The 71,104-nt window shown below is 45.0% G+C and overlaps 4 protein-coding genes and 4 long non-coding RNA genes across 10 annotated transcripts; 6 read left to right on the top strand and 2 right to left on the bottom strand.

Moving 5' to 3' along the window:
- Positions 1-18,573: 18,573 nt before the first annotated feature.
- LOC125525108 (ribosome-inactivating protein 9-like) lies at positions 18,574-19,744 on the bottom strand. Its single transcript, XM_048690136.1, has 2 exons — positions 19,592-19,744; positions 18,574-19,493 (listed from the first exon to the last, which is right to left on the bottom strand). Exons 1-2 carry the CDS (start codon positions 19,653-19,655, stop codon positions 18,709-18,711), a joined length of 849 nt encoding a protein of 282 aa, XP_048546093.1. The 5' UTR covers positions 19,656-19,744; the 3' UTR covers positions 18,574-18,708.
- Positions 19,745-29,895: 10,151 nt separating this feature from the next.
- On the top strand, positions 29,896-31,074 carry LOC125525186. The gene is made up of 5 exons (XR_007291185.1): positions 29,896-30,016; positions 30,239-30,342; positions 30,644-30,815; positions 30,903-30,957; positions 31,047-31,074. It is a non-coding gene; the product is annotated as an uncharacterized LOC125525186 (long non-coding RNA).
- A 768-nt stretch (positions 31,075-31,842) lies between these two features.
- Positions 31,843-32,533, top strand: LOC125518325. The gene is made up of 3 exons (XR_007287956.1): positions 31,843-31,944; positions 32,290-32,357; positions 32,454-32,533. It is a non-coding gene; the product is annotated as an uncharacterized LOC125518325 (long non-coding RNA).
- Positions 32,534-32,990: 457 nt separating this feature from the next.
- Positions 32,991-34,223, top strand: LOC125522906. Its single transcript, XR_007290014.1, has 2 exons — positions 32,991-33,056; positions 33,880-34,223. It is a non-coding gene; the product is annotated as an uncharacterized LOC125522906 (long non-coding RNA).
- Positions 34,224-37,553: 3,330 nt separating this feature from the next.
- On the top strand, positions 37,554-44,325 carry LOC125525302. Of its 3 annotated transcripts, XR_007291226.1 has the most exons (6): positions 37,554-37,822; positions 39,670-39,752; positions 39,837-40,444; positions 40,525-42,790; positions 42,884-43,348; positions 43,509-44,325. It is a non-coding gene; the product is annotated as an uncharacterized LOC125525302 (long non-coding RNA). The 3 variants fall into 3 exon arrangements; XR_007291227.1 differs by lacking the exon at positions 39,670-39,752; XR_007291225.1 differs by lacking the exon at positions 37,554-37,822 and having other exon boundaries at positions 39,505-39,752.
- Positions 44,326-51,093: 6,768 nt separating this feature from the next.
- LOC125522646 (F-box/LRR-repeat protein 25-like) lies at positions 51,094-52,347 on the top strand. The gene is made up of 2 exons (XM_048687694.1): positions 51,094-52,133; positions 52,215-52,347. The coding sequence occupies exon 1, from the start codon at positions 51,160-51,162 to the stop codon at positions 52,081-52,083; it is 924 nt and encodes a 307-aa protein (XP_048543651.1). The 5' UTR covers positions 51,094-51,159; the 3' UTR covers positions 52,084-52,133; positions 52,215-52,347.
- On the top strand, positions 52,259-52,973 carry LOC125522647. Its single transcript, XM_048687695.1, has 2 exons — positions 52,259-52,391; positions 52,593-52,973. Exons 1-2 carry the CDS (start codon positions 52,302-52,304, stop codon positions 52,902-52,904), a joined length of 402 nt encoding a protein of 133 aa, XP_048543652.1. The 5' UTR covers positions 52,259-52,301; the 3' UTR covers positions 52,905-52,973.
- Positions 52,974-54,672: 1,699 nt separating this feature from the next.
- Positions 54,673-55,272, bottom strand: LOC125522940. Its single transcript, XM_048687981.1, has one exon. It carries the CDS (start codon positions 55,187-55,189, stop codon positions 54,917-54,919), a length of 273 nt encoding a protein of 90 aa, XP_048543938.1. The 5' UTR covers positions 55,190-55,272; the 3' UTR covers positions 54,673-54,916.
- Between the last annotated feature and the right edge of the window lie 15,832 nt (positions 55,273-71,104).

Here is a 71,104-nt window from a genome sequence, read left to right on the forward strand (position 1 = left end):
CGTGTGAACTGGAAGACCTGATGATGAGTTCTACTGCTTAACTATCCAGCTGCTGTGTCCTTGTCACCACGTGTCATGAACTAGTGTTTTCCTGTAGCATTGTTGTCAGGCGTGTTCTCGAGGCTGTACTTGACCACAACAATTTCCTGACTATGCCTTCGATTAAAAAGGGTGTGGTTCTTGTAAAGCTTCCCAACAAATCTGATGCGGCATGTCTTCATCATCATGTTTATGAGTGGAAAGACCACTTTGTTAGGTTCTCCAAGGTTGACGAGATGGTGATGGTGCGTGTAGACATCTCACACGAAGTCCATGGCCTAGTCAGTTATGCGGGGTTCATCCCGTAGGTCGGTGGCAACAAATAGTCTGCAGAGTTTAGTTAGTGCAACTTTGCTTGTCTGTAGTAAGTACTATTGTTCAGTACTTGATTTGTGTTTGTGAACCCTGTATTGTTTATTAGTACTGTCGCTTTTGGTGTGTGGTCAGTCCTGAGAACGGTCTATGTTAATGTCTGTCCACTCAATTCAGTCTGTATATTTTGAAGTATCCAGATCATATTTTTTGTGAGGACGGTTTATCAATTATGGTTACACTCCAATATCTGTATGCATTGCAGGGTTTATCGCACCCACCAGGATTTCCAGTCCCATGGATGTTTGCTCCATACGATTTGTCACGACCTTTGGACTGTCCTGCTTGTGGGAGTAGGCAGGGCCCCTGCATGCCACACGTAGTTGGACGATCAATCTTCTGTTTAGTACTTCAACATAGTGATTTCCTGGTAAGGATTCACTCGTGTCACATCAAGTAAATCTTATTGATTTACTGTCTAAATCTTATTCATTTAATGTCATGTTTTCTTTCTTTTCCTGCAATTTTACGATGTAGGTTTTTCCATGTGACATTCATCACAGAATAAACCGTTTGGTTTGCTCTTCGATGGCTATTTTTGCAGGTTTCACTTCTTATGTCGTGTCAGTAACGAAGGCATTGTCCATCACTTATATTACTAGAAAAAATTGGATCAGTCTGTTGTCTGAGTACAAGCTGAATCCCTATGATGAACTGCAGTTTGGTTTAACAAAAACGCCACAATTAGTCCTTCTCGCATTTAAAAGAAATGAAGAAAAAAACTAGATCACGATCACGGATCCTAGTCAAGTTAGAAAGCTGATCATAGCAGACCCATGGATGTTCGGTCTATACGATTTGTCACGACCTTTGGACTGTCCTGCTTGTGGGAGTAGGCAGGGCCCCTGCATGCCACGCGTAGTTGGACGATCAATCTTCTGTTTAGTACTTCAACATAGTGATTTCCTGGTAAGGATTCACTCGTGTCACATCAAGTAAATCTTATTGATTTACTGTCTAAATCTTATTCATTTAATGTCATGTTTTCTTTCTTTTCCTGCAATTCTACGATGCAGGTTTTTCCATGTGACATTCATCATAGAATAAACTGTTTGGTTTGCTCTTTGATGGCTATTTTTGCAGGTTTCACTTCTTATGTCGTGTCAGTAACGAAGGCACTGTCCATCACTTATATTACTGGAAAAAATTGGATCAGTCTGTTGTCTGAGTACAAGCTGAATCCCTATGATGAACTGCAGTTTGGTTTAACAAAAACGCCACAATTAGTCCTTCTCGCGTTTAAAAGAAATGAAGAAAAAAACTGGATCACGATCACGGATCCTAGTCAAGTTAGAAAGCTGATCATAGCAGACCAGACACGATCACCGCTGTTTTGCATGGATCGAGCACTAGCAGTTGCTCTAGCACTGATAGCGGCAGCAGCTCAGTCTGATCCAGCTGAGGATTGGGCACCGACCGCGTCAGCGGATTAGTCTGATCTACCAGAGGATCGGGCATCGACACCGGCACCTGCTCCGACACCGGCACCAGCTCTACAAGGAGCACCATCTCCGGCAGCAGCAGCGGCTTCGGCACCTGCACCAACACTTGCACTTGCATCTGCTCCGGCCCGTGCAGTTGCACCGGCAACAGACTGGGCTGCAGTTCGCACTTCATATACCAAAGTCCTTACAAAAACCGACATGTCCACCTTCCTGGTAAGCATTGGCCGCCCAAGTGCTTTGTTCTTTTTTCTTTCCATGTTGTTTCACATGATTCACTGTGTTGATCTAACTGTTTGGGTATGTATTCTTGTTTGAAAACAGAAAATTCCTAGAGCAACGAGGGAGTCGTTCAACAATCTGGGCGACCGCGGCCAAGTTTCTCTTGCCATGCGCAACCTTGGTGTGAATGAACCTGCTCAATATACCGTAAGTACAAAGGATGGTTGCATGATGATTGATGCTAAAGGATGGTCAAGGTTCAAATCTAAATCATATCTTGCGGTAGGGGATGATGTCAAAATCGAACTTTCTCGTCAAGGAGAGCTAGTCCAAATCAACTTTGAAATTAGCAGCACGCAACTGCCGAACTGATCTATCCTTCGAGAGATTTTGATGTAATAATCTGGCATGGTGAAACAAGTGTCCTGTGTGTATAAGTAGTACGACAGTATTATTTATCACATGGTATATCATTGATAGAATTGCAACTCTGATTGCTGGATAGGAACTGTCATTCGTTTTCATTCCAATAGTTGTCGTGCTTTATTCAATTTTGTGTATTCGCCTTGCGACAGCATCAAAAACCAGCGCCGTACCGATCGCTTGCAATATGAAAAGCGCTGAGGTAGAACACATGGGCCCCCAAACATGCAGGGCCGGCCTGCGGCCCAAAGTCCAGAACCGTGAGCCTATCTGAGTATTATATTCTCAGCTGAACCCCCATAAAAAAAGCTGAACCCCCATAATGCCTGTGCGTTGCAGAGGGAGTATATTTCTCGGCAAGGTGAGCCTGTGATATAAAAGATTTATATATTTCTTTACAGAGGGAGTATCTCTCTGTCAAAAAATATATTTATGTGTAACTAGTTACTCCTGTCTTTCTACTTCCTTTCACTGATATGTGGGGCAACCGGCAACGGGGTCCACGTGCCATATGCACAAATTAGAGTGCACAACTTCACGGTAGACACACCCCGGTCGTAGCACCGCAGTAATGCCCAATGAGCCATCAAATCACAACCCCCCCTTTCCAGCTTTAGCAGTAAGCTGGACGGATGAAGCGGCAATATTTCACTGGTCCTGAATCCCCTTCTCCCTCATCTGCTTATTCAAAGAAAACCCCCTCTCGGCGATTGCATAGGGTTTTCTCATGGAGAACCAGGTACGAATTCTTCATCCATCCCCGATAAACCCAAGTCCCTTGGTTGCAGGTAATCCTAGGATGGCAGCCGCCGCCGTTGATGCATTTTTCTTCCTACTGAATCTAGTGTGTTTTATTTGCAGTGCCCAAAGTGCCAGTACCCTACAGGTTTCTGCGCCCTCGGCGAGACGCCACACTTGTTCCTTCTCATCCTGACACAACATTTTGAAACGCGCACAGTATGTTCCTAGAATCCTCTTTTCTATCCGGGAGGGTGGGGTTTTTTTGAACATGCTGTGTTCTCATATTATTTTTCCTGCAGTGTATTATTTGCTCTGCCAGAACACATGTACTCAAGATGCTCGGCCTTGCCATAACTGAATACACTAGTTTAATGGTCACAGTGAAGACAAGCCATGGATATAAGTTCCGAGTTGGGTTCATGAACCAAGAAGATCGCTGCTTTTTTTTATGGCCGAACTTGGATAAACTTTCTCAAGTGTTACGGACTGAAAGTTGGCGCACGAATGTTGATGGAAATAGCAGAACCTGGTCTCATCTTCACTGCGATCTTCCACCCCGACATCGTTCCAATTGTTCATCCATGTTAGTTTTGTATCTGGTTCTTGCTTGTTGCCTCAATTACTTCTTAATCCACCTATTCTGTCTAACTAATCACAATTTAACTTTAGAAGTAGCAACGAATCTCTCATGAAGATGCTACTTCTAACTAATATTTTCTTATAATTGGTGGCACGTGTAGGTTTTTTCAGAGTTAAGCAGTCTGCTCGTTTGGTACTCTGTAATAACTCGGCTGTTACTAATGGCACTAAAGTTGACTGGATCGACATCCACAAGTTCCTACACTTTATTGATCGTCTTGAGGTCCTTGTGGGGCGTTTGAATGGTGGAAGGCCACGTGGGATATGTGTGCCACTGCTGCACTCGTTGAACAAGTCCAAATGTGTCGAGAAACTTATGGTACGAGCTGTTTTCTGTTATATATGTTGTTCATAAACTATTGCTTATACACAATTTTACAGCTGTGATCTTCTTGAAACAGGAACTGTCAAGTTCTATTGTTCCTATACAGATGCCTGACCATGGTCGGGTCAGACTTGCGCTTGGTCACAACATGATGTTTATGTCGACCTACTCAATTCCCCTTGGAGGTGAAAAGATACTTATTCATGGGTGGTCTCAAATAATGAAGGCCCGTCCATCTTGGAGAATAGGACAGAAGATTATGTTCATGTTTTTCCATGGCTCTAAAGCGAATATCCTGTTTATTGACCACGTTGCGAGATGAAGCCGCTTTCAGAAGGTTGTGGATGCGCGGGGTGGCGCCTGGGCCTTGTCCTGGGGCTTGGCGGCCTAACCCTTGGTTAACTGTAGGCAAAGTAGCACTGTTCGAGGCGTGCTTTGTACGGTTGAACCTGTATAAGTACTCATACTGCTTTCAGCTTTGGTTGTTAAGTGCCCCTGCTGGTTTCAGTTAAGGTTGTTAAGTACTCCTGCTGCTTTTATAGTCTGTCGTGTTTCTTCAGTCCTGTCTTCATCCAGCCGCCAAAACCAAACCAGCGCCGGCGGGGCCGCCTGCTTCCGCCTCCCACGGCTGGCTGCGCCTCAGCGCACACATCGCCGCCCCACCGTCTCCTAAATCGTTAACGCCGACGTCCTCCGCGCGCTTTGGTGCGCTCGCCGCGGCGCCGCCCTCTCACGTTGTCAACATGGTCAACAAACAACAGGAATCGGCAGAAGTACGTGGAGAGGATGATAGTAGGGGCCCACCACGTCAGCGTATGGAAAAATAAAATGCTTCCTCCTAGTGTTTTCCTGACATCTGGGACCCATGACATTGTGAGCGTATATAGTCAATAGACAAGAGAACAGCACAAGATCGGCTGACACCTGGGACGTAGCTACTCGAGCAGTATTTTTTTTGTTTGGTATTGTTGAGACGGAGCAGGGTTTGAACTGGGCTGTGGCCCGTCTAGCCCAGGCTTATATTTTATGTTCACCATGTGACCAGCCCAGCTATTTTTTCTTTGTGAAAATGAGCCCAGTTTATTTTTTTTGAAGAATACCCAATCCAGGCCTACTTATTTTTCTACGCCCTGATGGGCTGCAACTCTTTCAAGACGCCTGCAAATCTTGAAAGTAATATGAAATGGGTTGTAAATATAAAAACAGATGACAAATTGGCAATTACTTTATAATTTCTGAATTTTATCACATTTTCAGATTCCTATTTCACTAGGCATTGACCTAATTTAAATATATCTTCAAAGTACTTTAAATCTGGTTGGGCATTTCGGTATTAAAAATAGTTTGGAACCCACAGAAATATGCGAAATTGGCCCTGGCCAACCAAAAAACGACTGCAATAAATTGCATCAGAAGTTTCCATGAGCTATATATAAATTATTAAAAAAAAGAGGGAGTGGTCTGACTTGTGGGCCTGTTTAGTTGACGCGTATGCAAGATTTTTTTAGTTATTATATACGTCAACAAACGATTCTAGCAGACGTAACCGTTGGATGTCAATCCAACGGCCGTCGTGTTTCTTCAATCTCTGATCTTCTTGCTCCAGCCGCCAAAGCAGCGCTGGCGGGACCGCCTACTCCCGCCTCCCGTGGCCGGCTGTGCTGCCGCGCAGGCCTCAGCGCCCCCTACTACTCCCACCGCTGGCCAGGGCATCCCTCTACTCTCCCACACCCCCTGTTATTCTGCGGCGACGGCAGCCTCACACCGCAGCCGAACTGGTGAACGCTCGTACTCCTCTCCGCGTGGGCATCCACTGCCGCGTCTTCCCCGGCTCCGCGTCGTCCCCTTCCTATGCCTCGCCGTCGTCCACCGCCGTGGTGCTCTCGGCGAGGCGTGGTCAAAGTGGTCAACGACCGACTTCCATCGGAAGAGTACTGTATGTGGAGAGGCTGACAGCTGGGTCCACGGCAGCCGCAAGGAAATGCCTCCTTATTATGCGGAAAATAATTATTCCTCCACCTGACAATGGGGACCCACCAGACGGGCCACCAGTATTTTGCGAAAAAACCGTTTCCCCCTGACTGCTGGGACCCACCGGACGGGCCACCGTATTTCGCGAAAAAAACGTTCCCCCCGCTCTCAGCTTGGACCCACCGGAAGTGCCTCCTTATTACGCACAAAAAAATGAATACTCCCCCGGCTAGCTAGGACCCACCTTGGTGGAAGGCTGACTTGTGGGCCTACTAAGTTGACAGGGACGAAAGGCTTTGTCAACTTAGTCAATATGAACGATTCTAGCTCCAGTGACTGTACGATGTCCATCCAACAGCCGTAGTGCTTCTTCAACCTCTGGTCTTCTTGCTCCAGCCGCCCAAAGCAGCGCCGGTCGTGCCGCATGCTCCTGCCTCCCGTGGCCGGCTATGCTGTCGCGGAGGCCTCACCGCCCCCTACTATTCCCACCGCTGGCCAGGCCCTGCGGCAACGGCAGCCGAACCAGTGAACCCTCGTACTCCTCTCCGCGCGCGGGGGGGGCTTCCGCTGCCGCGTCTTCCTCGGCTCCCCGTCGTCCCCTTCCTAGGCCTCGCCGTCGTCCACCACCCTGGTGCTCTCGGCGCGGCGTGGTCAACGTGGTCAAGGAACGACTTCCATCGGACGTGGACTGTATGTGGAGAGGCTGACAGCTGGGTCCACGGCGGCAGCAAGGAAGTGCCTCTTTATTACGCGGAAAATAATGATTCCTCCACCTGACAGCAGGGACCCACCGGATGGGCCACCGTATTTCGCAAAAAAATGTTTCCCCCCTGACTGCTGGGACCCACCAGCTACACCTTCGCACGCAAGGAAGTGCGTCCGGGCAAAAAAAATAACGATTCGCCCCCTGACTGCTGGGATCCACCAGCTACATCTTCGCACGCAAGGAAGTGCGTCCGGGCAAAAAAAAAGAAAACCAAAATGATTCGCCCCCCTGACTGCTGGGACCCACCGGCCCCCCGACTGTTGGGACCCACCAGCTACATCTTCGCAAGCAAGGAAGTGCCTGACAGTCGGGACCCACCTGGTTGAAGCGTACGTAGCATTGTCATTCTGGTCGCGAACGTGTACGTACATATATACTGGTCGATGTAGAGGCGCGCACGTGTTGTAGTAGAGGCGCGCACGTGTCGTAGTAGAGGCGCACACGTAGCATGTACACGTGCGTACAGCAGCCAGGGTGCAAGAAAGAAAATACGGCCACGTATGTGTACATACGGGCGGGGTCTCGAACGCCTACTCGCGCATACGTACGGCGAGGGCTCGTGTACATGGCTAGGTCGGAACGGAGAAACAGCATCGTCGTCGTGTTCATGGGGAGGCAACGGAATGCGTCGTGTTCATGGGGAGGCAACGGAATGCGTCGTGTTCATCGGGAGGGCTTGGACAGAACAGGCGATGGAAACGAGGCCTGGCGTACCGCAGAACGGAGGAAACGGCCTTGTGTTCGACCGGCCACGTTCGAAACGGGATCCTGTTCATCGGGAGGGGTGTGGCGTACCGCAAAACGGAGGAAACGGACCTCCTACGGTCGAAACGGGGGTCCTGTTGATCGGGAGGGGTGTGGCGTACCGCAAAACAGAGGAAACGGACTTGTGTTGGAGCGCTACGGTCGAAACGGGGGTCCTGTTCATCGGGAGGGGTGTGGCGTACCGCAAAACGGGACTCCACGGGATACTGTTCATCTCCAGCCTCCACGAGCTACTGTTCATCCACCGTCGACCTCCTCCAGCCTCCACGGGCTCCTGTTCATCCAGCCTCCACCGCGCGCTACTCCACCGGCTACTGTTCAACCACCCCTCCACCGTCTACTGTTCATCCAGCCCTCCACACCACGGGGTCCTGTTCAACCACCCCTCCACGGGCACCCCTCCACCGTCTACTGTTCATCCTGCCCTCCACGGTGTGGTCCTGTTCATCCAGCCCTCCACGGGGTCCTGTCCATCCAGCCCCAACCGGCTCGATCGATCGGGGTCCTGTTCATCCAGAGGCAACACCACGGGGTCCTGTTCATCCAGCCCTAACCGGCTCGATCGATCGGGGTCCTGTTCATCCAGAGGCAACACCACGGGGTCCTGTTCATCCACCCCCACCGGGAACTGTTCATCCAACCCCCCCCCTCCCGCAACGCTCACTGTTCATCCAGAGGCAGCATCGATCGGCTTCAGTTAGCAGCAGTAGCCAAGGAATCGCTCGATCGGGTTCAGTTAATAGCCATCGATCGATCGCTCGGGTTCAGTAATACATAGCATGCAGTGCAATCGCTCGGGTTCAGTTAGAGCCCAACGCCTCGCTCGGGTTCAGTTAGAGCCAACGCCTCGCACACACGCGCGTACGTGTACGAGAGAAATGCGCATCGCTCGGCCCCCGACCTCCCACCGTAACCGGGAACTCCCTGAAATTTTCCTCCCCCTCGCTTCTACCATGGTTTTTTCCGTCATGGACGGCCCAAAGAATGTCATGCAGCTGCGTCTCCAGCCCGCCCAGGATGAAAAGCCCATTTTCTGTCATGATTTTTTGTCATAGAAGTAGGAGCCAACCACATCTATGATGATACCGGGTTTTGTCACAATTATTGTCATAGAAGTGTCATATGTATGTCAGAAAAAAATTCGTTCGGCCCAAAATGACACGGATGTGTCTTTTTTTTTGTAGTGCATCCAGGTTCCGCTATTGGTTATTGACCGGAGACGTGTCTCGGTCATGTCTACATAGTTCTCAAACCCGTAGGGTCCGCACGCTTAAAGTTTTGATGACGGTTATATTATGAGTTTATGTGTTTTGATGTACCGAAGGAGTTCGGAGTCCCGGATGAGATCGGGGACATGACGAGGAGTCTCGAAATGGTCGAGGCATAAAGATCGATATATTGGATGGCTATATTCGGACATCGAAAAGGTTTCGAGTGATTCGGGTATTTTCGGGAGTACCGGGGAGTTACGGGAATTCGTATTGGGCCTTAATGGGCCATACGGGAAAGGAGAGAAAGGCCTCAAAGGGTGGCCGCACCCCTCCCCATGGGCTGGTCCGAATTGGACTAGGGAGGGGGGGCGCCCCCTTCCTTCCTTCTCCTTTTCCCTTCCCTTTCCTTCCCTCCTACTCCTACTACTTGGAAGGGCTCCTAGTTCTACTAGGAAAGGGGGAATCCTACTCCCGGTGGGAGTAGGACTCCCCTAGGGCGCGCCATAGAGAGGGCTGACCCTCCCCCTCCTCCACTCCTTTATATACGGGGGCAGGGGGCACCCCATGAACAAAACAATTGATCATTTGATCTTTTAGCCGTGTGCGGTGCCCCCCTCCACCATGGTCCACCTCAATAATACTATAGCGGTTCTTAGGCGAAGCCCTGCGTCGGTAGAACATCAACATCATCACCATGCCGTCGTGCTGACGAAACTCTCCCTCAACACTCGGCTAGATCGGAGTTCGAGGGACGTCATCGGGCTGAACGTGTGCTAAACTCGGAGGTGCCGTGCGTTCGGTACTTGATCGGTCAGATCATGAAGACGTGCGACTACATCAACCGCGTTGTGCTAACGCTTCCGCTTTCGGTCTACAAGGGTACGTGGACAACACTCTCCCATCTCGTTGCTATGCATCACCATGATCTTGCGTGTGCGTAGGAAATTTTTGAAATTACTACGTTCCCCAACATGACCTGATTGATAAAGGGGTCGAACCAGAGACATTGAACTGGCCAGACCGTTGCCGGACTTGGTTCTTCCGGGTTGGCGGAACCTTGGACCCTGTATCAGGGAAGTGCGTTTGGAAGGACGAGCAACTAAGAATACCCTTCACGAGGCTTCAGGAGTATATCGATGCAGCGCAGCAAGGGACGTTCGTTCCAGATAGAGAGAACGACGAGCTCACAATGGCCCTCGGGAATCCTGAGCACCCTGGACAGACACAAGGCACGCCAGGCTTCGTTCCGTGGAAGGCTGGGTTTCCAGACGCAGGCGGTTACAAATGCCAGGAGAGGAGGAAGAAAGTGGAGCATACCCAACTGCAGGCGCTGCACGCAAGGGTACAAGCGATAGAGGAACGAGAAGCCAATCGCAGCAAACGACCTGCCGAAGCTTCCCCCGAAGCTACCCCGCCATCTCAGTGGAGAAGCAGCGTGGCTTCCACCGAGCAGCTTCAGCTGGAGCCTGTCTTCACGGCTCCTGCTAGCTACCCCATGGATGCTATCACGGAGTCTCAACATTGCCACCTTATGACGCAGTGGATGAAATTGAAAGTCAAGGCGGCTGTTGGCTCTGTTTTACCTTCTGAACCTGGCGCAACCTATCACTGCCGGCCGATTCCAGAAGGATATGCTAGGGTGATGGTGGATGAAATAACGGACAGATTTGAGGACCTCGAGCTTGACCACCCTACGGGTGATGGGGAGACTCGGCTGGGTTCTTCTCTGAAGACTCCATGCCTGTGGTGGAAGGAGCTCATCAACCTTCCGAACTGGACGCCTCCGTCTCCTCCTCCTCCTCCGGCGAGTCAGGGCACTCCGCCTCCGCCTCCTCCTCCTCCTCCGGTGAGTCAGGGCACTCTGCCTCCTCCTCCACCTCCTCCTCCGACGAGTGATCAGGGCACTTGATGTCTACTACGCAACCTTCTTCTTGTAGACGTTGTTGGGCCTCCAAGTGCAGAGGTTTGTACGACAGTAGCAAACTTCCCTCAAGTGGATGACCTAAGATTTATCAATCCATGGGAGGCGTAGGATGAAGATGGTCTCTCTCAAACAACCCTGCAACCAAATAACAAAGAGTCTCTTGTGTCCCCAACACACCCAATACAATGGTAAATTGTATAGGTGCACTAGTTCGGCGAAGAGATGGTGATACAGGTGCAATATGGATGGTATATATAGGTTTTTGTAATCTGAAAATATAAAAACAGCAAGGTAACAAGTAATAAAAGTGAGCATAAACGGTATTGCAATGCTAGGAAACAAGGCCTAGGGTTCATACTTTCACTAGTGCAAGTTCTCTCAACAATAATAACATAATTGGATCATATAACTAACCCTCAACATGCAACAAAGAGTCGCTCCAAAGTCACTAATAGCGGAGAACAAACAAAGAGATTATGGTAGGGTACGAAACCACCTCAAAGTTATTCTTTCCAATCAATCCGTTGGGCTATTCCTATAAGTGTCACAAACAGCCCTAGAGTTCGTCCTAGAATAACACCTTAAGACACAAATCAAACCCTAATGTCACCTAGATACTCCAATGTCACCTCAAGTATCCGTGGGTATGATTATAGGATGTGCATCACACAATCTTAGATTCATCTATTCAACCAACACATAGAACCTCAAAGAGTGCCCCAAAGTTTCTACCGGAGAATCACGACGAAAACGTGTGCCAACCCCTATGCATAGGTTCATGGGCGGAATCCGCAAGTTGATCACCAAAACATACATCAAGTGAGTCACGTGATATCCCATTGTCACCACAGATACGCACGGCAAGACATACATCAAGTGTTCTCAAATCCTTAAAGACTCAATCCGATAAGATAACTTCAAAGGGTGAACTCAATCCATTACAAGAGAGTAGAGGGGGAGAAACATCATAAGATCCAACTACAATAGCAAAGATCATGATACATCAAGATCGTATCACCTCAAGAACACGAGAGAGAGAGAGAGAGATCAAACACATAGCTACTGGTACATACCCTCAGCCCCGAGGGTGAACTACTCCCTCCTCGTCATGGAGAGCGCCGGGATGATGAAGATGGCCACCGGTGAGGGTTCCCCCCTCCGGCAGGGTGCCGGAACAGGGTCCCGATTGACTTTTGGTGGCTACAGAGGCTTGCGGCGGTGGAACTCCCGATCTATTCTGTTCCCAAAAAGTTTTAGGGTACGTGGGTATATATGGGTGAAAGAAGTACGTCGGTGGACCTCCGGGCTATCCACGAGGTAGGGGGGCGCGCCCTAGGGGGGTGGGCGCGCCCCCCACCTTCGTGGGCAGCCCGGGACTCCCTGGTGAACTTCCGGTACTCCGTGGGCTTCTTCTGGTCCAAAAATAAGTTCCGTGGAGTTTCAGGTCAATTGGACTCTGTTTGATATTCCTTTTCTTCGAAACACTGAAATAGGCAAAAACAGCAATTCTGGGTTGGGCCTTCGGTTAATAGGTTAGTCCCAAAAATAATATAAAGGTGGATAATAAAGCCCAGTATTGTCCAAAACAGTAGATAATATAGCATGGAGCAATAAAAAATTATAGATACGTTGGAGATGTATCAGCACTCAGCCTCCTTCTCCGGAGCATGGCGGCACTCCGCCTCCTTCTCCGCCTGCGCCGGCGCGCCCGAGCAGCCAGCCTCCTCCTTCTCCGCCTCGTCAGCAAGGGCGGAAGAGACCCGCTGCCGCTCCGGCTGCTCCGGCGCGTCGTAGTCCTTCTCCTCCGCCTCGTAAGAAAGGAAAGAAGACAGCCGCAGCCGCTCCGTCTGCTCCGGCGTCTAGCAGTACAACTAGAGGCGGGAGGCAATACAGATTCGGTCCTTCTCTGAAGACTCCAGAGAAGTTACCATACAAGAGGAGCCAGGAGGAAAACGCGAAGATCGTGCGAGCCGAAGTGACAAACTTCTTTGAAGGGGAGAAAGCAAAGAAACATCCACCTCCGGAGGAGAAGGTAGATCCGGTGAAAGCGAAGCGCACTTTGGATGCCCTGAGGAAACCACCAAAGTCTCCGCCGAAAACCAACTATGAGCGCGTTACTGAAAAGGTATATCTCGAAGCGGAGCGGTCGGGAAGTACTATCAATGATCGAAGGTTAGCAGAACGACGAGCTGGGAAAAAAATTGCCCAGCTCGGCGAACAAGCGAACCAATCGTGCCCCCCACTCAAGGTGTCTAGCGATATCGTTGCTAATGATCCGAGGATGGTGCCCGGTTATACCAATCTTGAAGATTACCTGCCCGACGATGTACATTATGATTTCTTGGAGGGACGAACACAGATACCATTACGGGAAGCCTCTCGTCAAAGATGAAAAATCTCTAACAACGATGATGCGAAGATTGCATGATTGGTACGTGAAAACCTGCAGAGAGTCTGGGGGGACAAATACTTTGACGCTGAGAGTTAAAGAGGAGCACGACCTCGTTGGAACTGATCTGTTGTCTATTCCATTTGAGGAGTTCTTCCAGTTTTACAATCAAAAGGCCCTTGATAAATTAACTGTCACTTGCTATTGTCTGTAAGTACTACTTCTATCATTAAGTCTCTACATATAGCTCAACTCTTTCATTGCATGTATTTATAATTATCCTCACTATATTATGCAGATTGAAGATCGTCGAGTGCAGAAAAGCAGAAATGTATGATATTGGGTTCATTAACACAAATCTCATAGATGAATTTATGGTTAAAAAGAGCGCCAAAGAAGCCGAGGCCAACTTGCTCAAATCATTGATAATAAATCAAAAAAAAGATAAAATACTCTTTCCTTACAACTTCAAGTGAGTGTTACTGTCTTGTGCATATTCGATTTACCTTATTACTCGAGCAAGGTTATAGTAATGTAATTGATGACTTATGCATGCATGCGCAACTTGCACTATATTCTCCTGGAGATTAAGCTTGAGCAGAGACTAGTAGTCGTCTTAGACTCGAGACGAAAGATCCCGAGACCTATGCAGACATGACTAAAATTCTCAATAAGTTCAATCGATCATTATCGCACCGTATCGACAACTTTTTGTTCATTTCCTGATATCTCAAGTAATAATTATTTTATTTGTCTTGCAGGGTTTGGAAAAAGTTCACCGCAGAAGCTCCGGGACTGCCGAAGGAGCTGCGATATACATACCCGAAAGTAAGTACTACTAGCTAGCTAGTTCCGCGCATCTCCCATTGATTCTAACTACTTTCATCAATGCCATTTATAATGCTTCATTATCAGTTTGATTGACCTCTATTTCTTGTAAAGTGCTTGTGGCAGGAACAAGGAATGATTACTGTGGATACTACATGTGCGAGTTCATCTACAACGCGACTTGCAAAGATAAGCGGGGCTACTCTAAAAGACAATATGAAGTGCGTAAGCAATAATATTCACAATTTCATTTTATTACACCATCATTTCTGTTGAGTTTCATTCATACATATGTATTAACCCCCTTCTTCAACTTAGACGTGGAAAATGCAGAATGAACTCCTACCAGAAGATCGCATGAAAGCAATTCAAGAGGAATTGGCGGAATTCTTTCTTGACCACGTCATCAATAAAACCGGAGAATACCATGTGAAACTTGAGTTCAGATGCTAGGGAATTGTAAGAGATCTTACATATTGTATATGTATTTAGCCAGTAGCGTCGGATAGATAATACGAAAACTTGTTGTTCGACCAATCTCTCGGAGAAGGAGAGGTCGATCATTTCTCTCGGTATGCATGACAGACTTCTGTACTTAATGGTTTCCTTCATTTGCTTACTAGCTAGCGTGTCGAGGGCCTCTCTATACGTATAGTACGTACCGTCGACCAAGCACGGAGATAAGAAATGACACTTCTCTCTATTAATTAATTAGCTACCTAACACAATATATGAAACACCTTAATTAATCATACAAAACCCCCAAATCCTCCCCCCTCTTTCTGAAAAAAAAAATAAAAACCCTAACCACTGAACAGCTGACGCGTGGATGCCTTTTGGTCCCGGTTGGTACCACCAACCGGGACCAAAGGCCCTCCTGCATGGGCTAGCAGCACCGGCCACGTGGAGGCCCATCTGTCCCGGTTCATGTAAGAACCGGGACTAAAGGCCTAGGGCTTTAGTAACGACCATTTAGTCTCAGTTCAGGAACCGGGACAAATGGGCCTTACGAACCGGGACAATAGGCCCTTTTTATACTAGTGATGGGGTGTAGTACTGAAGATATACTGCACTGAACTGAACTTGTGGCACATACTGGCTTCTAGAGTAGCAGGTGAAGATATACTGCACTGAACTTGTATCACATATAATTGCAGGGATGAGCACATAAAAAAGTTGGCTTCTAGAGTAGCAGGTGAAGATATACTGCCCTGAACTTGTATCACATATAATTGCAACGATGAGCACATAATAAGGTTTTCTGGATAGGGATGCAAGATACATGGATGTGACACATGGAGTAAAAAAAATGAAAGCATACACATTCTTTAATCCATCCAGGTAATACAAATTTTATTGACAGACAATAAATAGACATATTCATGTGGCAAAGAAAGGCAGGAAAATACATCCAGCTCGCAAACCGTGTCTTCGACATCTTCTTCAACTACCGGCTCCTGCTGGGCAACCCCCACCTCGCCCTATCAGTTTTTGCTGTTTTTGCGAGATCAATCGACGATCAGTGCGATTTGTTATTTTGTAGGCGTAAAATGATGGCTCTCTGTGAGTTATTCGAAATATGGTACTAAGTTGTTGCTCTAACCCCATATGTGATGGTTTTGAGTAAATACTTCTTCTTTTCTTTTTTGAGGGGAAACTTTACTCCTTTATTGAATAACGATGTCCCAGGGTATAGTTACAATATCGTCATGAGGCTGTAAAAACCAAACATGTCTACCAGGTGCAAGATTTAAGGAATACTTAGCTAGACTATTTGCTTCTACATTCGAGTTTCTGCTTTCATAAATGAAATTACAATAACTAAAACCAACCACACTGGCTCTTATTTTTTTTGATTATAGCTGCATGCCCATCGATCACTTCAACTAGTGGCCCACATCAAGGCCATGCGTCCTTCAAGCCATGGCTTGTCGTGAAGTTCTTTTACTGCGGCAAGACCTGAATTTAAGAGCAGCTATTGTTGCATCAGACTGTGCAATGTGATACGCGGTATCGAAGAAGGCAGCCAAGGCATGAGCTCGATGATAACAGAAGAAATACGAAGGATGAAGACGACGGCTGGGGATGTATCTTTTAGATATGAAAGACGTGAGGCAAACTTTGATGCACACCATATAGCGCAGAAAGTCTCTTGAATTGATGTCAGGCCGCTATTTAGAGAGCAACTAGTTAACGAGCGCTCCTTCGGAAGCCTCGCAACGATCAGCGTCACTTGGTGCGCTCTCAGCCATTCGCCACGTGCCGCGCTCTGGATGCTCCGTCCGGATTTGTTTTTATTTTATTTTTCGCATGCGTTTTCGGCTTTTTAAACGTGTTTTTTCGGTATTTATTTTTTCGCACGTGTTCCCGAGAGTCATGGCGTGCTTCTCGGAAACGGAAAAAAACGCGTTTTCTTTTTCTTTTTTCCTTTCGCGAGAGTCACGGTTTTGCTTCCGCGAGAGGCACGAGTGTGCTTTCATGAGTCAGGGCCGTGCCTCTCGGGAACGGAATAAAAAACGCGTTTTCTGTTTTTTTTCTTTCGCAAGAGTCACGGTTTTGCTTCCGCGAGAGGCACGGTTGTGCGAAACGGGAAAAAACGCGTTTTCTGCTTTTTTTTCCTTTCGCGAGAGTCATGGTTTTTCTTCCGCGAGAGTCACAGCCGAGCCTCTCGAAAACGGAAAAAACGCGTTTTCTGTTTCTTTTCTTTCGCAAGAGTCACAGTTTTGCTTCCGTGAGAGGCACGATTGTGCTTTCGCGAGAGTCACGGCCGTGCCTCCTCGGAAATGAAAAAAACGCGTTTTGTTTTTTTTTCCTTCCGCGAGAGTCACGATTTTACTTCTGCGAGAGGCAAGGTTGTGATTTCGTGAGAGGCATGGCATGCCTTTTTCGGAAAGGGAAAAACCCCTGCTCCCGGTTCGGTTTTTTCATTTGGTTTTTTTAGTGAAAAAAGTTCATCAAAACCTATCAAAATGGGATCTAGTTTTGAAGATCTCGACGCGAGAAATCCAACAATGAAAGCGCTTTGAGATTTGGACGCGCGGTTTGAGAGATAAAACGTTTTGAATAAACGGATCTACGAAAAAAAGGGAAAACTTATAGGATGTGATAAGTGACGCGTTGCATGTGCGCCACTTGTCATAGCCTGGAGAGTTGGAGTGATCTTTGCAACGAGTACTTCTCAATTAGTGATTTCGCGCTATTTGTGGCTTTTGGAACCCCCTGACTATGTACATCTTGAAATTAATTAATGATAGGTCAGGTGGTTTTCTCTAAAAAAACATGCGCCCATACATCTTACTCTTTTTTCTTGCTCAAAGGAATTTTTTCTTTGTGTTCTAGAAACGTTCATATACTTTTTTTGCGAATAACATTCATTTAGATATGTGTACATATTACATTCGCTCCATGTTTATTTCTGACTTATTCGTCATGTAATTTTATATATAAAAAAAAGATCTCCAGATTGTTCTGTGTGGTTGGTCTCACGTATGCATTTGCATTTTGCAATCATTGATTTTTTTTCATGTGTAAAAAGACCAATAACGCAACCTTGGTACTACGTGTGTCGCAGATCTAGTGCATGACATGGCGCAGCCAGCTCAGCAGTGTAAAGAGAACATGCCAACTTATAGCAAACAGAGTTACAAGAAATACAAAGTTAAAGGGAACGTGCCATTTTTATTGTCAGTATGGTGCTTAATCTGGATTGTGTACTAAATTATAAATTTTTAACCCTCATTGTATACTAAAATTATAAATTTCTGTTATGGTTGATAATCTTTATTTACTGCAGCTATATTTTATTTGTTCGTTGAGATATACGCACACTATAAAGCCAAACGATGGGTAGTCAACCTAGCCTATGCTTGATTATAGTACTGAATATGCTTTTTCGGTGACAACCTAGCCCATGCTTAATTATAGTACACATTATTCCTATTAAAAGCTGTATTAAATCCTAAATATTTATTCTTCTGGTAATGAAATGAATGTGAGGAATAACATCTTGCATTGGTAGAAGAAATTATGTTTTAGTATTTCGATTTTTCTTATGTTCTATATGTCTTTTTATTCTTATGCTTGAGTTTATTGTTTTCATTTCTGTTGGAGATGATTGTCTTTAACCTAACTCGCAAATTGTACAATGCCTAAATTTCTTAGCTATTTGCAAAGATTGATTGGCTGAAATCACAATTCTCCTTCATGCTATTCCGCAACATACATTTTCACCGCCATGCATATTGGGTTTAGGAGCGTGTGATCCTTTTTCTCCCGTTACCAATGTACGGGCATTTTTGCTAGTATAACAAAAAGACCAATAACGCAACCATGGTACATTTATGTCACAGATCTAGTGTATGTCATGGCACAGCTCAAGAGTGTAAAAAGGGACCGTGCAAACAGAGTTACAAAAGTATACAAAGTTTTAGAGATACTTAAGGCAGGAATTTTTGTGTTTTGTTATACGCGTGCAACGCATGCATAGAGGAAACATTCTACAGCTCCACATCATATATTCATCGATCCCACACGGTCATTTTATTTTATTCTATTAGAATAGACATGCATGCATACAATTTATCATCCAGCAGCAGCACACTAGTACGCACGTCTAAGAAGCACCGAGAGCTAGTGGAGTTAATTAACTGAATTAAGTACTACGTTTAAGCAGAAGCTGCACCACCGCGAGCGCGCCGGCGGCGTCCTCGATGTGCGTCTCCTCGCAGACCTTCTTGGGCCATGGGTACGTAGGTCCATGTTTCCTCCAGTCTAGTATGGCAGTAGATAGGTCTCCCCAGTTCTGCATGTAGAAAGGTTGGAGATGGTCGAGCTTCACCGTCGCCGCCTGGCCCCAGCCAGTGCTGAGGGTAGTGGAGATCGAGGACAGGCGGACCGCCTCGCAGACGGTGATGACTATGCGTGCCAAGGCGACCTTGGTGGCGTCGTCCGGCCCGCCGGCGGCATGAGCATATGCCGCCAACTTCTTCACGGCTGCTTCCGCCGCCGTCTTCCCCAGTTCAAGGTTGCTTACCTTCTGCTTGACTTCTTTGCTCTTCTTGCCGCCTAGAAGCGCCCTGTAGGTGTCCTCGCATTCGAGGAACGTAGCGCCGTGGATCAGCGGCTGCTTCCTCCCTGGCGCCACCGCGGAGCGGAACTCGTACCAGCTGCCGCTCTGGGCCTTGAATCCGACGAGGTACACGTTGTCGTCCCTCAGCGCCAGCGTCACCTTCTTGTCGCCCGCTGTGATGGGAACGTGCAGCCACCTCGCCGGCGGCTGCTTCTCGTGTTGCAGGGGGAGAACAGGATGGCCGTTGACGTTGTCTGGGCTCGGGTGAGCGGCCAGAGTGGCACGGAGCTGGTCGATGAAGGCCATGTAATCGTCATTGCCGATGTTGTACGCGGCCGTGACGACCACCGGCTGTGCAGCTGCGAAACCTGCGTCAAAAAAAAGGAAGACCAAACGCAACTTTTGTTAGGGGATTCAATTCAATCAACGAGAAGAAGAACGCGACCAGAATTGTGAGAAAATCAACCAGCTGCAGACGCAAACACTGCTAGCAAGGCTAGCAGGCAAACGGCGGAGGAAGATGAGCCCATCCCTGCGCGCAGCCGACTTCTTCCTTCCTTCCTTCTTTCGTTTTTTGCGGGGAGACTTGTTCCTTCTGTCTGGCTACGTAGTACACTTACTTTGTGCAGTCTCGACCTGGAGTAGTGCTCCTTTTATACCCGGTTTCAGCTGGCGTCTGACGCAACCTTGACAAGTACTCCCTCTGTTCGGAATTAGTTGTCTCGGATATGGATGTATCTAGAACTAAAATATGTCTAGATACATCCATTTCTGCGACAAGTAATTCAGAACGGATGGAGTACTACACCACTCTCTAGGTTGTAGTGTTAATAAGAGCAAGCAGCGGTTTTTTTTGCATCCAATTAATTGCTGGATTTCCCTGTTAGGATAAGCGACGATTCCCTTCCAAGGGGGACACAACACATGCTTTGTTTTGGCCTCAATTATACTCGATGCGGCACTGAGCTTAATTGTTTTTCCACCACCATTAGTTTTCATTCTTGCATATACATAATCATCATCAATTAAGAACGAAATAGCACTCGGAAAAACGACGACCGTCACTTGCGACACTCAACAGGGAGGGTGGCACACGAGATCAGTGGTTCTCCGGTCCGTCACCGTCTAGGCGTAGCCGGCACGGGGTGACGACGAGCCCAAAAACACCAACAAGGGCAGGTTCCGGGTGCTCGCGTCGGAGGATGGGGAGGTGGAGAGCGACGAGGGGACACGGTCTCTCTGCCTCACCCGAGGGCGCCCGCCACAGCACGAAGGTGGTAAACTTCATTCATCCAAGTGACCCGAAGCACCAAAATGTTTGTCCGATCGGAGCCAATATGTTTTTGCCTCTCAACCTTGACAACTAGCTGGATACATCACTAGATATATGTGACACCCACTGATTGATTTGCCACAGTAATTACGTAGTAGACAAACTAGCCAGTGCGTATGGGTTCATGCTACTAAAACAAAGCAGGCCATGATCCCTCATATTCCTACAACTGCTTGGCGTGTTTTGAAGCCATAGTTCCTGCTTGGTCTACATACTAAAACAAACACTGGTGGCCAACTGCTCATGGTTGCGGTTGGAGAGCGCATGGAGTCACCAACAAGACTCTCACTTCGAGCTAGGCACGAGAATTAATGCTCAACATTTTAAGCAGCCCTTCTTTGTCAAGCCGTAGGTTGGCACCAATGAGAGACAAATCATATGTGACTGATTTGTTTTGCTAAATATCAGGTGTTCAAATGTAATTCCAATTTCAAGTTGTACATTTCAAGCGACGAGGGTAGAGCTTTGTCGAGGGTGTGCATGTGTACCACAGTAATATTTTTTGAAACAGAGGCAAGAAAATTGCCTCATCATATTAATTGAGAAGGAATTTAACAACAAAGAACCAAACAAGGGCACAGGTGCGAAACAAACGGGACTACTTTCGCGGCATCAAACTTCTCAAGAGTAATTACGTACTAGACAAACTAGCTAGTACTCCCTCCATTCTTGATTTCAATATGGACTACATACGGAGCCAAATGAGTGAATTTACACTCAAAAATACATCTATATACATCTATATGTAGTTCATATTGAAATCTCAAAAAAGCCTTATATTTAGAAATGGAGGGAGTAAGTGTCGGTGCATGCTACTAAAACAAATTCCTGCTTGGTCTACCTACTAAAACAAATACTGGTGGAATTTCAATTGCTCATGGTTGCGGTTGGAGAGCGCATGGAGTCAGCAACAAGAGACTCACTTCGAGCTAGTCACGATAATTAATGCTCAACATTTTAAGCTTGTTAAGGTTGCGTATGTAGCAAGCCGTAGGTTGGCACCAATGAGAGACAAACCATATGCGCGAATAATTCTGTGCATTCTAGGAAAAAGAAAGATGGGGAAGGAAACCTAAATTTGTGCGGCTAGATATACATTTACTTATATTATATATGATTGCATAAATTTTCTAGTTGTTTGCGAGAAAAAAATACTTCAATTTCTCTGCATTTATCGAGTACATTATAGTGAGGGTTATTAGGTATTATCCAAAATGAATGTGATTTACAAAAGGTCGACATGCCATATAATACTTATAAATTGTTATGTATCTACAGGTAGTATGTACATGTGTATCAGGGTGCGGGTGGGGGAGCCAAGACCATACTTCTATAGAGTTTCCTAAAATATTTTTGCACTGAAGTAAATTGTGTGTATTATATTATTTTTACTTTTGTTAGTGATCCTGGGACATTTTATCCTGCAAAGGTACCTGAAACATTTCACATTGACTATAGATGTGCATAGAGATATACTCCCTCCATTCGGAATTACTTGTCTCGGATATGGATGCATCTAGAACTAAAATACATCTAGATACATCCATTTCTGCGACAAGTAATTCCGAACGGAGGGAGTAAGATTTAATTTACATATATCTCATGTTCTGCTTCCAGCATTCGCAAGCGCATTGAAACGTGGTTTTGCGTTGGCCTGGAAACATTTTTAGTCCATTACTCACTTACGCTATATTTAGGTCTCTGCTTTGTTGAGTGCAAATCTGATTAAGCTTCCAGGTAGTACACCCAAACAATCTACAAAGTGACGAAAATTCTATTTATTAGTTATGTTTTTTACTAATAAAGTTTCCATGCAGTTTTTAGAGAATAAATTCCTAAATTTTTCATGCATTTTTATCATAGATAGCATGCCATTTTTATTTTTTTGACCATGGAAAATTTATTTACTAGTCCATAGTAATTTTATCATAAGCAACATGAAAATTTTACCTATTCATCCCATGGAAATTTTATCATATGTAGCATGCCGTTTTTATTAGACCATGGCAAATTTATTTATTCGACCATGGTAATTTTATCATACTCCATCTGTCCTGAATTATTTCTCTTAGATTTTTCTAGATACAGATGTATCCAGACACCTTTTAGTGTTAGATACATCCGTCTAGGTAGCAGACCCAAACAATCTACAAAATGAAGAAATTCTATTTATCAGTCGATTGTGACTTTCTTATGACTCGGTGTTCCGATCAACGTCTCGAGCTCATGCTGACAAGTGGATCCACGTGACTTCCTCCATCTAGACCATGTAGGTGATCTTGACACTCACTTGGTCTTAGCTGTATGGGGACATGGTCTACGCAAAACGGCAAAAGATATATCTCGCCTATTGCAAGGCAAGATACAACAAGCAGGCAGTTACCTCGATGGTGGTTCGGCATGGGTTGAGGCCGATAGCATGGTTTTTACTTAGCGGTTTCTTTTTTATTTCTCTCCTCTATATTTCTGACTTTTTGGTTTTTTTGGGTGTTTTACTTTTGTCTCCTTTTCTTCTTATTATTTTTTTTCTATTTTTTCCTTCTCTATTATTTATTTTTATTTTATTTATTTTTTAATGCCTGAAAATTTTCAAAAATTAATTCAATAGTTTTAAATTATCTTAGCATTTTAAAAATGTATTCAATAATTTCATATTAAATGAAGGTTTTTCAAATATGTCATGAGTTTTTTTACAACCCATTACAATACTTGTTCAAGTACCGCTAAAAATGTCCAATGTAACTAAAAAAGTTCATGTACTACAAAAGAAAATTGTTCACATGTGTAAAAATGCTGATGTATTTTTTATCTGCGTGTGAAAAAATGTTCATGTGTTTCAAAAATGTTCATAATGAAAATATGCTTGTCTGTTTCCTAAAATAGGAAATGTTCATGTACTCCCTCCATTTCTTTATGTAAAGTATATTGTTTTGGACATGATGACCAAGGCAACAAATTATATATAATTTAGGAAAAGATTACTCTTGGCAAATTTGTTGGTTATTGGCAAGTAAATAAGTTAGGCCAGGAAAGAAAGAGATACAGATAATCTGGGCAAATATACTTTTCTTCTTTTTCTACAAAGAGATATACATGCAAACGGGAGAGAGATACTTGACTTTTTTTTGGAGTGCTAAAAAAGGGGATTATGAGGAATTAGAAGAAATGTACTTTACATTGTGGAATTTTATGAAAAAACAAATACACCTTATATAAATAACGGAGAGAGTATATAGGAAATGCTCATGTAAAATAATTTAAAAATAAATCTTGTATATAGGAATTGTTCATCTATCTCAAAAATATGTTCATAATTTGTAAATAAATGTTCACATATTCAATAAAAAGATTTCTTGGATCTGTAAGATATATTACTAAATCTTTTATATAAAATTTTATAAAAGAAGTCATGGTTATAAAAGAATATTCATGTACATCGAAATGGATGTTTATTATGGTTTTGAAAAAAATGTTCACATGTTTGAAATATCTGTTCATGTATCTCTATAAATATATTGTGCATTTAACATACAAGAAAAGAGAGAAATGAAATGAAAAAAAGATAATGCAGTTTGCATGTTGTGCTAAACATTTTACGCTGCCACATGCGTCTTTGGGCCCGACCCATGTACCAAGGTGAGTGCAATGTACGAGTCGCTTGACGAAATCACTAGTTAAGGAGTACTCGTTGTAAAGATCACTCCCACCTCTCTATGTTGCGACAAGTGGCACGTTGCATGCGTGCCACTTGTCGCAATCAGAGAATTTTCCTTTTTTCGTAGATTCGTTTATTCAAAATGTTTCATCTCTTAAACCATGCGTCCAAATCTCGAACCATTTTCACCATTAGATTCCTCGCGTCGAGATCTTTAAAAGTAGATCAAATGTTGATAGGTTTTGACGAAAAAAATTTCACGAAAAAAAACCGAATCGAAAGCACTAGTTTTTTTCCTTTCCGAAAGAGGCACGCCCATGCCTCTCGCGAAATCACATCCATGACTCTCGCAGAAGCAAAACGTGCCTCTCTTGGAAGGAAAAAAAATAAAGAAAACATGTTTATTTCCGTTTCCGAGAGGCACGGCCGTGACTCTAGCGAAAGCAAAACCATGCCTCTCGCGGAAGCAAAACGTGACTCTCACGAAAGAAAAAAAAATGCATTTTTTCGCAAACGTTGAAAAGAACCGAAAAAACGTTTTAAAAGCCAAAAATGCATGTGAAAGAAATCCAAAGAGAGTGCTCAGAACACGACATATGGCAGGGTGGCTGAGAGTGCGCCAAATAACGCTAATCGTTGCGAGGCTCCCGAAGGAGCGCTCATTAACTAGTTGCTCTCGTCGCTTGAGGCTGCGCCGAAGACCCCTCCAGACGAGCCTGCCCACATAACCGTTGTTCAATATGTTGTTATTTTGCCTTTTTTTTCTCTTTACAGATTTTGGTTTTCTTCTGGGTTTTATTTTTTCAAAATTTCTTTTTCTTATAGGTTCTGCATTTTTTTTCCCAACGTAGGTGAACATTTTTTCAAATACACACGAACTTTCTCAGTATACAATGAACATTTTTGAGACATACACTAAACTTTTTTTCGTATATGATGACCATTTTTGTGATAGACACTGAACATTTTTTTAATATATGTGAACTTTTTTAATATACACTGAACTGTTTTATATAGAACAAATACTGATATTTTTTCAAAAATTAATATGTTTTTATAATCTTTTAATAGGGGTTTTAAAATATCTAGCTCCTAAAAATATACAACCATTTCTGTGAAAAAATAACTAAAAACCTGAAGAGGAAAGAAATAAAAATTGCTCGTGGGCACGTTCACGGATAATGGCCGGTCACGCCTTAAATATTTGATTATACAACCAGACACCTCAAATTAGAAACCTCAAATCCATAGTGTCACATGCAACATGAAACCTAATCTAAGCGAAGCTCGCCCAGTTCCGTCGTGCCCTTGTCCGGCGGACGGCTATGCTCCCCAGAGTGTTGGTCTGGTCGCCAGCAAGGTAGAGTAGGCCATGGGACACGAGCCGGCTCATGGGACTCAAAGTGTTGATGTCTCCCATGCCCTACTCTTCCTCATCGGAGCCTAGAACCCGAACGGTGCCGGTGGATGTCAGATCGATGATGGATCCATCCTGGGACGAGCCGGCGACATCCACCACGACGCAGGTGTGGCATCCGGACTGGTGCACCATACGGGGCCAAAGAATGCGACTCCGCCTCGCCGACGTCCACCGCCGCGAGGGGTGCCGCCGTCTCCTGAGCCATCCGCCTCGCACAGGGGCACGCCGCGCCATGTTTGCGTCGGACGACGCCCTTGGTGCATCCATGGTGTCGGCACGCCAACAAAGGGGTTGCTCGTCCGACCCCATGTTCGGACGCCAAACGGGCCGCCCCATCTCTGATGAGGCAGTGACGTCACACCTAGCGCCGGATCCATGGGCCATGGGCGGACATAATGGATCCCCGATAGAAGGAGTCCGAGCGCTGCCTCGCATGGGCCTTCTCCCGGGAGCGGCGGAGCGCAAGCCGGACAACCATCTCTTCCTCGGGGCTGTGTGAGATGAGCTCAGGGTCGACGGATTTAGAGGTGATGGACTCAAATCCACTGCCCGCCATGCTGAAGACGGCTGGAGATCACTGAACGAGAGTTTGGATGACGAGGGAAGTGGAATGAAGTGGTTAGGGTTTGGCCTAGTGAGCGGATGGGAAGAAATATATATAGGGCCGGATGGGCAGCAGAGGCCGAATCCGACATGACGGACGCATCCGAACACCCCATATCCACCCCATATTTAGGTTGGATATAAGGGTGCCGGTCAGCCTGGACGTTTGAAGTTGGTTTGAGGCACCAATGTGGTTCTTCTTCTACCTCTCGACATCCAGGCAGTCGCAAAAAACAGCTCGGGCTAGCCATCGCCGATGGCTTGCGGCCAGGAAGCTCATGTCAGCGACCAAGGTGTGCGCCTGGTGCCCTCGCCGCCAACAGCTCTCGCACCTACTCCGCCATCCTTGCTTCTACTTTGAGCAACAACGTGGAGCTGAGCCACGCAATTACTCGTACGTTGTCTTAGCGGTATGGGGACTTGCTCTACGCAAAATCTATATCTCGCCTATTGCACGGCAAGATACAACAAGCAGGTCGTCACCTCTTGGTGGTTCGGCACGGGTTGACGCCTGTAGCACGTTTTTTTAGTCGATTTCTTTTTTTATTTCTCCCCTCTATATTCCTGACTTTTTGGGGTTTGAGGGTTTTTTGGGTTTTGCTTTCAATCATTTTCTTATGATTATTCTTATTTTCTATTATTCCTTTCCATTGTATTTCCTTTTTAAATTGTGTGAAAACTTTCAAAACTTACTTCAATATTTTTTAAACACATGAACTTTATTAATTACATGATTTTTTAAAAATACTGAATATTTTTATTTTAATGAATGTTTTTAAAATGTGTAATTACTTTTGCACAACCCATTACAATATTTGTTCAAGTACCGCTAAAATATCCAATGTAACTAAATAATTTCATGTATTGCAAAAGAAAATTCTTCACACGTGTAAAAATGTTGATTGTTTTTTAAGTCTGCGTGTTAAAAAATGTTCACACATATCGAAAAGATGTTTTTATGTTTTTATAATATTTTATAATTAAATATTTTATATAGGAAATATTCATGTATCACAAAAATATGTTCATAATTTGAACAGAATTTTTCGCATGTTAAAAAAAGCATTCATGTATCTCTAAGATTTAATAAATCTTTCATATAACAGACTAAGGCATAGCCTAGTGGTGGGAAGGGGCTGATGCCTTCCCACCCACCCAGATTCAAGGCTTGATACTTGCAATTTGTGTTTGTTGCACCAATTATACTGTAGGGGTTCCCTTACAGTTTTTCTATCAAAAAAAATCTTTCATATAAAATTTTATGAAATAAATCATGGTTATATAAAAATATTCGTGTACCTCAAAAAGGATGTTTATGGTTTTGAAACAAATGTTCACATGTTTGAAATAAGTGTTCATGTGTCTCTATATATATAATGTGCATTTTACATACAAGAAAAGAGAGAAATGAAATGAAAAAAAAAAGATATACAGTCTGCGTGCTGTGCTAAACGTTCGTCGCTGCCACATGCGTTGTTGGGCACTCCCCATGTGTCAACGTACGTGTCGCATTAGGCGACAACAAATACTATATGACACCCATGGGCATCATATAGTTTAGGCTACGCCAAAGAGCCCCCAGAGAGCCTGGCCCACATAACGGTTGTTCTATCTCGGGTTCTTTATATATTTTATTTTATTTTTATATTTACATATTTTATTTTTTATTTTTGGTTTTTTATTTTTTATTTATTTCAATTTTTTGACTTATAGGTTTTACAATATATGGTGAATTATTTTCTCAATATATATTGTGAAATTTTCTCAAATACACACTGAACTTTCTTGGTATACAATGAAAATATTTCAAACACACACTGAACTTTTTTAAATATATGATGAGCATTTATTTGATATGCATTGAACATTTTTCTTACTATACAATAATTTTTTTTAATTATAAGATGATTTTAATACACACTTAATATATTTTTAATATAAGATTACTTTTTAATATACACTGAACTTTTAATAGAACACATACTGAAATTTTTATAACGTATATTTTTATATGTTTAATAGGGTTTTAAAATATCTATCTCCTAAAGAACAACAACCATTTTTTTGTGAAAAGACAACTCGAAACCCGAAGAGGAATGAAATAAAAACTGCTCGCGGTCAATGTGGGCCAGGCAATTTGCCTTGGCTTCAGAGAAGCCACCCTTAGTTGGCGCATGCGGGTGTTAACTAGTAGGTCTCTTAGGTGATGTACAAATGTGCCCTAGAATATATGACGAGGTCGAGGGAGGTATTTGGACATCCCACAAACCATAACAGAGCACAAAGCCCATTCTGTTGTGCTTGATATGCTTGATAATAATGACCTCTCTATTATTCTTGGGTGAAACTTTTTAAACATTGCACACACTACTACAAAATAGGGTAGCGGTGGTGGGTGCAAAAGGGCGCACCAGTGGCAGGCGACGTTGTGGAGGGCGCCCGCTACCGATCTCCCGCCACTGGTAATAGGTCACTAGTGGTGGGCAGAGCAACCATCACTGATAATAGTTTTATTAGTGGCTCGCGCCTACACAAAACCACCACTCGTAAAGTACCCTATTAGAGGTGGATCTATATACCGCCCACCTGTAATGGCGTCGGCCAGGTAAATTATAAAAAATAATGCTACTGCGTCAACATTTTCCTGCCATTGGCAACGTTTTGCACAGAACACATAGATATTATAGTGATAGCCATAAGATATTGCAATGCGCTGCAATATTACATTGATACTCATCATTACATGCATACATGCATTTTTCTACCTTATCCATTAGTTAGTATTATGACTAAACAACACATAATTTAACCATTGAACATTTTCATCATGGCTAGACAGCACAAAACACATTTGATGGTCAAAAGGGCTTATGACTCAAAAGGTCATTGACAACTACTCCCTTTGTTCTTATTTACTATGCATATTAGATTTGACTAAAGTCAAACTTCGTAAAGTTTGATCAAGTCTGTAGGAGACAATATAAAAATTTACCATAACAAATCTATATGACATGAAAGTAAATTCAATAATGAATATAATGGTATTGAATTGTTATTCTATGTGTTAATATTTTTGTTTATAAATTTTGTCAAAGTTTACAAAGCTTGACCTTGACCAAAGCTAATATGCGGACTAAATAAAAGCAGGGGAGTATACTAGCTAGTCCGCTCTATTCAGAATCGCGTAAGATACATACCGGGAGGAACCCAGCCTCCTCATAGATCAGCGCTTCCTGGCCGTCGGATCGATTCCTTGATACGTTTTGGGCCGTCCGATCTAGAGATGGAGAGACGCCGACCGTTGGATCAAAAATAAGCACTGTAGATCGAAACAGTGTCGAAATGGCCGTGCCACCGCCTGTAAATTTGGTGCCCCACCTAGGGCATTTTCGTCATTTCCGCCAGAGGCATATAAAAACAGCAGCCCCCGTTGTAGAACCCTAGCCGCCCCATCCGCGCTGCTCCTCCCGCGACGAGGCCACCGCCAGCCTCCTTCCCCACCAACGGCCACCCCTACCCTTGCCTCTTCCTCCTCCCATTCGCCCCCCCCCCCATCAGAATCCTCCCCCGGAACCCTAGCCAGCGGCACGCAACCCATGGCGCCGCCCAGCTCGCCGCCCCTGGCCGTCGGACCGTCGCGAGGCAAGCGCACGTCCTCCGCCCAGGCCGCGCCCGAGGCCGACCTGGTGGCCACGGTCACCACGCGCCCGCGCAAGGGCACCGCATCCAGGAAGAAGAAGCTTGTGCTCAAGGCGGCGGTGGGCAAGAAGCAGGCACCACATCCGGGAAGAAGTTTGTGCTCAAGGTGGCGGCGGGCAAGAAGCAGCAGAATTGGTGAGACTTGAGAGGCTAGGGTTTGTCTTGTTCCAGTGAACTGCAGGTCGACCCCCTCTCTCTCTCCTTTCTCTGTTCTTGTTTTTTTGTAGTGCTCATCTTGGTTGCCAAGTTTCCTAATACAAACTCATTCAACCACGTATATGTTTAGTTCTTTGGTTTTTTGCATATGCAAATGGAAACATCTCTATCTCTAATGCTGTCAATTTTGAGGTACCAAAAGGTTGAGACATTTGATTTTGGGTTAATCCTGGTTATGATGGTGCAGGCTTGATGTGCATATATGTGACTATTTTCTTATGATGAACTTGAAGATGGTGGTTAAGGTATTCATGGTGGAGGGAAAGGTTGATGTTGGTCTTGGTCCTATCTGTAAGTTTTCCACACTACTTTTTTCCTTACGAAATGATAACACTATCTCTATTATCATTTCGCTGCTGCTCTTTTCATTATTCGATAAATGAAATAGTTTTCCTCAGCACTAATAAACAATTACCAGATTAAATTACCATTGGAGATACTTGCCTTCAAAAATTAGTTTCACAAAAATTCTTTATAGTGTTGCAGGATGTACTATAATAAGTCTATAAAAGTAAACTGGTTTTGGTTATACTTCCTATCTACAGCTTCTTATATCATAAGTATGTGCAGTAAGTCTGTTTTTATATTCCAGAGGCGCATGGGAGTAAGCTCGAGCTGCAGACGAGCTCAGACTCTATAGGAGGAGCATGTTCCGCTGCGCCTCTCCCACCTCCTCGGCGCACAAGGGGATGGCCAGCGCCGCGCAGCAGCAGGGTGTTGATCACAAGATAGTAAATGATTTCTCTATTAGTAGAGGTCTGAAGGTAAGGAAGCAAAGGAGTTATTAATATGTCTCTCTGGTTTTGATTTCATAATGTAATATATGTTTTATCTGTACACCATGTTTGCAGGTTCGAGAAGGGACGAAAGATGAAGAATTTGCCTGAAGAAAATATTGAACAAAAAGTACCTCTCTCTCTCTCTCTCTCTCTCTCTCTCTCTTGTGTATGCAGTGAAATTTGTTACTGCATTTTGATGTGATTGTGTTGTCACAGGCTCCAGATGGCTTCCTAGGGGTGATGCGCTTCAGTTTGAGATTGGGATGTTGGCTTTCTCTAACCTGCCTTCCTTGAGTCTGAAGTTGGGGTATATATTTCAATATTTTCATGGCTAAGCGATTCTATAGCACCTTTCAACCAATAGGTTATATTTTTGTATGAGTTTTTAGAGAAAGTGCAAAAAAAATTGTGCTTGTTTCCATCAAGAAAGGACTTTGGAGCCATCACATTTGACACGCCCTAGGCACTCATCAGACTGACTCACCGACCATGCTTTTGGTTTCCAATTGCCCCTGCAGTTCACAAGCAAGCAGGCCGCAGAGGACATGGCATTGGCCATGTTCAACCGTGCCCTGAAGCTTTCTGGAGCAGGTCTGTGCCTCTGTGTGTGTCTTCTCTAACTTCATCTCGCTGGATCTATGGATCATTCTGCACGTTGGGCTTGTTGCTGGCTGCTAGCCTGGCTTGTAAGAGGATGCTCCCCTGCTCTGAGTCCAAGGTACACCAATGATCAAAAGAACACCTAAATGAAAAAAAAACTCTTCCATTTGTAGTGAAGTTTTTGTAGATGTAATCTCTATTTCTTTTACATGTGGATACTGTTGTTTTGAAGCAAATTTCACCATTATTTTTTCTCAGGTTTTGTAACCTATAATCAGTTTTTTATCAGGTTTTGTTTGGTCTATTATCAGTTTTTCTCGCTTATTCTCTCTAATCAGAAAAGGAGCCTGAAAATCTGCATTTACATTTGCAGATACTGAGGGAAAGTACATATCCAGAGGCACCAATTGGGAGAGGTACAACATATGCATTTCAAAGAGAACTGGAAGAGCTAGCACCAAAGAGCCCCAACTCACCTCCACAATCAAGTTCTACATGCAATTCACGGATAGTGGTACGATGCTTCTCCTGCCTTTTTATTAAGATGAACATGCTTTGTTTGGTTAACTGAATAAGGCATCTCAAAATAATTATGATGGTTTCTCATTTGGAGCTTCACTAAGAGTCTAAGATGCATTTGTTGAATAGCCGTTCTTTAAAGATAGAAGTATTAGATGCCTTGGCGATTTCTTTGTGGTGTAGATTCCTATTATCAACATATTTGCTAACCGCGAAGTTTATCTTGGTGGATATGTAAATTATTGTTCATTGAGAATGCTTCAGGTGATTTGTTGATGCAGAGTCCTAATTAAGCAAACAAACCTTACTCGTCTCCTTCTCTGTAAATCATTGTATGCAGGTTGTCGGCACATCTTTTAACCAAGTCACCTCCATTGATCCTTTTGTTGACAAGCAGCTAGACCCAAGGTTAGTCTCTGAAGATGTCTGTTCATAATTTATTTTGCCCGTCACATGTATTTCTTTGGTATGCTCATTGTATGCGCATCTGTCATACCTGTGCAGACCCAAGGTACCAAACAAAATAAGAAAGGCATCAAAACTCCTAGGAATCTTGCTAGATATGAGCATCTCTTTTGCATGACGAAGGAAATGAGCGGCTGGCTAGATCTAAATAAATCCTCATTGAATTACAAATTGTGGAGGGACCGGTCAACATTTTTAGTCTTTTACTGCATGGCTGCTAAGTATACATAGATTTAGGAAAACTACCTGCGGTAATTCCTGCTCTGGCATGCGTTTCTCTTAATTTTTTATTTATGAACTCAGACCAAGATTTATGAATTCAGACCAAGCAGTGTATGTACGATTGGTTGCAGCTAATTATTCCCACAGTATCTTATGTACGCCATGTTCCAAGCAATTTCATTGTTCTCTATGATCGGCTGCACGTACATCAACATAGTGTTTCATATGCATCATGTCCCAGGCAGTCAAATGTATTGCTTTATATGATCAATAATTTATAGGGAATGCCTAATTTCTTGCAGCGTTTCCCATGGTAGATCGGTTTGGCCCTGTTGTGCTACCTAACTGATTTTGAATCAGCCGCCGTCGCAAGACCTTCCACAGCTAGACCTTGACGGCGCCAGCCGTATGGACATCCAGGTATATGATATTTTGCTACACCAGTTTTATGCTTTCAAGTCCAGCTAAGGTTAAGCCACACAAACTTCCATTAGTACTTGAATTTTTGTTTGTAAAACTTTGGATTAACAATCTCAAACAATGCTCATACTTCTTATATTCACTTGCAATTCTAAATATATGTGTGTTTTCTCTATGCTGTACTACTAAACTATTTGTGTTAAACAAAACACGACATCTGCACACATGTTCTCAAATTGGATCATATTTGAAGGTTTTAAGTATCCGTCCAAATTCCAGTCATGAATCGCCTAGGAGTTAAGCATCAAGTCTCAACCCAACCCTTTTTCATGGCTTCTCTGACTAAGTGATGGTCCACTTTTTATTGATTAGTGTAATTACTGAAGTGCTTAGATTATCGGTTAGTGGAAATCATGTGGTTTTGCCTCACTTTCTTTCTCATTTTAGATCCCGCCTTAACCATACAAAGTAGTTTGACGCCTGACAAATAGGCTGAGCCTATAAATTTGACTGTGAAAAATAAACTGAGCTTATAAGTTTGACCGCCATGTTATCAACTTTCTTTCGACTACAACCATCTCTCTCCATTCTGGCCGCATTCACTTTTATTCATACAACCTGCTTCTGCGGTTGTATTGTACTACAAAGCATGAAGTTGTGTAAGTTGTACGATACCATGTATACACACATACATTTTCTTACTATGGTTAATCCAATTCCAATGTATATGTGTAGCTTTGTGCTTTGCTTCCTGTCTATCTATAGCTTATGAGTTGAGACAATTCCAAGTGTGATCAAATAGCTTGTGTATGTGCCTGTGTAGCTCAACGATCTTTCAAAATGGTTATTCATGTCTGGTTGCGTCTGGCGGGCAACGCGCGGCAAGTCGTGCCACCTATAATTGAAGCATCGTTCATGGTCAGGCTAGAACTACATAATATTGTTGCTCGAACTGCAGCCAGCAGGTGCTTTTCTTCTCCTCCTCAAGCTTCGGCAAGAATATACTACACATATATAGTAGCTGAGAAAGCATGACATGCCATAATTTGTTGTCCTTTTGTATCTTCATACACTGTATCTTCCTTTTTCATGACCCAAAAATAGCTGGGAAAGAATGACATCCATAATTAAATCGCAAAAAAAGAATGACATCCATAATTTGTTTTCCATCCTAGGCTCATTTGCCGGCCTGTTATTATTCTTTTTTGTCCTTAATAAACTGTATCCTTTCTTTAGTATTCTCCTTTGCTTATTCAGGTAACTGCTGAGGATGTTTAAAAAAGACATCACCAATAGCAGAGCACTCTATTGCTGCAATTACATGCAGGTACAAAATTGATGCCCACTTTGGGATCTCCCTTGTGGCCTTTCCTACAATCATAAGAGCTACCAAGAGACGCAATTGCTTTTAGTTATCCCCTTCAGAATACTAATTGTTGATGTAATGTAGAAGGTAAAAGGGAATAAAATGATCTCTTCGAAATACTTCAGAATACATGCTTCAGAGCACTAATTATAGCTATAATGTCTCTCTTTGCTTTGCTAGAATATCTCTTGAAATTTAAGAGGAGCTTGGTACTATTTTTTCTGATGGACTTTCTTTATGAGGATCAAAAGATTTGTCTCTGATGGCTTTTCTTACAAGTTCCCAGCCATTTTGTCACCCTCCTCTCCTATCATTAAAAATAGGACAGAGTTTCGCGATCAGCGACCTGAGGCGCCACTGACAGTATTATCAGCTGCCATTCAGCGGCCAATGATGCACAATGGCACAAGTGACATCATCTTCGATTTTTTTCTTCTGTTCATTGCCATAAAAAATTAGCAGGCTGCATTTGAGCTTCTAATATTCATTTGATGTTTCAACTAATGGGTTTTATACAATGTATTGTTGGAGATTGGATTGCAAAAACATGAGAAAATAACTTCTGTCTGGATGACAGCAATGTCGACCTTTTTGGAGAGAAAACTGAACCGGAGAAGGCGGCAGCTAAAGAGCATGCTGCGAAAGTGAAGGGTTCTGGCAAGAAGAAAGAATGTATGTTATCTTACATTCTTTCTATTTTGAAGATTGCCTTGAGTGTGAAAGATACTGAGCATGGACCTATGTTCTTATTAATAGCTCTTGCTGCCTGTAGTACCATATAGATAGAAAATAGCTATCATTTCTAATGAAATGATAAGATTTCTTGATCTTCAATAATGATGTGTACATAAATAGTACTAAACTCGATGATGCCTTATGATAATCTCATGGTGATGTTGAACTCATTGCTTCTATCACATGTGAATGTTTCTTCTTACTTTTATTTTGTTATATCCTGTTTGAGTAAGTATGTTAAACCTGAATTAGTACTAACTTGTGCATTACCTGCATAACCACAATAATGGGACCGACACCCTCGCGCCAAGGCGCGTTACCGATCTAGTGTTTGTGAAGAATAGGAAAATATCTGCATGTCCATGATGCACCACAAACATTAACCTAGATCCAGTTTCCAAATTGCACTCCTTCAGTATTCGCCTCCACAATTAAATAGGATGCATCAATCTGGTACAGTTGAGTAGGTGTCGTCGAAATTGGTCTTTTATCATGGAAGATAAGTGTCATATCATCATGCGCATCCATCATCTTAGGCACGACACATCTTGGGAGCTTCTATTGCAAGAACACAAAAATCGAGAAGCATTAACGTGCGCGTATGGAGCGCCCTCTCACAATAGCCATGCGCGCAGCAGGAACGGCAAACAGGAAAAGGGTGCAGTCTACAATGATGTTGGTGGCCTGGCATATTTGGCTGGAGAGGAAAATGCAAGAACCTTCAGAGATCGCCAGCGTCAGAGTGTTGAAATCCTTGCAGCAATCAGGCAAGACATGGATTCCTGGAGGCTTGCCAGAGCCAAATGTCTGGAAACACCACTTGGTGACCCAGGCTGATCTCTGTTTAATTTTTAGGTAAATGGCGACCCCTCTAGTGGCGCCAACTCTGTAACCCCCACCATGATCACTTGATCATGATTTTTTTTTCCGCATGCTCCCTGCTTAATCAATGAAAAGCCAGCAGTGTTGGATCTTTAAAAAAACAATAGCCACGTCGAATTTACTGTGCCGAAGAGAAAAAGGTAAAAAACGCGTCGACCCATCGATTCTTGCTCTCGCACGCAAGCCTCCCCTCGTCGCCTCTCCTCTTACGATCTCTCTCCCCCCGCGACTCCTCGCCGCCGCCGCCACCACCCATGTGCCGTCTGATTCCGGCGAGTCCCGGCGGCGGATGACACACCAACGACCTCCCCTGGCCCCATTCCTTGGTCCCATCCGTCCAAATCCGTCGCTATAGGCCTTCTGCCCTCGCTCCTGACCCTTGGCCATGGCTAGGGTCTCGCGCGCGGCGTCACCTTCGTCGTCGGCGAGGCTCTGGCGGGTTCCGGCGGCTCGTCTCAACGCGTGGCTCCGCCTCATGGAGCGCTGCAGCGCGGACGAGAAGGTGGAGGGCGGCGGTCGCCGTGGCGAAGGAGGGGCGGCGCTGCCACAGAGGAGAGCGACGAGGGTTGCGGCGTCGCTGCAGATGATGAGGAGGAGAGCCACTGCACCACGCGATTCCACGTGATCCTCTCATCTTCAGGCTGAAAATCCTCTGTAGCATCCACTGAAATTTTCTATAGTGAGTCCCCTGTTGTTTCATCTTCAGAACATCCTCTGAAATTTTACTTTGGCTGATGATGTTCTTACTCCCTTATGAGATCAACTGTACAATTGCTCTAAAATATTGCTTGACTGCTTGTTTTTATCTTAATAAAAGTATAGATTCTATTCTGGCAAACTGTCCACTGTATTTTTTGATAGTTAAATCTTCTGTATTCATTGGACAGAAGGGCTACATCATCAAACACATTAACCTACGCGTAAGGGGCGCCCTCTCGCGATAGCCACGTCGAATTTACTGTGCTGAAGGCGACAAAGTTAAAAACGCGTCGACCCATCGATCATTGCTCTCGCATGCAAGCCTCCCCTCGTCTCCTTATTTCAATTGCATTTCAGTTGATGCACAATATGTGATACTTTAGACGACACTACAGCGAACTATTTCATTTGTTATGCCCCTTATTGTATTTCAGGCTCAGACAACTAAAAGAGGAAGTTCTTGCAAAAAAGAAAACTAGAAGAGGAAGTTGCTATGGTTGGTGTGGCTGAGAAACTACGGCATAAAAGAGCAGAAGTGGCCAGTGTCTTCATGTTCTTTGCAGGTATAAGCCCTTCAGGCAAATTAAGCAGCTTTTCATGTTAGAATAGGGTGTTGCTTCATGCAACTGCGCCGCCGTTTAGTGTTTACAGATCACAAACTAAGCAAAATCTGGATGTTCTTTCGATTATAAGTTTATTACTAAAGTTCTCTTATTTTAGTTTGTTGCACTGCATGATATACTGAGCATCCTTCTTACTATTTGATTTAAATATATGGATAAAATGGCACCATTTGTTTTGGGATGCGAACTAATGCTGCAAAAGTTATCCTTTCTCTCTAGAAGTATCTAACTTACATGGCGTGCTTGCAATGGTCATGATTTAGGATGACCTTGTGTTCAGGTTGAAGTAAATAATGTTCTCATATCATTCTTTCACAGATATTTGTGTAGTTCTCTAGCTTACAATTTATAACAAATAAACTAGGATCCTTTCTTATTTTTTTCCTCAAAGAGGCATACCCGACCGCAGTGAGGAAGGAGGGCTTCGGTCGGCTATTCGGCGGCCTCCCCTACCACTCAAGGTGAAGCCACCTCCTCCCTCTCTCTTTACTACCTTTTTTCTGCCTTTCACTGCTGACGGTCTCTCCCCTGTTCGGTCCAGTAAGAAATGATCCTTTTTCTGGGAGGGCAGCAGATCTAGAAACAAGGATTTATTTTGCAAACAAATCGATGGGCAATGCATTGTGTACAACATCGGGCAGGAAGCAGACCCATAAATTTTACGCTTTTTATTATTTTCTGTTTTAATGAAACCTATTAGATAAATGTGAAGTTGAAATCCTGCAGCTTATGATGAATGGGGATCAGGTGTTAGTTTGGTTGTCAGATCATTTGCATGATGTCAACTTATTATATTATGCTTATTATAGGCGACGTATCAAGTATTAGGCGTAGTAGTAAAAGCAGAAGAAATAATCTCTCAGGTTACAAGAAAGTTAGTTTTTCAGGTGTGCATGCTGATGTGAGGTTTATATACAGAGTGAAAAGGAAGTGTTGATAAAATCCATTCATTCATTGGCCTGCATGCATCACCTATTCAAGTGTCACATGGGAGCTCAGCTCGTTTTTGAAAGGAAATTGATCTGGTTGCACTACAATAAATAGTTAACACCTTCATTGAGGTGCCTGGCAGCGTACTGCATGAATTAGTGCAATTTTGTAAATTTACTTCTGGAATTGCCGAATAACCTCAAGGTTGGCTACACAATATATTTTTTTAGTGTAAATGTGATTAATTTCCAAACACTTCAGCAAAAAAATCCAGCATCGAGAAAAGTGTTACCATTACTAAATTAGGCCCTTTTGGATAAATACGAACTTAGCTAGACAGACTCATATAAAGTAATGTTTTTTTATTGTTGCCCCATAGATTCTTGGTAATCAATTCAGGATGATATAATTTTATAGCTTGGCGTCAGGAATTTATAGTTCAGATTAAATTCCTGACGTATAAATGTATAAAACCATGTTATATAATTCCACAGTATTAGATGCTCAATATTGTTCTTGCCATGATGTATATTAAATGTGGTTGTGTTTTTATCCTTCCCATTTTCAGATCAGGTTCTGGTTGATGTGTAGAGCTATTTCCATCCCAACAAATGTCTCTCAGAGATCTATCTGCCTACCATGATTTGAGTGCTGAACTATTATCCGGGTTCCTTGCAGAAAAAATCAATGATATGATTGTTCATGTTAAATGGTCTTGCCTTTCTTCTTCTTATTTCACTGTACATCCTGATCTAACACTATCTGGATATAATATGTGCTTGTTGCTTGACTGGCACTTTACTTTTCTATGCGGAAGGTACATTACAGAAGATGATAGGATACTTTCAATTCTGCATTAGCATGACAATATCCATGATGTAAGCAGCTTTCATTCATGAGCATCAATCTGAATAATAATAATTCAGAAATTGTTTTGATTTTGATATGTTCCTGATGCTTGTGATTGGTTTGCCCCCATTGTAGCGCTGACATGATCCTATCATACATCGAATAGCTTTTGGTTGGATGGTAAACTGAGTGGACAAAAATGACCTTGTTTTTTATTTTGTCAAATGATAATTTAATGAGCTTATGATTCCTAAAATGAATAGTATGGTATTTTCATCATTAAAATCCAGGCAACTATTGAACTCCCTGGAAAGGGGTGTGTGTGTGCATTGGGGCTAGAGGCACTGCTTGGGACCCAGTTGTAAGTGGGTGGTCCATTTGTGGAGAGTTGTTGTGCCCTGTTGGATGTGTTGCTATGTGGTTAATTATTGCCTATGTGGTTGGTCGTGTGAATTTTCTATTAGACTTGCATCGTATGTGAATTAACACCGCCTTTCCCCTCATGTATAAATCTTTCTTCTAACAAAAGAAAATGATGGCACCATGACAAGGAAAAATATCTAGAGCCCACAACCCAGTGACCAGTTGAGATAGGACTACTTAAGAAATGGAGTAAGGAGATTAACCTCGCCACTTCTTGATTCTTCCCTCTTTCCAGTGCCCTGTTCCCAGAACTTATCGTCTTTGCTTGTGCAGATTTTGATTATGTACGCCTACAAGGTATTTGCTGAAAATCCCAGAGGGCTGGCAGGGAAGGAGTGGTCTCTATAAGCCATGTGATTCCATTCTTCAAAAAATTAGTACCAGCAATCATAGCAAGATGATTTTGAGATTAATAAGAATCCATGAGATGAATAAAAGTATGAAGAAACAAGGAATTCTGTCACAGGAGAAACTGTGGTACACCACTTCAACACGGCACAAGAGGCAGATCAGGGCATCTTCAAGGATAAGGAAACATCTGCAGACCTGAAGGTGGTTGGGAACTTGGGATGTCCTTGCTATTGGAGTGGTTCGCCGAAAATTATCGGCAGTTTGGTTGCACATTGGAGCTTATCACAAACAACACACAGGAAGGATCTCAGTGTTGTACGGGCTATGGTGGGATAGGAGGGATCCTGCACACCGGGTTGAGGTGAACGCTTATGAAGACACACTTGATGAGGAGTATGATGAAGACTTTGAAGACCAGTCAGCTGAAACTCCAGTGAATTCAGTACAGGAGGAGCCTGTCCTAGCTCGGAACCGGAACGCGCCGTAGCAGGAGGCTGAGGCATCTACAAGCTCAGCGAGGAAAGTTTAAGGTTTGTACTAAATTGTGGCAGCGCTTCTCTTATAAACAAATGATCATGTGGTGACATTCGATTCGATTTTCTTATTTTAGGAAGACGACGAGAAGACTTGAGAAATGATGATATATAGCATGCTGCTGCTGCTGCATAAGTGAAGTCCTCTCAGCGTGATTGGGAGGAAGACTGTATTGCTGATCTCCATCAGAAGACTATCCTATTTAGTACTGTCATTATTAATAAGAGGAATCATAGTTATAAGTTACTATTAAGTGTCTCTTGTGTGATCTCGAATTTGTGTGTTAAGTTTGTGCTTTATTACTGTTGCTGCACCTGCGTCTGCAATTCTGCATCTGCTTATCTGAACCGAAGTTGTGATGCTGCCCTATATTTATTTGAAAATAAAATCTATTGTGCGTCTGTTGATCTGATATGGCAATATTCCTGTTCAGTTGGCCTTGCATTTTATTTATTTGCTACTGTAGTTTTTTTTGTGAGACATTTTCCTTAGAAAAAATATATGAAATTGTGTGTATTTTGTTTGATCGTGAGGTTATTTTAAGGTTTGCTTATGTTCTCTTTGAAGGGAGTAAATTGCAAAAAACCACCACAATTGGGGACCCTAATTCAGAAAACCACCATCTTTCGATTTTTTTTTCAAATAACCACCACCATTCTGCTGATAGTTTTCAAAAAACACTGATAGGTCACTAAACACATGTTAACAACGTTTCTGGCAGATGGGGGCCGATGTAAGTGATGATGTGGCACTGAAATCTTACGGTGTTTGGCCTGTACAGTAAACTGCACATGGGACCCGCACGTCAGCCTCTATACTTCCTCCTCCACAAGCGTTGACAGGGGGAAATAATCACACCTGCATCTGACCGGCGCACCACCGGATTCAGCCGCCGGCCGGCTCGCGAGCCTCCGCCTCCGTGATCTCCCTCCACCTTGTCTATCTATGCTCCTGCACGCGAGCCGCATCAGCGACCATGCCCAGGCACGGGGGCGCGAGCAGCAGCGGCGGCATCGACCAGGCACGGGGGCGCGAGCAGCCACGCAAGGGCACGAGCAAGTGCAGCGGCCACGGCTACGCACGGGGGCGCGAGCAGCAGCAGCAGCAGCCACGCACGGGGGCACGAGCTGCAGCACCGGCCGCGCCCATGCGCGCGAGCAGCAGCACCGGCCTCGGGACGGGCCGCGAGCAGCAGCACCGGCCGCGCCCGGGCACGCGACCATCAGCACCAGCCACGCCCGGGCACGCGACCATCAGCACCGGCCACGCGACGGGCCGCGAGCAGCAGCACTAGCCGTGCCCGGGCACGCGACCATCAGCAGCGGCCACGCAAGGCGGCTCGAGCTACCGCCTGCTACAGAGTACGGGCACGCCGCAGTGATGGCAGGAACGCGAACTCTGCCCAGCGTCCCAACTACCCCGTGGGCGCCCTGGTCCGGCGCCGAGATCCCTCATGAGGGCCATCTCCTTCCCCCCTATTTCGCCGTTGCCCGCGACCTCCCGAGCACCATGGCCGAGAGCACGAGCTCTTGGTCTGCCCCGCGCCCCGACTACCCCATGAGCGCCTGGTCCGGCGCCGCCTCTCTGCCTGCGGCCGCGCTACCTCGCACTCAAGTCACTCGCAGCCCATTCCTACACTGCCACTGGCGAGCTAGGCAGCCGACGGGATGCCCTCTAGGTGTTTGAGGAAATTACTCAACAGGACCTAACGTCCGTCTCCTCACTCTGTTTGGCATATGCCAGGTTGACCTGACAATAGGATCTACCCGTCAGATTCGTTACCAAACGGCTCTAATCAATCGATCAGTGTTTTCTGAAAACTGTCAGCACAATCGTGGCGGTTATTTGAAAAAAAATCGAAAGGTGGTGGTTTTTTGAATTAGGGTCCCCAATTATGGTGGTTTTTTGCAACTTACTCCTTTGAAGGTTTGCTTATGTTCTCTTTGATCCTTCCCGAATGCGAATAAGAAAAGAAAGTTGAAACATGTTCACTAATATGTGTGCTTTGCAGGCTTTGTTTCCATGTAGGGATGTATTTGAGTGTACACTTACCTGACTTTATATAGTGTGTCATCTTTTGTTTATGGCTAGAACTGCTGTATCAAATGTGCAAATGGCACCAACATCATACAGTGGGCCATGCCTGATAGCTATTGCTGTCATTTCCCCTCCTGAAATCATCCTTTTCCTATATGTAGGAGGTTCAGTAAGGTTGCTCACCAATGAGCTGGGAGTATTTTTGTCCTGAGTACTTGCATGATTGAAAGAAGAAATCAGGTATTCCTAAATGTGCTATTGCAGATCAAAGGTGAACTCAAACGATTTTCTTACTTCAATCTCAGGTGAGGACTCTTGTTCACTAAAATTCATTTTTATGTAATTATTTTATTGATCCATGACATCGGCCATCCTCTGTTTCCCTTCCGCTCCTCTAGTAGGCAAAGGAGATGAAGCGCACGCGCAGTGCCAACGCCGCCGCCGCTGCCGGCGGATTTTCTCTCGAGTCAGGGGAGGTGTTTGGGGGATCGACTAGGAAGGATCGAACGGCAGCTGGAGAAGACCTGCACAAGGGTGCCACCAGTCATTATGTTCTAGACCAAATAGATCGTAATGCGATCGAGTTGGAGAGGTGGATTCAGACAACAGATTCCTTCACAAATTCAAAGGCAGAACTCAAAAAAGAAAGGGCAAGGAAATGAAGGACGCAGGACTACTAGAGGCAAAGACAGACAGACGCGGCCGGAGCACTATGACGGCTTTGATGGGCGTGGAGGAGTGCACGAAGACGCTGCGGAGCTTGTCAGCAGGAGTAGCTGCTCCTGCTGCTGCATCACAACCGCATCCTGATCTGCTTCGACAGGTTCGAGCCCTCCGTCACCGGCCGTGTGCACATCTGGAAGGTCAATAATAATTCTCCGACTCTTAACTTCCCAGCCGCCAAGTTGCTCTTGCACCACATGCTCTTGCCGCAAATTCCTAGGATTGTACGTACGTTGTATGTTTCAGAATGACTGACACACGTCCTCGCCTTCTCCTCTTTTGTTTCTACCGAATTCTAAGGGTGTTGGAAAGGTGATCAGTGTGAACAAGATGGTCAGGGCCGGATGCAAAGTGAAGATCCTAATAGTGGACTAGAGGCCTGGGCTGAAGGACTCCGCAAGATCAAGGAGCAGCTGGACCACGACAAGGACGTCGGCGGTGGCTTCTCCGCCATGTGGGATTATTGTTTGACCTTTCACAGTTACTTCAGGTGTCCATAACATCAAGCATAATTTTGGTGCTTCTTAACCTTTTGCATTCTATTCTAATCCTATGACAGAAGTTTTCTTAATACTTTTAGTTATGAATTTTGTTTTGTGATCTTCTTCCTGATTCGATGTGATTAGCATAATACTAAATTTGTTGGCTACTAATTGATACTTCTGTGTGATACCTTTAGTGTGTGCTGACCGGATTAATCTAAAGTACCAAGATTTGCTTGTTCATTATTTTCATTCAAGCTAATCGAATGTTCATTATTTTGTGTCAATACTGTACAATAGAGAGCTGTCCATGACATGTATGGGAGCAAGGGAACCGGAGGTACTAGATGTAGGCACTAATTGTATTTAGAGTTCGGCTGCAACAATCAAATCTTTTAGGATGGTACTAATTAATGTCTTGATTATTTTTTATTCCAGTCAACATCAGGTACAACCTTGACTAGGAGATACCATGAACATATCTTAGTCAAATAATTTATGAGCGACTTGTACTGTTTACTTGATCTTTGGTTCAGAAAATAGAATCTAGCTTCAGTCAAGTTAACCATCAATTTGTTTCAGGGTTAGTATCTATAATTATCCCATGTTAAAAGAAAATTGGTACTATGAATTAAGTGACACCATGAAATAATCTGGATCAATATAAGAAAGAAGAATTACAAGTTTGTTAAAGAATGGATGATTAGAAGTACAAAAGTAGTAAATCAATGATGGCTTGCTCATGTTGGTTATAATGTAATCGATTCCATTGTGTGAGACAACAACCAAGAGCAGTTTATTTTATCATTCTAAAATAGTATCACTTACACCAAACGTCATTTTAGTAGCATGTTCATGTCAGAATCTAAGAGTGTTAGGAACATAGGGAGGAGATGGCAATTATGGACATTGGAGAGGAATAAATTTGATCACATATTCTATATAGGGTCTTTTGTAGATGCATGTTAGCTGCAGAAGCACATCCTTGTATGACGAAAATTCTCTTAGTACCAACATGAATATGATAGTTCGGTGCAAGACGGTGTTGATCGACGGTGGTGGTCGTGGTCGAGGCAGCGGGAGGCGACTGCGATGACTGATATGGTTACCAGCATATAAAAGGTAAGCGACGCCGCTGTTGGGTCTCTCTCGTCTCCTCCTGATATGGTTCATGCACTATTTGGTGCTTGCCTTGTTTGCTTGTCATGGAAATTTGTTTGTTGGATAGACAAAATAATGTGTACATATCATCGTAATAATCATGGGTATGTATTTGTATAAACTGTCAACTGCAAATGGTTTGGTTCCTTTGAAAAGGACTGAAAATATCTTGCTAGATAGTAAGGTGGACTATCAATGTTTTCAATTAGATGGGCATATTTATCTGATGGAGATCAATGACATCAAGGACACACAGGCAGCTGCGAAGCATCTCATGGATCAGCCGGTGAACAGAAGGAGCAAAGACGGCATTTCCTGCATCGTCGTAAACATCCGTTGCTAGCAGAGGCTTCAACCTGTGAATAGGAGGTGCAAAGATGAATCTCCTCCGTCATCATAAACTTCCAAAATTTGTAGTGGAACTTTTTACTAACATGTCATGTTTATGTGTTACCAAGATTGCAGAAAAACAATTGAAATGGGGACTGCCAACCTGGCACCGCCCCAACTTTTTCTCAGGAGGCGCCACAAGGTGGCGCCTCAACCCCTAGTAGTAACATAGTAAGCACCGGAAATCCCTTGATACTCCCGGGAGTGCGCGCTCCTGGACGTGAAAAAAACATTTCAAAGTGTGAAAAAATTCCAAACAAAAATTTGGCGCATACATCTCGATATTATATGTGTGCACGTCAAGTTTCGGATAAAACAGTCATTTTTAGTGGCTTGTGTAAAAAAGCCAAAATGATGTCTTGTGAAAAGCATTTTTAACACCGGATTTTGTCTTTTTCACGCGCGACATATATGAGTTGTCGGTTTTTCACGAAACGACTTTGTGAGCATGTACAATATCGAGATGTGCGCGCCAAGTTTTTGTTTAGATTTTTTTGACATTTTAAAATATGTTTAAAACACATTTTAAAAATCAAGAGCGCTCCCATGTGCCAAAACGCCACTCTCGCTACTATTTTTAATTCACAAAGAATGTATGAAAAAATATGAAACTGAATACAATTCTTACCATGTATTTGTTCTGAATGTTGGCCTTGTTCAAGGCATGCACTAGTGGCATGTATGGTGCATCATTTCGTCTGGCATTATAAGTGTCCTTAAGACACTCAATATCATCAACAAAGGAGAAGAGGTACATTTTATCCTCCCAGGTAAGTGCGGTCTCGATAGTATAGTAAGTGTTGTATACAATCTTCCAAGTTGTTCGGTTCTCAGAAGTAAGCTATCCAATAATATGTAAGCAAGATTAGTTAGTTATAAATGATAATGTATTTTGACTGATATACAAGTTAATTACCAGGTATGTTTAAGAGACATACACGGAGGAAGGATTGAAATGTTGTCCAAATCCACACAGATGTCAAGATCAGAATCAGAATATTTGCTAATATCAAAGTGGAGTACATCCCTTCCTCAAATTTGTAAGCTTTGGCAGATGCCCTCCAATTAGAACACTCAAAATAAGTACACTCTTTTTCGTTATGAATCGTAGACTTGAAATAAAAAATCCCTCTTTAGTCTTGAGGTAGGCAATGGTCCTAGTTTCCTAATCCATGGAGACCTTCAACTTTTTTAAGAAGTCAGGCCTTGCAAGATATGGGATGCAGTAAAGTCGTAATAAAGAAAGAACAAAAATTACCATTATTAAGAAAAAATCCTTAATACATGCTTATGAATAAATTATGTGCAATAATTCTTAAAACATATATACCGTCATCCATTTGTTTCCCTGCAAAAGCGTGAGGTAAAAGCAATTGGTGTGCAATCCAACATTGGCGCACAAACCCCTCGTGTCGAAATAGTTGGGGCACTCTGTTTGTTGCGTTGAAATTGACAAATAAGAATAACAAATTACGAGTCGACAAAAAAATCGACATGGCCTTTTCTAAAACGTTGACATATTGAGTGTCGGAATTTGACGAAACGGAAATGGATCAAGGTTTCGTCAAAATGTTGGCACTCATTTTCAATCTCTGGAAATTTTGAAGACATGCACATCCTCGATGGACATTCTGACTAACATTTGTCACCTAGTAGTTGTTGTGTAAAGCCTAAACAACAAGCTATAGGGCAGACACAACATACTATGTAAATGTTAAACACTTGTATGATAGTATTACATTTTGTTGCTACAAGGGTACATGGCATGGAATACCTATAGGCTCACCTACCAGAATATCATTTAGCAAAATTGGTTAAAAATCATGCTACTACTATCTTTAAAACATAATCATGCAAAAGATGAAAAATATGGGTCAAGGATGGTCATGCGCTACTTGCGTGTAGCTGATGTAGTTGAAGGTATGTTCCTCGTCTACTCTTCTTATCAATGTTATAATCTGATGATAAAAAGAATAATCCTAATAAACACCAACTTCAAATAAAATCCAATAAAAGATGAAAAAGAACAATATCCAATATTATTGTTAGAAAAATACTAAGGACATGTTCGTAATTAGGTTTGAGGCATGGCTAACTTGGTTGAATTCCCAATCGGAGTGAACAAAGTTTTAGGTACGGTGTGCCAAGAATAATCATCAAATAAGTTCAAAACTAAAATGAATCAAAGTGGTAGGGTTTTGAGAGACTTTTTAAGTCATGGATAAGAAGATGCTTCAGTTCCCACTTGGATTTGAACCTATACGAGAGATATGCCAAACAACTAATTCACAAAACCTTGGATTTGACAATGGAATTTGATGCACGGAAGGTGGGCGGCTGCGGGATGAAGGTGGCGGTGAAGCAACGACCACAATGGAATGTAGCGCATGCACGAGTTCCACAAACACGACCCCCACCTCGTCATGCCCATCGGCTACTGTGCCGACGTCGACTTGTGTAACACCCCAAAAATTAGAGCTTTTTGATTTTTGTGTTGTTATTAACTTTTGACAGTCTTCCAAACATTTTCTTCTAAACTTTGTAATAAAAGTTCACCTCGCCCTTGCTTACACCTGGATCACAGCACAACCAAGACCTGCCCATCTCAATTCCTAGTTATCTAGAATTTGAAACCCTAGCTCTGAATTAACACAAAGGAAACTTCACTTTCTTTGTTGATCTAGTCTACCCCAATATTCGAAGAGCCTCCCAAATCCATATGGATCAAGGGAGTGACACAATATTGCCATGGCAAAAGCAATATTTCTCTTCCAGAGACAATTACAGTTTCTGCCACTTTTGGGGAAATAAATCCAAGGAATACTTAGGCACCTCAACAATTTTTAATTTTAATTGTAGGTTATCATTGTGCCTATAGTATACATGGGCAAAAGATTGGCTCAATGAGGGCAAGGCAAAGTCTTGCATTAATTGGTAAAGCCCGTATGCCCTAGGTCGCTATTGTGAAGGAACTACCATTTTGGTAGCTCTGAAAATTCTCAAATAATTTGGCAGCACCTAGTAGTCACACATGAACAAAATACACCACAAACTTGGTCATTCACAGCCACACAAAATCACAAGGCAAGGTGGAAAGTTTTTGCCCTAATTGCAAGGTTGTGAAGGAAGTGTTAGCTAGGAAAGTCTCATGTAGAGTGTCTTGGAGGAGATAGTCACCTTAGCATGCAAACACTCTCTGCAAAGATTCGCAACTTGCCTCACAAACACCTTGCTCTCCAATTTAAAATATGAAGGAATCCAGCAATGGGTCATCTTAGAACAAGTCAAAGCACACACACACACACACACACACACACACACACACACACACACACACACGCACGCACGCACGCACGCACGCACGCACGCACGCACGCACACACGCACACGCGCGCGCACACACACATGCGAGAATATCTTATTGAGATCAAGATTCGGTGGGAACCAGCGAAAACCATGTGAAAACAATATTTTGAAGTTGCAAAAAAAAATCTCAAAGTTGTTTTCGCCCGATTTTTCGTAATAAGCTAGACAACTCTCTTATTCTAAATGAATAGACATATCTCCTATTGGTTTCTCAAAAAAAGAAAAAATAAATGCAACTAGATATGCACTATTTATCTTTCTTGGCTCGAATAATCTCTACACTTATGTACATTTCCCGTTGATCCCTCTCAACCCCTTGGTCAGGATCTCCTTTTAATTATTTTTGTGAATGCAGATCGCGACCTGCTATCAAAGATAGGTCGTGGATGAGGAAATGGCTAGTCTGGGGTTTAGGATTTGCTAGCAATAGTTGATGTTGCTAGCGCTTCCTTATTGTCGACGCCAAAGCAGTTGCCAAAAGGCCCAAACTTCCTTTAGCTTTGTGATGGTGCGGTTCATCTTAGATGAATGGAAACCATTGCTTAGGGGGGTGTTTTATCGAGTAGGCATGGATGGTTGTGTAACCTGAAGATGCTAGGAAACACCAGTATGTTTTTTTTTCATGTTCCTTATATCGATGATAGACCTAAAAACAATATTGATGGACATGAAGGATGGTGTGTTCATAGAGATCAACAAGAGGGGAGATGTCAAAGTGATAGGGGTTATAGCTAGGGAAAAAAATAGACATGCCTAATAATCCGGCAGGCAAGCACCACGAGGGAGTGTCACTGATCTCTACACACACCCCATTACCCATGTTCATTAATTGTTGTTTCTAGGGGTATGGAGATAATCCTATTTGCTGTTTTCTAGCATCCTCAACTTACACAAACCCATCCATCCCTACTTCACTTGACACACCCCTAAGCTGTGGATTCCATTCATCGAGGTGGACTAAACTTTATTGGCATCGAAGGAAGTCTGAAATAGCAACAATAATTGCAATGCTATGTTTTCTCAATATTCCTTAATGTATTACCGAAAAATGTTTATGCCCCGCTTTATTAATGTATTTACCATCTTCATTGGTGATTTAGGAGTTTACTCCCTCTTTGGCATTAAAGGATTCTTTTCCCAAAGTCAAAAGAAAAGCTAATTCTTGCACAACAATATTTAAAAAAAACTGTGCTGCCAAACTTCATTTCTTTTTGAGGGGTACAAACTTCATTTTTGTTGAAAAATATATATTTTAGCTCTGTTGAAAAATATATATTCTCCCCAAAACCACCACTCACGAAACCGATATGCCCAATTCCTACCGCGGAAGTGTTTTGTGCCGGAAGTTTTCTGCCCAAAACAAAGAGAGCGTTAGAGCATCTCCAACACGCGCCCAACGCGGCGCGCGCAAAAAACAGCTTTAGCGCGCGCCCATCGCCTGGTTTGGCGCGGCACGCTGCGCCCGCTCCAGCAGCCGCGCTAAAATGCAGCGCGCACACAACATTTTTTTTAATTTTCAAACGCATAGATAAAATAAAAACTAGATAGATTGCATAAATAAAAAACGATACAAAGGTATTTTACATCGGTGCAACTAGATAGATAGTTCGAAAGCATAGATAAACTACGGCGCAACTAGATAGAAACTACTCTAAGTCGCTATCATCATCACCATTATCATCCTCGTCGGTGTCGTCCGAGGTGTCTAGCCAAATGTCCAGCCACCGATCATCGTTCGGCGCGAAGAACGACTGCCCACCTGCTGCAACGATGTCGGACTGCGCATTCGCCAATGCCTTCCGCTGACGCCTTTCCAACCGCGTCTCGCGGCGCCTTCGCGTGTCCTCCTCACGGCGCCTTGCCCAGTAGGCCTGCTCGTAGGCGACATCCTCCGGGTGGCGCTGGCGCCACTCCGCCATGACCCGCTCGTCCTCCTGGGCGACGAGGAGGCGGCGTTGCCGCTCGGCGTGCTCCGCACGGTCTTCCGCCGTGTTCAGACGAGGCAGAGGGGCGAGGTTGAGCGCTTGCTGGAGCGTGTACACATCTTAAAAGTTCATCTGGCCGCGCGGCTGGCCTAGGCGCCACGCCACCGCGTCGTACGCGCGGGCGGCCTCGCGCGCCGTCCTGTACGTGCCGAGGCCGAGCCGGAGTTCGCCGGAGCGTATCTCCGCGGTGTAGCAGCCGTTGGGGCGCAGGCGGACGCCGCGGTAGCCGGACGCTCCTCGGCGGCGCGGCGGCATGGCGGCGCGTCGGTGGCGGGGCGCTGGAGCGGCGCGTGGCAGAGAGGGAGAGGAAGAGGGGAAGAGGAAGTGTGGAGAAGCGCGTGGCGAAGCGGCGCGCAGCTTTATAGGCGCGCGAAGCGGCGCGCCAAATCTTGCGTGCGAGCTGGCGCCTTTTCGCGCGCGCGCAAACGGTTTCGGCGCGCGCTTGTTTCCCGCGGCCGCTGGAGCGCGGCAAACCGCCCCGTGCGCGCGTCGTTTGGGGCGTCTGTTGGAGATGCTCTTAACCGGAGGTCCGACGGAGCGGTGAGCCGTCGGCGGTAAACGGGAGGAATGGCGGCGGCGGTGTCCCATCTGGATCTGGACGGTGGCACGAAGCGGCGACGGAAGGAGGAGGAAGTAGAAGCAGGCGCGGAGGCGGCAGAGGACCGCATCTCGGAGCTGCCGGAGGCGCTGCAGCTGCACATCCTCTGTCTGCTCCCGCTCAAATCCGCCATCCGCACCGGCGCGCTCTCCACCCGGTGGCGCTCCCTCTGGACGCACCGCTGGCCGGCGCCCTCCTCCCTCGACTTCCACCTCGGCACCCACGACTCCCCCCATCCGCTCCTCGAAACCCTGGAGCGGCGCAGGCGGCGGCGCCTCCAGCGGTTCGCCCTCTCCTTCCACATCGGCAAGCTCAAGGCCGAGCACTTCCGCCGCTGCCTCGACTACGCGGCCGCCTGCGCCGTCGAGGACCTGCACGTCCACCTCTCAAACCGCGTCTTCAACATCTTCTTCGACTACCGGCTCCCGCTGGGCGACCCCCACCTCGCGCGCCTCTCGCTCCGCGCCGTGACCGTCGACCTCCCCGTGTCCTTCTCCGCCCACTCCCACCCCTTCTCCGCCCTCGAGGTCATCCACCTCCACTGCGTCCGCATCTCCGACCGCACGGTCAACCGCCTGGTCGCCGCGTGCCCCCTCCTCCACACCCTCGATCTGCGCTACTGTGAAAGCCTCCTCTCCGTCATCGTCACGGCGGCCGGGGCACACCTGAGGAGCCTAACCCTTGCAGAGTGTGGTTCGGAAGCCGAAGTATTTTTGCCGGCGATGCGTCCAGCCTGCGCTCATTCCACTACAGCGGCGCCTACATTCCGGCCTGCAGCATCCCGGCCACCGCCAATCTTGCTGACCTTTACATCTGCTTCGGAGGACCTAACCGCTGGAGGCAATTGTCAGGACCTTATTGCGAGCTGCGCACAAACTGGCTTCAACTGCTAACCAATTTGTCCAACCTCACCGTGCTTACCCTCTGCAGCAGTGCCCTACGGGTTCGTCGCTCTCTGCATTTCATGCTATCCGGTTGATCCCAATACTCAGTTACTGTCTTACTGATAAACTTCTTCTTGCAGAGACTGTCTGCCAAAGCTCGTGCCAGGTTAGCTGCCACAGGCGCTGCACCATGCAAGTTGCTGAATTTGAGAGAGCTTCAGCTACTGATGTTCGCAATGGAGATCGATAACATAAACGACATTTACACTTTCCTTGTGGCCTGCTGTGGCCCTCGATTGGAGAGGTTATTTGTGCAGGTGAATAAATTGCCTTTGACTTTTGTTGGCCTGCTGTGGGCCTCGATTGGAGAGGTTATTTGTGCAGCTTCGACTTCGTATACAAGCTGTCAAAGAGATTGCCTTATGGCCTTGACAAATGCATTCAGTTAGTAGTCATTGTATTGTTGCTTGGTTTTGATGTGCTCACTTATTTTGAATGCTTACTACACCCTCTTGCAGCTTCCGACAAGTAGTTGTCAGTATAGGCCAGAGGATGAACCATCAGGATCAGAATCTGAGGAAAATGGGTCAGTGGAAGAGCTATCAGAGCAAGAAACAACGGAGGAAGATGAGCTAGAGGAAGAGCTGTCAGAGGGAGATGACCCAGAGGAAGAGCTGTTAGAGGGAGATGACCTAGAGGAAGCGCTGTCAGAGGGATTGAACACGAGGAAGAGTTGTCAGAGGGAGAGTCACCTGAAGAAAATCAATCACAGAAACATGGGTCGAGGGAAGAGATATCTGATGGAGGGCAATCAGAGGAAGAGGCAATAGAGGATGGTGATGGCTTTGAGAACCTTCTGTTGGTCAACATGATGAATTTCAAGGGGCGCCACCATGAGATGCAGCTAGTAAGCCTTTTCTTGAAGATGTCTACTAGTCTCAACCAACTGATACTATTTACTCCCAAGACTGATCACCCAGAATGGCTTCAGAAGGATCATATGAATAATTCACATATTCTTGAAAGAAAACTATCGCCTCTAAGAAAGGCCTCACCGAATGTTCAGATAGTACTCAGTGAACCTGATGATAGTGCAATCCAGCCGTTGCACGAGGCTTTTGTCAAGGTTTAATGATTTGTTTGTTGTGGAGTTATGACCAGATAATGCGAAATATCAGAAACTAGCAACTACTAGTATTAGGCAAGACAAAGAACAAGCTAATCTGCAAGGTAGGCAGGATGCTGTGTTCTGGAGTACGTCGTCTGGGCCTTATACTCCCTCCGTCCGGAAAAGCTTGTCCCTCAAATGGATGTATCTAACACCAAGTTAGTGCTAGATACATTCATTTGAAGGACAAGTTTGGGACAAGTTTTTCCGGACGGAGGGAGTATTTTGCAGCTTAACTCCTTAAGACTCTTATAGAAAATATGATGACTGGGACTTGTTATGCCCTAGCTTTGACTTGTACCTCAATCAGTTGGTATGGCAACGAGTGTTGCAATTTTATTTTTCAGTTTTCCTTATTTATTATTGTCACTATTGCCATCTTCATTGGTGATTAAAAGTTCCTTTCCTGGCGCCAAGAGAATACCCATGCATGAATCCTGGGAATTGTACCCAGTTTGACAGATCTTGGCTGAATTATGTACTGCTGATATGTTTAATCAGATGTTGACTTCTATGTCACTTGTCTGCAGCTGGATGAAGTCACTTTCTACATGTGCTCTACTGTTAAATCAGCTTACCTTCCGCTGGTGTAATCCTCAAACATATGACTACAATACAAGTTCTTTGTAGCATGTGGTGTATTGTAAATTCAGTTAAGCCTGTCAGTGGCATAACTCTCAGGGGGTTGCTGACAGCATCAAACAGTGTCATGTTTGCTTACCTATGTATGTGTCAGTTTTTTTCCCCTAGTGTGTGCAGGATAGGCAGGATGCCAAGTACTATAATCGATGAAGGACGAATTATCATCGAGTATATACTATATTTTCTGGGCCTTAAATTCTGCACCTTAAACTCCTTAAGACCCTCAAAAGATCCTATGATCCAGTTTCTGAATCGACCTTGTTGGTGTTCGGTTTGAACAAACTGATCATAATTCAGTTCAACAGCTGGGCAAGAAAGCCTTATGAATATAATGTAGTAGGCTGAGACTTGCTGTGCTCAAGTAACTTTTTGTTTTCCTCAATCTTCATTTAGTACAGCATTACTGTAATCAGCTGCAACAGTTACAATGTTATCTTTTCCCACTTTTCCCTTGTTTATTGTCCAACCATCTTTATTGCTGATTCAAGAGTTTAGTCCCTTTTAGGCATGATCATTAAGGGGTTCTTGTCCTAAAGTCAAGAGAAAACACCAAATCATGTAATATGGGAGCTCAACCAGCATGAATCCTGTAAACTGTACCGGCCAAATTCTATATATCTATTGTCAGATGCTGACCTGTCTGTTGTTTGGATGCAAAAGTTCTGAATATTTGTTCCTCTCTACATGTGCTGCACTGTAAATCCAGTGTGCCCTGCCATTTAACCGGTTAGGATGACCGTTAAAATTTGGTGAGATCTGATCATCATCAGAAACACATCGGGTATTGGTAAGATCCAAGAGCAAAGAGATATGTGGTTCCTTTCCTTGTACAGACCAATGCCGTTTTCCTATATTTGCCTCATCAATCACTTGGCAGCTCGCCTCAGATCAGAGGAACGACTGCATGACTGACCTTGCAAGCATATACTCTCGATTTACACATCATTCACGGATAATCAAGAGGAAATGAAAAAAAATGGAGAATCTGAACCGGGTTTAGGAGAACAAAAATGGGTCCTCTAGTACTAGAAATCAGTTGGGTCCCCAGCACACGACGTGGTACGCCTTGTGCAGCTTCTCCTCCTCGGACCGCCTGGGCCGCGCAGCCCTGCCGACGGCCTTGGAGGAGGAGGAGGAGAGGGACGCCGGGATGGCGCGGCGGCCGGTGAGCACGGCGCGGTGGTAGAGCGAGCGGAGCGCGTAGTCCCAGCGGCAGAGCCCCGCCTGGTCCTTGAGCGCCTCCACGGCCGCCATGCTCGTCGCCACCACCAGCGACGCCCCCTTCTTGGTCGCCGACGAGCTCATCTCTGTCTTGTGCTTCCGATAGATGGGTCGATTTCTCGCGAGCTGAGGTTGTGCTGAACTCTGTAGGTTGAGTCGACGCAGTGTGCCACCGACGAGCAGCAGGGGCGAGGTGTTTATATACGCGCGCGTGGGGAATGGATTCAGCCAGCGTGGAGCGAGATGCAGGGGGAAACAGGGGGCTCTGGTTGCTGGTTTCGGGCGAGTAGGCACCGACCACACCCAGATTCCCAAAAACCGGGGGTTGGACCGGTGGGTTCGCTCGACAAAAGTGAGGCCTACGCACGGCGCCACCCACTACTTTCCGGAGTTCCGGCTTGACGTCGTTCCTTGGTTCGGGGCTATCACGCTGGTCGCACCAGAGCGTAACGTGCGCTTTGCTCCGCCGTGAAACTAATTAAGTATATTTTTCTTCAACTATAAGGGTTATTATTATACCTGAAAGTGCGTTATATTGACTAGAGGGGGGATGAATAGGCGATTTTTATGAAAGTCTTCAAAACGTGGTAGGTAGACTACACTAGACAAACCATAGTCAAGTATTCAATGAAGTGAAAGCACAATGACTAATAGCAGCTAGGTAGTAAGGATCAGGTAGGAAGATATTATGAAGCCGGTCAGAACAAGCAGTCACTCTGTGAAGACAGAAGATAGTGCAATCATACAATGACTTCATAAGAACCAACAGTAAGTAAAGAGAAGGGAAGGATGAAACCAGTGACTCGTTAAAGACAATGATTTGTTGGACCAGTTCCAGTTGCTGTGACAACTGTACGTCTGGTTAGGGCGGCTAGGTATTTAAACCTGAGGACACACATTCCTGGACACCCAGTCCTGAACACGCAGCTCAGGACACCCAGTCCTCACCGTATTCCCCTTGAGCTAAGGTCATACAGACCTCGCCCAATCACTCTGGTAAGTCTTCAAGGTAGACTCCCAAACCTTCACAGACTTCGTTCACCGGCGATCCACAATGTCTCTTGGATGCTCAGAACGTGACGCCTAACCGACTGGAGGATTCACAGTCCTCAAGTGTAATAAGTCTTTAGATCACACAAACAAGAAGACTTAAGTGATGCCTAACACTCTTTGGCTCTGGGTGGTTAGGGCTTTATCCCCGCAAGAAATTCTCTCTCAAAGGCTTCGAGGTGGGTTGCTCTCAAACGACAAAAGCCGTACTTTAACTCTGAGCAGCCAACCATTTATGGTTGTAGGGGGTGGGCTATTTATAGCCACTAGGCAACCCGACCTGATTTGTCCGAAATGACCCTGGGTCACTAAGGAACTGACACGTGTTCCAACTGTCAGATTTCAAACACACACGGCAACTTTACTTGGGCTACAAGCAAAGCTGACTTGTCCGACTCTGGACAAGATTCGCTCTCATAGTCTTCACTCGAAGACATAGGTTTTGGTTAAGCATCACTTCAGTCATTCTGACCGGTTCTCTTGGACCCCACTTAACAGTACGGTGGTTCCTATGACTCAATAAAGAAGAAAAAGAACTACGAAAGATCTGAGTCTTCGAGCTCCATAGGCTTCATGCGATGTCTTCTCTTGTCATAGTCTTCAATGAGAATATCTTCATATACCACCTTTGACATCAATGTCTTCATACATTTTTAGGGGTCATCTCTGGTAGGAAAACCGAATCAATGAGGGACTTTCACCTGTGTTATCCTGCAATTCTCACAAACACATTAGTCCCTCAACTAGGTTTGTCGTCAATATTCCAAAACCAACTAGGGGTGGCACTAGATGCACTTACAATACCAATTCACACTTTGACCGTACCATGAGGGCGGTCGAGCAAATGTGAACCCTGCACAAGCCAGAAGCGACGCAGACAATGAGACTGGCGAAGAATCCGAAGGTAAGCCGTCGGACATCCCCCAAAGTCGTAATGGCCGATGCATCACGAAAGTCGTGGCTGGAGTGAAAACCGACGAGGTTGCTCAAGCAAGGCGGTAGCCCTTTGTGCCGATGTCAAGGTAGCTGAGAGCGTAGGGTGGTGTAGTCGTGGTCGAGATAGCCGTGCGAAGAACGCCGTGGTCAATGTCGAGTCGAGGTGGCCAGTGTTGACGAAGTCGCCATGAAGCTGCGGGCGCAAAGATGCCCCGAGTTAGTCAAAGGCGCAGTGGTGTCGAGGTAGTGGTGAAGAATATAGAAGACCAAAGTCTTCATTGCACCTTCCAGCTTGGCATGTGGAGAATGTCCTTTGATGGGCCAGAGAGTTCGCCTTATTATGTGATAAATAGTCCTTGGCAGATACTCAAGGTCTTCAACAAAGAACTCCTTAGGATACGCAGCATCTTGTGGCAATGGCTTCATCATACTGAGCATCTGACTCATGTTTGGTTCAGGCTTCTGAAAGATGCTCTCTATAGCTTCACAGTGAAGCTGACAGCCAGGTTCGTAGAGATCGCCAGGAGTGGGCAGACCAGTGAGCTCAATGATATCAAAGGCTTTGGCTTCGTGATGAACATTTCCTGTCATCCACACCAGGACCCAAGTCTTCGGATCTCTGTTGTACCCATGGATGTGAAGTGTGGCATAGAATTGGAGCAGCAACTCTTCATTCCAGTGCTCTTGGTCGGTGACAAACGGCAACAATCCAACCTCCTTGAAGCAATCCAGAGCTTCTTCCAGACAGGGCAGACCAACTATTGCTTCGATGTCAAGACGCTTATGTGGGAAGATGCGATCTTGATTGTATAGAATGCAGGAGTAATAGCTTCGCTGCGGATAGCTCCAGAACCGATTAGAACATATTCTTTCCCTTGAGTAGGGGTTCTTGGAGCTATTGAAAAAAGTGTTGTCTACTTTGAAGCCGTTGACATTGAAGGATCCAGGTGCTGATGCAGGACCTGGAAACCTGGGCAATCTTGGGATTGGCTTATGTACCTGAGGCCTGTGCTCAACATGATAGTCAAACTGAGGACCAACAGCAGGCGCAGGAGCAGAAGGAGTAGCATTAGTGGCTTCGCTGACTTCTGGTGCTTGGGTTGGTGAAGGCTCCACATTGGCTTCAGTCACGACAGCGTCAGTGGCGTCGGTGGCAGCCTCAAGATTCTCAACCTCCACTTGATGAGCTGGAGGGTCGGTCACAGTCACGTTCTCCTCGAGAACAGCTTCTGGATGAGACGGGGGTGTAGCAACTCTTGGGGTTTCTTCTTCATCGGCTGATGCAGCCGGAATGTCTTCAGCAGCTTTAGCTTCAGACTCGGAGACTGGAGGCCTTGGTCCTTTGTGAAGTCTGCGTAACGCTGGCGACGCCTGTGGAGTTGGAGTTGGCTGGGCCTCAAAGTCATCTTCCTCTTGTGCTTGTGGGTGATCAGCCCATGATGCATCCTGAGCAATTGGTGTCAGAGGACGACTAATGCTGATGAGTTCGTTGTGCGTTAGCACAGGCGATGATACCTGTTGGTGCTCGATCTGAGGAAGAACTGCATCATCTTCAACATGGTCATGGTGACCAATGTCTTCAGCAGCTGTGGGATCAGCTGCTGGAAAGTCTTCAGCTTCATGAGCCTTTGTGAAAGCAGGCTCATGGATAGTCAGTTGGCGTTCTTGATGTTCAGTGGCTGGGCGAACCATGAAGATGGGTTCAACTATTAAGGGCTCTGTGGGAGCAGCCCATTCCTTCTTGGTCTTCCGCTTCTTCTTGGAGGGGGCAGTAGCAGAGGCTTCAGGATGTTTCCTCTTTCTGGCTTCAGCCTCAGCAGTACTCGTCTTCTTCAGTTCTGAAGCGGTGGACCTGGCCTTTGGCTTCGAGCCAGTCATGCTGGTTGGGAAGACAATGGGATGTGCTTCCTGCCTTGGTGCGTCGGGTTCGGCCATAGCGGGCTTCTTCTTCTTCTTTGCAGCCATCCTGGGGTCGATGCCAGGACGCCGAAGGGCCTTGCGCTTCTCAGCCTCATTGTAGGCTTGCACACACTTGTCAGCCAGACTCTTCATGCGCTCACGAGAACCTTGAGCTTCTTCACGCTTCTTGAGAAAGGCTTCTTTAAGCTCGTGCAGTATGATCTTGAAGTTCTTGACCTCTTGCACGCTGAGCTTGGCCATATGCTTCTTGAACTGAGCTTTCTCAAAGTCAATCTTCTGCTTCAGTTCGACGATGCGCTGAGCTAGAGCTAGCTCTGAAGCAATGGCGCCATGGAAGGCGACGCTGAGACCAATGGGAAGTTGCAGGTCTTCAAAACTGAGGTTGGGCGTTTCAAACCACTCATCGATGAAGTCGTGGATGATTGCCACGTCAAAGAGAGGCAAATTGTTGAAGATTTCTGCTTCTTCTTTGCTCTTGATCAGTTGCTCAAGAGCGTCATCTGCAAGATCTTCATCACTGGACAGATCAATGGCATCGTTGCGCAGAATAGTAGCAGCAGTCAGTTCTTGGCTGGTGTGTGGCAGAGGCATCTTGACTTTCTGGGGCTTGGAGATGCGTGACAGATCTTCAGACTGCACACTGCCTTCAGGAGGTGCAGTAGCTAGTGGCTTCGCCCGTGAGATTTTTGGTGGAGCAGCTGATCTTGAAGCCTTAGCCTTCTTTGGCTTCTGCGGCTTTGGAGTAGGCGCTGGGGCTTCATCAGTGTCAGCATCATCATCAGAATGATCCACTTTGGCACCTTGAACTGAGATGTGAGTGATGAGGCCATCAAGGTTGTAGAAAGGACCGATGACATTGGGTTCTGCATCGCGTGTGCCGTCAGCCCGGGGAGCAGAAGGACCAGGGTTGAAGTCTAGTCCCAATGACTTCTTGTTTTCCTTGGCCGATGCCTTTGCGTGCTGGAAGTTGCGCTTGGAGAGATTATTGTCACGACACCATAGCAATGATGATGGGTCGGCATCTTCAGGCTGAGGTCCACGGACCATACACGGATAGAAACCCTGAGCAATAGCTTCAGCTCTGTTCTTGGGTGGAAGGCCTCGGAAGAGAATATCACCCCAAGGACTTTTGATAGCACTCTTCTCAGCATATTCCTTGGTCACGAATCTGTATTTGTACCACTGTTTTTCCTAATATCTTCAAATCCACTGGATTCGGGTCTTGCGCTGATTATAATCCTCTTCAGGATCTGTCTTGTAAAGCTCTAAGAGGTCATCAGGCAAATCTCTTGATGTTCCCCCACGACGCTGTCTGCCTCCCTTCCTTGCAGATTTCTCTGTAGCCATGAGCTTTAAACTGAATGGCTTCAACACGTTCAAAGGCTTCAGAGGCTTTCGCTTGCTGGACAAATAGGAACTGGCTTCGGGAGAATTTATATGATGCTGTAAGAATTCTGCAAATGAATGCAGACTATGAGAACCAAGGGATTCTCCCACGGACATGTACCTGTGACAGCATTAAGGTGCGAGGGAAGGGGAAGAGGTCATATGCATTCTCAGAAGATTTTGAAGATAAATCAGTTTAGAAGACATTGACCTCATCGTGCGAAGACATTCACTCATAGATAAGGAGTTGGTTCCAGATTTGTACGAATCCAGAGATCAGTACAAGTGAGGAATCTAACTGCTTTGTGAAGCATAAGTGAACATACTAGGCATAATATGAGATGCAGTATGAAGTGGATCCAACATGTGTGAACAGAAACTACTTGTGGTAGAAAGTGACGGATCTGTAGGATCAAAGGGGCCGTAAAAAGAAAGTTTTATTTACCACACAAGGAACTGCTAGATGGAGTGGAAGAGGAGGCCGAGCAATTCGATCGTCCGTGCCCTAACTTGGCGACGGAGGATGAAGGAAATATGCCCTAGAGGCAATAATAAAGTTATTATTTATTTCCTTATATCATGATAAATGTTTATTATTCATGCTAGAATTGTATTAACCGGAAACATAATACATGTGTGAATACATAGACAAATAGAGTGGTACTAGTATGCCTCTACTTGACTAGCTCGTTAATCAAAGATGGTTATGTTTCCTAACCATAAACAAAGAGTTGTTATTTGATTAACAGGATCACATCATTAGGTGAATGATCTGATTGACATGACCCATTCCATTAGCTTAGCACCCGATCGTTTAATATGTTGCTATTGCTTTCTTCATGACTTATACATGTTCCTATGACTATGCGATTATGCAACTCCCGTTTGCCGGAGAAACACTTTGTGTGCTACCAAACGTCACAACGTAAATGGGTGATTATAAAGGTGCTCTACAGGTGTCTCTAAAGGTACATGTTGGGTTGGCGTATTTCGAGATTAGGATTTGTCACTCTGATTGTCGGAGAGGTATCTCTGGGACCTCTCGGTAATACACATCACATAAGCCTTGCAAGCATTGCAACTAATGAGTTAGTTGTGAGATGATGTATTACGGAATGAGTAAAGAGACTTACCGGTAACGAGATTGAACTAGGTATGGGATACCGACGATCGAATCTCGGGCAAGTAACATACCGATGACAAAGGGAACAACGTATGTTGTTATGCGGTCTGACCGATAAAAGATCTTCATAGAATATGTAGGAGCCAATATGAGCATCCAGGTTCCGCTATTGGTTATTGACCAGAGACGTGTCTCGGTCATGTCTACATTGTTCTCGAACCCGTAGGGTCCGCACGCTTAAGGTTTCGATGACAGTTATATTATGAGTTTATGAGTTTTGATGTACCGAAGTTAGTTCGGAGTCCCGGATGTGATCACAGACATGACGAGGAGTCTCGAAATGGTCGAGACATAAAGATTGATATATTGGACGGCTATATTCGGACACCGAAAGTGTTCCGGGGAAGTTTCGGATAAAACCGGAGCACCGGGGGGTTACCGAAATCCCCCGGGGGGTTAATGGGCCTCATGGGCCTAAAGTGGAGAAGAGGAGGGGCTGACAGGGCAGGCCGTGCGCCCCCTCTCCCCCTAGTCCGAATTGGACAAGGAGGGAGGGGCGGCGCCCCCCCCCCTTTTCCTTCTCTCCTTCCCCCTCTCCTACTTGGACAAGGAAAGGGAGGGGAGTCCTACTCCCGGTAGGAGTAGGACTCCTCCTGCGCGCCTTCTACTAGGGCCGGCCGCACCCTCCCTTGGATCCTTTATATACGGAGGCAAGGGGCACCCCTAGACACACAAGTTGATCCACGTGATCATATTCTTAGCCGTGTGCGGTGCCCCCTTCCACCATAGTCCTCGATAATATTGTAGCGGTGCTTAGGCGAAGCCCTGCGACAGTAGTACATCAAGATCGTCACCACGCCGTCATGCTAACGGAACTCTTCCCCGACACTTTGCTGGATCGGAATCCGGGGATCATCATCGAGCTGAACGTGTGCTTGAACTCGGAGGTGCCGTAGTTTCGGTGCTTGATCGGTCGGGCCGTGAAGACGTACGACTACATCAACCAAGTTAACGCTTCCGTTGTCGATCTACAAGGGTACGTAGATCACACTCTCCCCCTCTCGTTGCTATGCATCACCATGATCTTGCGTGTGCGTAGGAAATTTTTTGAAATTACTACGAAACCCAACAGAGGACACCTACGGCGACGGCGGAGAGGACGATGTCCGCGGTCGGCGTGAAGACGGCATCGGAGAGGTTGCGGCAGCTAAGCGCTTCGTCGCCGGCGTCGTCGAGGGCTAGAGGTGGCGCTAGGGTTCGTGCGAGAGTGGAAGAAGAGATAATGATTGTGGTGAGGCGTGTATTTATAGGGACAGGGGCGGCTCAGTGTTATTACACAGGTGCCGCTGGTGATTCACATCTGAGGAACACGTGGTCATCATGCAGCATATCGGAGGTTGTTCCATGTCCCACGCACGCCTGGATTGTCGGGTGGTCGTTCCCACTTCTCCGGGTTTCAGGTGAAGGAATAAGCATTGAAAACGGACTTAATGTTTGTCTCTGTGTCTTCTGCTGACAAGGACGCAGAGAAGACATTCGACAGTTTCAATAGAATGCATATGATTTGGAGAGATAGAGTTTGAGATAGAAAGCATAGAGAGGTTAGGGTCCGATCACATTCACTTAGTTCAAAAGATTCAACAAGAAGACATAACTATAAGTGAATGCTGTAGAGGACAGAACACTAGTATATATATAATCAACATAGTGAAGATAATCATGAAGACATGTTGAAATTGAAGCCAAACCAAATGTGAAGACATAGTAAATGTAACGCCATGGGTAAAACACTTCAACAGAAGAATTTGGTGGTGGCGTTACCCACCATATAGGAAGTATTAGACCCATACACGGCGCACAATTATCGTGGCGCTCTGAAGTCAAATTCCACATTAATGTATTCACACTTAGAATGCATGTCTTCATTGATTGAAGATATACTTTACTTTGTGTGTTGCACATCTAAGTCATCAATATGCATAAGTGTTAGGATGTGTGCTTGATCACAGGACATTTGAGGATTCCAAGATATTTAGCTCACACCGTAACTTACAAAATCTCTTCTCATCCAAGGGCTTGGTGAAGATATCTGCCAATTGCTCTTCAATGTTGACGTGTATGATATCAATATCTTCCTTCACAACATGATCTCTGAGAAAGTGATGAAGAATTTCAATGTGCTTTGTCTTCGAGTGCTGAACTGGGTTGTTGGCAATCTTGATGGCGCTTTCGTTGTCGCAGTAGAGTGGCACTTGCTTCAGATGAATGCCATAGTCTTTGAGTGTTTGCTTCATCCACAGAAGTTGAGCGCAGCAAGATCCAGCAGCAATGTATTCAGATTCAGCAGTGGAGAGAGATACACAGTTCTGCTTCTTTGAAGACCAACATACAAGTGATCGTCCCAGAAAATGACATGTGCCTGATGTAGACTTGCGATCCACCTTGTCACCAGCATAATCAGCATCCGAGAATCCAAACAGATCAAAATCTGAGCCCTTTGGGTACCACAATCCTAGAGTTGGGGTGTGAGCCAAATATCGAAGAATTCGCTTCACAGCTAAGTGATGCGATTCCTTTGGTGCCGCTTGGAATCGAGCACACATGCAAACACTAAGCATAATATCTGGCCTAGATGCACATAGATAAAGTAAAGAACCAATCATGGAGCGGTATACCTTTTGATCGAACTCTTTACCATTGTCGTCGGGACCCAGATGATGTTTGGCTGGCATTGGCGTCGTGAAGCCTTTGCAGTCTTGCATACCGAACTTCTTCAGGCAATCTTTGAAATACTTCTCTTGAGATATGAAGATGCCGTTGCATTGTTGTCGTATTTGAAGACCGAGGAAGAACTTCAGCTCTCCCATCATGGACATCTGATATTTCTCTTGCATCATATATCCAAACTCTTCACTGTACTTCTGATTGGTGCAGCCGAAGATAATGTCATCCACATATATTTGGCAAACAAACAGTTCACTATCATATGTCTTCGTGAAGAGAGTGGGGTCGAGGGAACCAGGTATGAAGCCTTTGCTCTTCAGGAAGAATTTGAGTGTGTCATACCAAGCACGAGGGGCTTGTTTGAGGCCATACAGTGCCTTGTTGAGCTTGTATACCATGTCAGGATGTTTTGGGTCTTCAAAGCCAGGCGGTTGTGCAACATACACTTCTTCTTAAATCTTGCCATTGAGAAAAGCGCTCTTCACATCCATTTGGTATAGAAGTATGTTATGATGATTTGCATAGGCCGGCAGTATGTGTATGGCGTCAAGTCGAGCCACAGGAGCAAATGTTTCATCGAAGTCAATCCCTTCCACTTGAGTATATCCTTGAGCAACGAGACGAGCTTTGTTTCTGACAACTTGACCATGCTCATCTTTCTTGTTGCGGTATATCCATTTGGTGCCTATTATATTGTGCTTCCGAGGATCAGGACGCTTAACCAGTTCCCATACATTATTCAGCTCAAACTGTTGAAGCTCTTCTTGCATAGCTTGAATCCATTCAGATTCCATGAAGCCTTCTTCAACTTTCTTGGGTTATGTTATTGAGACGAATGCGAAGTGCCCACAAAAATTTGCTAGCTGTGTTGCCATTGAACGAGTGAGCGGACCGGGTGCATCGATGCTATCAATTATTCTCTCAATCTGCACTTCATTGGCAACACGTGGATGTATAGGGCGAAGATTTTGCTCTTGTTGATCATTGTCATTGTTAGAGGGATTGTCTTCAGGCTGAGCATTGTCTTCAGGTTGATCAGGTGCAGAGATGATAAGTTCCTCTTCAGGTTGAGCTTCAGAGGGTATGATTTCTCCAGTTCCCATTAGTTTGATTGATTCACTGGATGGAACTTCATCTAGCACATTTGGCAGGTGCTCTCTTTGTGAGCCGTTAGTCTCATCGAACCGCACATCCACTGTTTTAACCACTTTATAATGAAATAGATTGAAGACTCTATAGGAGTGCGAATCCTTTCCATATCCAAGCATAAAGCCCTCATGTGCTTTTGGTGCAAATTTTGAAGTGTGATGTGGATCCTTGATCCAGCACCTGGTGCCAAATACTCTGAAGTAACTGACATTTGGCTTCTTGCCAGTAAGGAGCTCATAAGGTGTCTTGTTCAAAAGCTTGTGAAGATAAACACGATTGATTGTATGGCATGCAGTATCAATGGCTTCAGGACAGAATTTTCTTGGAGTCTTGTATTCATCAAGCATCGTTCGGGCCATCTCAATGAGTGTTCTGTTCTTGCGTTCGACGACGCCATTCTGTTGTGGCGTGTACGGGGCTGAGAATTCATGTGTGATGCCCAAAGTATCAAGATATGTATCAAGGCCAGTGTTCTTGAATTCAGTGCCATTGTCACTTCTGATGTGCTTTATCTTGACGCCATAGTTGTTTATTGCTCGATTTGCGAAGTGTCTGAAGACATCCTGCACTTCAGTCTTGTAGAGGATTATGTGCACCCAAGTATATCTAGAATAATCATCAACAATGACAAAGCCATAGAGACAAGCAGTAGTAGTAAGAGTTGAGTAATGAGTGGGACCGAAAAGATCCATGTGGAGCAGTTCGAAGGGTCGAGTTGTTGTCATGATTGTCTTCGAGGGATGTTTGGCCCTCGTCATCTTTCCTGCTTCACAGGCACCGCATAAGTGATCTTTCTTGAACTTGATGCCCTCGATGCCTATGACATGCTTCTTCTTTGCAAGGGTGTGGAGGTTCCTCATGCCAGCATGCCCTAGCCTCCGATGCCAGAGCCAGCATTCTGAAGCTTTTGCTAGAAGACATACGGCAAGCTGTGGTCCTGCTGAGAAATCTACCACGTACAAATCATCCTTCCTATACCCTTCAAACACTAGAGACTTGTCAGATTCCATTAGAACAAGGCAACGATATTTTCCAAACATTACGATCATATTTAAATCGCAAAGCATTGAGACAGACATTAAGTTGAAGCCAAGGGATTCAACAAGCATGACTTTATCCATTTGTTGATCCTTTGAGATTGCAACTCTACCTAGACCCAATACCTTACTTTTACCAGTGTCAGCAAATGTGATGTGACTCTTGTCGGATGGACGTAAGGTTGAGTCCATAAGAAGGCTTCTTCTGCCAGTCATGTGATTGGTACACCCACTATCAATAATCCATTCTGAAGCAGCTGGTGTCGTACCCTACAGTGCAGTTAGGGGGATAGGCTTCACGAAGAGAATTGTGAAGCAAAAACATTTGATGAACCAGTGGGTTATGAAAGCTTAGATCGAGATTAGGACTGATAGGGAGAGTAGCAAGCGATTCAGGAATGAAGTACATAATAAGACCATTCGGGCATTTGATCTTGCACCCTACAAGATGTTTAAGGTCCCCAGCAATAGCATCAGACGATTTTGGTTTTCTGCTGGAGACCCTTCCCTGCAAAAGAGAGTTAAGCTTTCTTAGCCACCCACATCTTCAAGGGTGGCTTAGAAGCAATAAGTCTAAGTGCAGCATCTGAGAACTTTGGCTTTGGAGCCTTAGCAAAAAGTCTTGCAGGTGGACAATAGTATTCATAAGAATAAGCAGAATAGTTCTTGGTCTTATGAACATGGCGGTTTGATGCCGCGCTCATATTCATAGGCCTGAGTATGGCTTCCCTGCAAAACATTTGCGTTAGTTTGACTCCGGTGAGTCCTTTGTCTGTATGAAGCCTGTGGTCTGGGGTTTGTCTTCTTCACTTCTGGTGTCATGATGACATTCACAGGAAGATTCTCCAAACACCTTTTCGGCACCCAGATCTTCTTCATAGGCAGTCCATTCCTGCAGTTAGTACCAATATACCTGGCAAAAACTTCACCATTCTGATTTTTAAACAGTTTATAGTTTGCATCAAAGGATTCATCAATAACAATGGGGTTAGCACAAGTGAAACCGGATAGAGTGGATGGATCTGCTGAAGGTTCCTTTGCAGCAACCCATGTGGTTTTGGGGTACTGCTCAGGTTTTCAGTAAGAGCCATCAGCATTCATTTTCCTTTCGAACCCAACACCCTCTTTCCTAGGGTTTCGGTTCAGGATCTGCCTTTTGAGGACATCACATAGTGTCTGATGCCCTTTGAGACTTTTGTACATCCCTGTTTCAAGCAATGTCTTCAACCTAGCATTCTCATCAGCAATAGCAGTGGTATTCTCGGCAGAGGGGTTAGTTCCCACATCAATAGTTGAAGATATTGCAACAGTAGCAGCAGTAGAACATTCATCAACAGAAGTAGCATTATCACGCTCAATGCATTTAAGACATGGTGGTTCAAATCCTTCGTGAGTTGAACTGATCTGTTCAGCGCGAAGCGACTCGTTTTCTTTTTGAAGATCTTCATGAGCCGCTCTCAATTTCTCAAGATCTTGCTTCCTTTGAAGATAATCATAGGAAAGCCTTTCATGAGCTGTTGAGAGTGTTTCATGACGACTTTCAAGTTCCTCATACTTAAAGTGAAGATTTTTTATGTCTTCAATTAAGGACTCAGATCGAGTCATTTCAGCGTCTAATAGATCATCGCTTTTGTCTAACAGTTTTTGAATGTGTTCCATGGTTTTCTGTTGTTCAGTTGCAATTTTAGCGAGTGTTTTGTAGCTGGGTTTGGAACCACAATCAGAGTCATCGTCACTAAATGTTTGATAGCGAGTAGTGCGTGTGTTTACCTTGGCACCGCGTGCCATGAAGCAATAGGTAGGAGTGGAGTAGTCTTTGTCATTTGCATAGGTGTCGGTGATGGAGTCATTGTCTTCGGTGTTGAAGATGGACTTGGCAACATATGCTGTAGCCAGACTCGCAATGCCAGAATCGGACTCCTCCTCAGACTCCACCTCCGCCTCCTCAGAAGCAGACTCCTCCTCTGAATCCATTTCCTTACCAACAAACGCACGTGCCTTGCCAGATGAGCTCTTCTTGTGTGATGAAGACTTGAAGGAAGACTTGGAAGAAGACTTTGAGTATTTCTTATTCTTCTTCTTGTCGTCGGAGTCATACTCCTTGCTCTTCTTCTTCTTGTTGTTCTCATTTTCCCACTGCGGACACTCAAAGATGTAGTGGCCAGGTTTCTTGCACTTGTGGCATGATCTTTTCTTGTAGTCATGAGCAGAAGCTTCATCATTCCTTGAGCTTGATCGTGAAGACTTTCTGAAGCCTTTCTTCTTGGTGAATTTTTGGAACTTCTTCACAAGCATAGCAAGCTCCTTTCCAATGTCTTCAGGATCATCAGAACTGATGTCAGATTCTTCTTCAGATGTGGAAACAACTTTTGCCTTCAAGGCACGAGTTCGCCCATAGTTGAGACCGTAGATGTCTCTTTTCTCAGAAAGCTGAAACTCGTGTGTGTTGAGCCTCTCAAGTATGTCAGACGGATCGAGTGTCTTGAAATCAGGACGTTCTTGAATCATCAGGGCCAGGATGTCAAACGAACTATCAAGTGATCTCAGCAGCGTCTTGACGACTTCGTGTTTGGTAATCTCAGTGGCGCCGAGGGCTTGAAGCTCATTTGTGATGTCAGTGAGTCGGTCAAATGTGTGCTGGACATTCTCATTGTCATTTCGCTTGAAGCGGTTGAAGAGGTTGCGAAGGACACTGATTCTCTGATCTCTCTGGGTTGAGACGCCTTCGTTGACCTTGGAGAGCTAGTCCCAGACTAGCTTAGATATTTCCAAAGCACTCACGCGGCCATACTGTCCTTTGGTCAGATGGCCAAAGATGATATTCTTGGCAGTAGAGTCCAGTTGAACAAACTTCTTGACGTCAGCAGCAGTGACACCTTCACCAGCCTTGGGAACGCCGTTCTTGATGACATACCATAGGTCGACGTCAATGGCTTCAAGATGCATGCGCATCTTATTCTTTCAGTAGGGATATTCAGTTCCATCGAAGACAGGGCACGCAGCGGAGACTTTAATTATCCCTGCAGTCGACATAGCTAAAACTCCAGATGGTTAAACCGAATCACACAGAATAAGGGAGTACCTTGCTCTGATACCAAATGAAAGTGCGTTATATCGACTAGAGGGGGGTGAATAGGCGATTTTTATGAAAGTCTTCAAAACGTGGAAGTTTCGAAGACAAACGATAGAAATAAACCTATTACCATGCAGCGGAAGGTAGAGTACACTAGGCAAACCATAGTCAAGTATTCAATGAAGTGAAAGCACAATGACTAATAGCAGCTAGGTAGTAAGGATCAGGTAGGAAGATACTATGAAGCCGATCAGAACAAGCAGTCACTCAGTGAAGATAGAAGATAGTGCAATCATACAATGACTTCACAAGGACCAACAGTAAGTAAAGAGAAGGGAAGGATGAAACTAGTGACTCGTTAAAGACAATGATTTGTTGGACCAGTTCCAGTTGCTGTGACAACTGTACGTCTGGTTAGGGCGGCTAGGTATTTAAACCTGAGGACACACAGTCCCGGACTGTTGGGGAACGTAGTAATTTCAAAAAAATTCCTACGCACACGCAAGATCATGTGATGCATAGCAACGAGATGGGAGAGTGTTGTCTACGTACCCAACGCAGACCGACTACGGAAGCGCTGACACGACGTAGAGGAAGTAGTCGTACGTCTTCACGATCCGACCGATCAAGCACCGAAACTACGGCACCTCCGAGTTCGAGCACACGTTCAACTCGATGACGATCCCCGGACTCCGATCCAGCAAAGTGTCGGGGAAGAGTTCCGTCAGCACGACGGCGTGGTGACGATCTTGATGCGCTACAGCAGCAGGGCTTCGCCTAAACTCCGCTACAGTATTATCGAGGAATATGGTGGCTGGGGGCACCGCACACGGCTAAAGAATAGATCACGTGGATCAACTTGTCCTTCTGGGGTGCCTCTACCTCAGTATATAAAGGAGTAGAGGGGGGAGGCTGGCCGGCCAAGCTTGGCGCGCCAGGAGAGTCCTACTCCCTCTGGGAGTAGGATTCCCCCCCCCCCAATCCTAGTTGGAATAGGATTCGCGGAGGGGGAAAAGAGGAGGAGGGGGCCGGCCACCTCTCCTAGTCCTAATAGGACTAGGGGAAGGGGGAGGTGCGCAGCCCATCTAGGGCAGCCCCTTCTCTTTTCCACTAAGGCCCACTATGGCCCATATAGCTCCCGGAGGGTTCCGGTAACCCTCCCGGTATTCCGGTAAAATCCCGATTTCACCCGGAACACTTCCGATATCCAAACATAGGCTTCCAATATATCAATCTTTATGTCTCGACCATTTCGAGACTCCTCGTCATGTCCGTGATCACATCCGGGACTCCGAACAACCTTCGGTACATCAAAATGCATAAACTCATAATATAACTGACATCGTAACCTTAAGCGTGCGGACCCTACGGGTTCGAGAACAATGTAGACATGACCGAGACACGTCTCCGGTCAATAACCAATAGCGGGACCTGGATGCCCATATTGGCTCCTACCTATTCTACGAAGATCTTTATCGGTCAGACCGCATAACAACATACGTTGTTCCCTTTGTCATCGGTATGTTACTTGCCCGAGATTCGATCGTCGGTATCCAATACCTAGTTCAATCTCGTTACCGGCAAGTCTCTTTACTCATTCC

The sequence above is a fragment of the Triticum urartu genome, chromosome 7 (assembly GCF_003073215.2).
Source record: "Triticum urartu cultivar G1812 chromosome 7, Tu2.1, whole genome shotgun sequence".
Classification (NCBI taxonomy): Eukaryota; Viridiplantae; Streptophyta; class Magnoliopsida; order Poales; family Poaceae; genus Triticum; species Triticum urartu.

Bases quoted from the DNA above. Each gene is read 5' to 3' on its own strand.
- LOC125525108 (XM_048690136.1), bottom strand. From the start codon at position 19,655: ATGGGCTCATCTTCCTCCGCCGTTTGCCTGCTAGCCTTGCTAGCAGTG. The intron at 19,494-19,591 runs GTTGATTTTCTC...TTTTTGACGCAG, and splicing joins AGTGTTTGCGTCTGCAGCTG to GTTTCGCAGCTGCACAGCCG.
- LOC125522646 (XM_048687694.1), top strand. From the start codon at position 51,160: ATGGCGGCGGCGGTGTCCCATCTGGATCTGGACGGTGGCACGAAGCGG.
- LOC125522647 (XM_048687695.1), top strand. From the start codon at position 52,302: ATGTTCGCAATGGAGATCGATAACATAAACGACATTTACACTTTCCTT. The intron at 52,392-52,592 runs GTGAATAAATTG...ACCCTCTTGCAG, and splicing joins TGGAGAGGTTATTTGTGCAG to CTTCCGACAAGTAGTTGTCA.
- LOC125522940 (XM_048687981.1), bottom strand. From the start codon at position 55,189: ATGAGCTCGTCGGCGACCAAGAAGGGGGCGTCGCTGGTGGTGGCGACG.